Below are 72,089 nucleotides of genomic sequence, written 5' to 3'. Positions count from 1 at the left end.
GAGAAGAAGCTATCTCAATATTAAGAAAATACTGCAATAGGCTCAGATCCTTCATTTCAAAGGTGTGAAAGAGATGTTGCTTGACCTCAGAGATATCAGAACAGTTAGAGCTAGTAATGATCATACCATCCACATACAGTAATAAGCCAACAAAACTAGTAGATGTGTGAAAGAGAAACAAAGCAGAGTGGCACAAAGGTGAAACCTATGCTTAGTAACAACTGTCTAAAACGATCATACCAAGCACGAACAGATTGCTTCAAACCATATAGAGCACATCAAAGAAAACAAACTTGTCTAGAGGAATGTTGAAGGCCAAAGGGAGAACGCATGTAAACCTCCTCAGTGAAATGGCCATTAAGAAAAGCATTCTTAACATCCATCTAATAAAGAGGCCAATGATGAAAGTAGCAATACAGATCAAAGTACGGACAGTAGTCATCTTGGCAATAGAGTCAAAAGTCTTCTCATAATCAATACCGCTCTTGTAAGAAACAACCAAGCCAGCTTTGTAGCGCTCAAGGGAACCATCAGAATAAGTCTTGACTTTATAGACCCATTTGCAACCAACCAGATTATTGCCAGTATGTAAAAGAACCAGCTCCCAAGTACTAGTCTTCTGCAATGCAGACAACTCATCCTCCATAACTTAAATCCAATTAGGATCCTGATAGGCCTTCTTGTAAGACTGAGGTTCTGAAAAATAGTGAATAATAGACAAAAACGTATAGTATGAAGGAGAAAAACATGTTTTAGCAAAACCAAGTTTGACTACCTGTTTACGAATGTGAAGAGGATACTTATGGTTAGCAAGATCAAAGTCGTCAGAAGCAAGAGGATCAACAACAGGTGTAGAGACAATTGGTGGAGGGAGAGCCTTATGACGAGAATAGACTAACAACGGAGGAGGAGAAGGAGTAGGCGGAGGAATAGGTGGAGAGGATAAAACTGACTCATAGGTGATAGTGGAAAGGGACTCAACAAGAGGGGTGATAGGAGATGAAAAGGGAAAAAGCTCATGGGGAATAGTAGAGATGTACTCATCAAGAGGGACTTTAGAAGGAAATGGATCAATGTAAACCAAATCCTCTTTAGAAACCAGAGCAGTAATAGGAGAAAATTGAAAATAAGCTAGACGTTTCAAAAAGGCAACATGGTAGGAGACATAAAGGCGAGAAACAAGATCATAACAATGATAGTCTTTTTGAGCAAGACCCAAAAAGACACACAAGATGGACTAGGCACTAAGTTTTTTTTTTTTTTTTTTATCTTTCCGGGGAAGAAGGACAAAACACATAGACCCAAAAACACGAAGGAGAGAGTAATTAGGAAGTTGAAAAAATAGAGCCTCATAGGGAGAACAACCAGAGAGTATGTGTCTCGACCCAAACCTGCCCCTATAGGTTGAGTGTCGTAGCCGGCTAGTAATCCTTGGATTAGCAAAGGGCTCTTAACATAATAATGAATAATTAGGGACTGCGGAAGCAAATATGTAAAATATATAGAGTCCATCAAGTTGTGAAAACATACATGGGACAGATAATCTTGAATTTTTATAAACATACGAGTGACAACAAAAGATACAGTATTTACACGTCGCTTCATGTACATAATAACAAAAAAACTTGTTCATGGAGCAAACGAAACAAAGCCTTATACAGTCATAATAACACAACCACTTAACTCGAAACCTCCTCGGGAGGCACAAAGATTGGCTGACAAAAACTGAAATGCCAAGTCCTCAACTTTGAGCTTGGTCACGTGTTTGATCACCTACATACATAATATAAATAGTAAACGGGAGCCCAGTAAATAATAACAGAGTAAAGGGGTTAAATGAATGATGTACTATGACTAAGATTGTACATAGAATAAATTCATATTCGTATTCTTATTCAATGCATATACAAAATTCAGAATTCATGCTTGATCATACATAGTCATCCGTTAGTGCTAATAGATCATTATAGAGCACCATAGATCATACTTGTCAGTTCCATAGAGGAATCTCTAGCCAGGTATGGATAACTTGTCAGTTCCATAAAGGAACCTCCGAATTGGAAACGGATAACTTGTCAGTTCCATAAGGAACCTCCAGCCGGGTACAAAAAAACTTGTCAGTCCTATAAGTGTAATGACCCAATTTTATTTTTTTTATAGCCAGCACATAATTTAATTGAGCAAATTTTCGAATTTGATTGTCGTGTAAATTCTGTGTGAAAATAGTTCCGTTTTGTATTTTTTTTTAAATATTTTCCGATCTGAGAAAATTATAAAATTTTTATATGTTGTTCCCATATGAGTCTAGTACGTTGGATAAAAATTTCAGAATTTAATGATGAGTATTTATTTTATGAAAATTCATAGACTAATTGGTGTTCAGTTTAATTTATAGCATAATTTAAAATTGAGTTTTGGGTGTTCGGACCATGATTTGAGATAAATTTGTTGGATCTATTTTGGTATATAATTGGACCATATTTGACTTATGGGTGAGACCCATGACTTAGATTTAATTTAAATTAAGTTTGTTTAATGACTCACGTTTAACTGTTTGATCCTTTTAAAATGTGATTGGTAATAACCACCTTGAAAGTTGTTATTATTTATTATATAGGATTATAATAAATATTTGATAGTTAATTTTATGTTGTGTACCATATAGTGAAAAATTATATATTTTTGTAATAAATAAAATTGACGTATATTTCGTGGTGAGAAAAATATTATATTTTGTGGTGTGCACTATCAAACGAAATATATTTGGTGGTGAGAAAATAATTATATTATTTTATTGTTTATGTTACAAAATATTATAATGTTCCTAAAATATACCTTTAGTTATATATATATATATATATATGGGAGTACATTGATTGAGAAAAATAAATAATAAAAAAAAGGGACTTGAGGCAACAAGCCCACGTGGAGGGGCTACCCATCCCAATCAACTTGATTTCTTTTCTTCTTCTTTTCAATTGCAAAGCTATATCTCTCTCTCTCCCGCTCTTTATCTCTCGGCTCTCTGTTTTCTCTCTCTCTCTCTCTCTCTCTCTCTCTCTCTCTCTCTCTCTCTCTTAAATTTTTTTTCTCTTATTACGTTTATCCCTATGATCCATCAAAAATCTATTAAGTTTTAGACCCATGTTCTTGAGACCAAAGTGAAAAGCTTGGTGAGAGCAACGTTTTGACCAGTGGAGATTAAAATCCGACAAAGTCAAAAATTGGGATTTTTGCTTGTTTTCTCTTCTAGCTTGAGGTAGGGATTTTTCCTACACTTATTTATGCACTTTTACTTGATTATAGGGAGCTTAGAGTTGTATATAATTTAATTAGAATTTTTGAAAAATTTGTGATTTATTTGCTTAAAAGAGAAATTTTGAGAAAAATAAAAAGTTAATGCCCAAATTGCGAAAGTGTAAACTTGGAATATGTTTGTAAGGTTATGAAAGAGTTATGTTTTAAATTTGAACAAAAACATACTTCGATTTGATTGGTTTTGAATTTTTACCGGTTTGTGACCAAAAGAACATTTTTAAAGAAAACAAAGGAATTACGTTTAACTTTTGGGGCTTTTGATCAAAATAGGATGTCATAATTGAATAATGCTTGGAGAATGAGTTTGGAAAGAAAATGATGTTTTCTTGGGCATTAACAGTATTATTTTGTTTGATATATTTGTTGGAATAAAACTGACACGGTTAGAAATGGACCTTGAGAGGTTACCGGACGTGATTGTGATATGAAAACTAATGTAGTTGTTCATATTTGATAAGATGTGGAATAGATTGTATTTATCAATTTATTTTTTTTTTTGGAATTTAATTATTTAAATATCTGTTTAGAAATATCTGTTTTGGGCCATCGGTAAAGGATATCCATGATTGTTGTAGAAATGCATGAGACTTAGGTAAATTGAACCACATTTCTCAGTTGTTGCATTGGACATTGCATTACATTCGTTTCATTGGAAATGTGTCTGTTCTTTAAGAAATGTTTGGAAATGTATCTATTTGCGAAAAGATGAATACTTGGTGAATCTAGGTAAGGGGTGTAGAACTGCACGGTTAGGTGTCGAGCCTTCCAGTTTACTGGTAAAAATGAAAATGGTAGTGCATTAGGGCCTACTTGCAGACACTCACCTAGAGATTCACAGAGCCTGTATTCATGTAACAGATATGGTTTAAAATGGAAATGGTTTTATATCTATTGTTGCATCTCAGCATTGCATGCTTTATAAAAAAAGAGATAAATTGTTTTATCATGAGCATGACATGAGCATACTCCTCTTTAGTCTTGTCATGGTTCATATGTTGTGTAGTATATCTTTACTAGGTTGTGGCTCACCCTATAAGGAAAACCATTTCAAGTACATGTGCTATGCCTCCACCAAGGCATTGACTTGGGAGGACTCGGAGTTAAAACTTTATTTTGTTTTATTGTTATTTGTTGAATGTAAGCCCAGGGCTATATTTGCGTTGAGTTAAAACTCCATTTTGTGTAACCAAGAATGTTCTTGGATAAATTTGTAAGCCTGTAGGGCACTTATTATCTATTCGACTTCCATTTTATACTTGTTGTAAAATGTATGCTTGGGATTGGAACTGGGGCATTGAGATGTGAATAGCATGTATTTGGCATTTGGGATTTAATGGAAATGGATGTATGGAATAGTTAGCTATATATATGTGTTTGTCTATCAGGTGGGTTTTGTAGCATAAATAGATATACCCTGCCCAATTTTCGGGGTGTTACAACTTGGTATCAGAGTTACTGGGTTTAAGTACTTGGGGCTCGCGGGAAGTGGTTTTTACCACAGTGGGTTCATTTCGCTGGTGAGAAATGTTGCATATCTTACATGCTACGTGATCACATGTTTATGTGACTATGTGGGTATAGGGTTAAACTTCTGAGATGTAATTTGCGTCCATGAAATTCTTTGAGGTCCTTTTAGAAAAGCACATGATCAATGCTATTTCTATTTGGAAGTTTTTGAATGTTTGTGGAACGAGTCAATATCTTAGAGGGGTAACTCGTATGTGCTTATATGATTTGCCTTATGTGATGTAGATACATGTGTACGTTTATGTTTAATCCATATGCAGCGTGTTAGAACTAGTGTGGAGTACTTACTTTTGAGCTAAATTCTGCCTCTTATATAAGATGTCATAAAGTGGGAGAGGCCGTAATAGAGGCACTTGGGGTGCCCGGGATGTTCTCATGTAGGAGGATACATTTTCCCCAGGAAGAAGGTGTAAGCTAGAGTAATATGGCCGGGATGATTGGTCCAGATGTTGTGGAATTAGTATTGAAGCGTAGGTTAACCGATTTGTATGATTGTGGGTATAAATGTGACCTTAAAATAGTAGAGTTTGTGTTGTGTAGCGTCTGGTTTGTTGTTATGAGGAGTTAATTATTTTTCAATTTTATATCAAGTTTGTGGAAGTAGACTAGATGAAAAATCTTAGAAGTAGAATGAGTTAGAGATTAACCTTTTGTAATAATATGGTTTGGTTGTGACTTTAATGATGATTAAAGTAATCTAAGATAATATGCTTTGGATTGTTGACATTAGAACACGTAAAACTAGTTCTAAATTTTCTTGGGATAGACGAAGTTAGTTATAGTTAGATTGTTTCACTTGCTTGATGGACAACTTGTGAGGTTAGTGATGGGCCCTATGCCAATTATTTTGTATGTGTTTGGGAATAAACGTGGTCTTAGCATGATAGAAATTATAGCGTGTAGTAAGAAATGTGTTTCTTAGAGAGTTTGTTTTATTCATAAATTTGCTACAAATCCTAAGAGGGCAAATGAGATGAATAATTTTGAGATAGATTGGAATGAGATTAAATTTGATTTGGGTTACACCATTTGATGGGATTATCAGTAGTAACAACATTGACTCATGAGTGGATATTTTAGAACATGTAGGCGAGTTTCGAGTGCCTTCGAGATTGGTGAAGTCCATTGTCTCAGAGTTAGTTGTTGATTGTACCCAAGTGCAATAAGTGTTTAGGGATATGATGTAATTGATGTCTCGGGAGTTGTGTTAGCAAGCCAATGTGTTTAAAGAAATTTTTGAAATGATCATGTGAGGATGTTGTGATTCTATGGAGATTATGATTAGGTGCCTTGAGATGGTTGATGTGACTATGATTTGAGTATTTTCATGAAAATTAGTGCTTGATCCATCACGAGTGATTGATGTTAATTTTTATAGTTACTCTTACTTATGGATTAGAAATTGTGAATATGAGAAGTATACGTGAGCATTTTGAGTTAAGTTTGGTGTGTGTAGTGACGGTGATTTTCATGCAATTGAAATTGAGGTTATTTTGTATCCCTTGTCCTTTAGCTATAAGATTATTTTGTATCCTCGGTGTAAGAGTTGTGAACCCCTTATATTGATCTTTCGTTTTGCTATAAGTGTGGTGAGAATTTGTGCTATTGGTATGTTGATCTAATATTATTATTGAGTTTAATTTGGGTGTATTTGACCTTAAGTGGTAAGTGTTTTCTTAATTACAATGTATTTAGTTTTGCCTAATAGAGGATGATTCCTTATTTTAATTTTGCTTCATCGTGTTTTGTGTTGATATTACCCTAGAAGAAGTTATTCGGTAGACCCCTCGTCAAGGAATAAATTGGTATGAAGTACTTTCGTTATTTTGTTAGTCTTGGAAATTGTTATGGAATGACTATCATTGACATAGAAAATTTCTTAGAGTGAATGAGTGGCTTTATAACTTGTGGTAGTATCTTTTAGAATTTGGGTGGAAGTGAGTTGGCTAGAGACTTTATAGAAGATTTCAAAGTAACTAAAACTAGTATTAGTTGGTGTAACCTTTTGTCTTGAGTTATGTAGGCTTTTGTGGTGGGTTTAATATGGTAGTTGGTGTTGTTATTTGTGACATGAGCAGTTATGGGGATTTAATTTTATTTTCTTTGTACCTTAATAAGCTGTGGTGGATTACTTCTCGTGTTAAATTGTTTATTTTTCAGATGTGGAGCAGATTTCATAGTGATTGGATTGAAGTACTGAAAAGATTATTTTAATTAGAATTCTGAATCAGAAGTGTAGAATTATTTCTTTTGGCAAGGGATGTACATTGAATTTCCTTTGGAGAGATTTTATTGTAATTTGAGGTTAATCAATTTATTAACGATTCGAGAATTTTAGAGTCGTTTCAGTGTCAATCTTTACAGGTGTCTCATTGTGATTGGTTCGGGATACTTCTAGGGTGAGAGATAGAATATTCCATTAATTGGCCTCAATAGCGGTAATAATACTTGTCGATAAGTGAGTTGGTATAGTAAGAGTTGTTCAATTTGGGTTTGATCTCGTGGGTTATCGTAATATTAGTGTGATGTAGAATTGTGTTGTAACTTTGGAGTTAGTGCCATGGCTTGGGTTTTAATGTTCCCGAGGGTGTACATTGATTGAGAAAAATAAATAATAATATAAAAAAAGGGGACTTGAGGCAACAAGCCCACGTGGAGGGGCTGCCCATCCCAATCAACTTGACTTCTTTTCTTCTTATTTTCAATTGCGGAGCTATATCTCTCTTTCTCTCCCTCTCTCTACCTCTCGGATCTCTGTTTTCTCTCTCTCTCTCTCTCTTTTAAATTTTTTTTTCTCTTATTACATTTATCATGAAAAATCTATGATCCATCAAAATCTATTAAGTTTTAGACCCATGTTCCTGAGACCAAAGTGAAGAGCTTGGTGAGAGCAACGTTTTGACCGATGGAGACCAAAATCTGAGAAAGTCGAAAATTGGGGTTTTTGCTTATTTTTTCTTCTAGCTTGAGGTAGGGATTTTTCCTACACTTCTTTATGCACTTTTACTTTATTATAGGGAGCTTAGAGTTGTATATAATTTAATTAGAATTTTTGAAAAATTTGTGATTTATTTGCTTAAAAGAGAAATTTTGAGAAAAATAAAAAGTTGATGACCAAATTGCAAAAGTGTAAACTTGGAATATGTTTGTAAGGTTATGAAAGAGTTATGTTTTAAATTTGAACAAAAACGGACTTTGATTCGATAAATTTTGAAATTTTTACCGGTTTGTGACCAAAAGAGCATTTTTAAAGAAAATAAAGGAATTACGTTTAACTTTTGGGGCTTTCGATCAAAATAGGATGTCATAATTGAATAATGCTTGGAGAATGAGTTTGGAAAGAAAATGATGTTTTCTTGGGCATTAACGGTATTATTTTGTTTAATATATTTGTTGGAATAAAGCCAACACGGTTAGAATTACATTCATTCGATTATAATGCTGATTTGATTATCTGCTTCATGTAATCTGAGACGTTCAAGTAACTTGACATTAATTTGCAGTTGGATCATGAATTGGAATTTGACTGTGAGGTTTACCCTCTTGGTCTTCTGCCAAATGCTGGAGTAGTTGTAGGTGTTTCCCAAAGGATGTCATTTTCAGCATGCACAGAGTTTCCATTGTTTTGAGCCAACTCTCAACTCCTCAAGCTCAAACTATATTGCATTGCCTACTCAGACATGTTCTTCAGGTACCACTGGGTTTGTAATTCCATCTGGAAGTTGTCACCTCTTAATACTTGTGTAAAGATTAATCAAGCTAACAATGCTGTATTTACCAAAAATATGTTTAGTACCGCTTAGTGTTAAGGTCTTCTGTAGACATGACAGTTCTTTAACCAAATTTTGTGATAAGTTTGTTGTGGCAGCATGGTGAATTCACAGAGTTCTTTAGTATTTCTACTGGTGACATTTTCTATTAACATTTTTGTTTTCATATGCCTTGACCATGGGTTAAATTTTCATGTTTTAATTTTTATCAGTTTTAACTACTTTCTTACGGGCAGAGTGCAAATAAAAACCAGATCTCAGTTCCTAAGCATGGTACCAACTCTTCTCTTTTGGACAAGATTTGTGATTTAATTAAAAAATTTCCAGAGTATTTTGATGTGGTTGTTAGCGTTGCAAGAAAAACTGATGGCCAACATTGGGCGGATTTGTTTTCTGCTGCCGGAAGATCAACGAGTATGTGATTTCTCTTAATTCTTTTTTTTTTTTTTTCTATTGATTTTACCTACCATGTAAAGTGTATTGGTAGTGGATTTCTTGATTTTTCTGTTCTCTCGGTTGTTTGAGGAATGCTTCCAGCAGAGATGGTACTAGACAGCAGCTTGCTATATACTTGTATGTACTAAACCATATCGGTTGATTAAGTTCAAGCTTTAGGGTCTGAGGAATTCACAAATTTTCATTAGTTCCCAACCACCCCCCCTTCTATTTTTTGTTCCAAATACGAAAAGATGAAAGTTTTGTGTGTGACTCTCTGCTGTAAAGTTTGTCTAGTTACAATTTTATCTTCAGTATATTTACGTCTTTGACATGACATTAGTCTTAGTGAACTGATTGAATTGGTATTCAGTTCATCTATCGTTGGTTTAACAAATTGAAAGTGTTCAAGTCTCCTAGATCAATGAGTTTCACAGGTACAAGTAGCAGGCAATAAGTGTCTAGTGTCCGACATGGGTACTTCATGTAGAAGTGTCTATGTAACATAGACGACAACTTACGTCCTGAAAAAGCTTGTAGTTGTTGGAAAAAGTTCTAGATAAGCTAAGTTCCAGTGCTTATCAACTTTTCAAATCCCATACTTCAATTCTAAATTGCTAATCTTATCTTGTACTACTTTTGCTGCTACATGTGATCGCTAAGCTTGAGGGTCCTGCTGTTAGTCAATACTGTGCTTTACATTTATTACAGGTAAGCACTGCTTATAGTTGCCATACTCGCCTTTGATTATGTCATATGCCTGAGAAAGAGTTTCCAAATTGTGCAGGCAGCGCTAGACGAATCTTTATATGAACTTGATGGGAAGCTGGTATAAGTTTTGACATGACTTTATGCCTCTTTCAGTAAGATGGTTAATTCTTCCAATTTTTTGATCTGGGGGGGAATATGAACCTTTAGCGGCAGATTCATACAAACTGTCACCCAGATTCTTGAGCTATTTTCTTTTCCCTTCTACGTACAGGAGGCAATCTTTTGACTCGAGAAGGTAATGCTCTCTTTGACTAACTAATTAGCGAGTCAATGAAAGCTCGCAAATTAGTTGGATATTGTTTTCCTGACGATTGACTTGTCTCATATATATTTCCAGCTTCAAATGGGCACACAACAGGGTCGGTTAGATGCAGAATTTCTTTTGGCTCATATGTGCTCTGTCAAGTTCAAAGAGCAAATAGTCATCCTAGCCACTCTTTTAAGGCGATTCGAGGTACAATTGTCATGGAAATATTTATAGAAGGAAATGTTTAATCATGTTTACGTGTCTTACTAATGTTTTTGTTCCGTTATGCTTTATCACTCGTGTGATGCTGCACAGGTTCTTTTTGATTTATTTCAGCATGATATGCAGTTGTGGAAAGCTTATAGCGTGTGACTCTGGGGGTACATACGTCTCTCAAAGATTGGCTTGTTTACGGTGACTATTCATTTGTGTGCCTCACTTTCCTTTCTTGATGTACTCCTTGTCCAGTCACTCCCGGCATTTGCTGAATATCTAGATTTGCTTGAAGCCTTGCAAGAGAAACTTTCTTCTACCATAAGTTTGGAAGAGAAATGAGGCAGAGGATTAGATTCTCTGAACCCTATTGGTTCAGCTTGACAGCGGATTGACTGCAAAACGATGCAACTCTTCTCAACAAGACATCTTCTCGGGGGAGTTAAAGATTCCATATGAATCACGTACAAATGAACGAGCAGTCCTTATGTTCTGTTGAGCATGGGAAAGAGCAGACCGGGAAATCATGTCATGAGAGTGTGTAGGATACAATTATTCATCAAACCATATATCTCTTGTCTGAGATTAAAGTCACGCATTTAAGTATTTATTTTGTAGATAGGTCATTTCTATGGTTTACAAGTAGTAGTTCTTTCTCTCACAACCTGTATTATTTCCCTCTCAATGTAGAGCATTGAAGCATGTTGCTCAAATAATCCTTTCATCATGCAGTTTGTGGATATGGCTTTGTGCAGATGGTATTGTGTTGAAATATGGTTCTGTAGTTGTAGGACAAGATAGACCCAAGGTCTTGTTATTTTATACACAATTTTATTCAATAAAATGAACACCGTCTCTCTCTCTTAATGCTTGTGGTATGATTATATGGCTGGGAGATGGAATTTTGGAATAGAGGTTCTTGTGCCAATGTATGTTACTTTCTCAATATTTCAATGCACTCCCACTAACATAATGGGAATCTCAAAATAAGAAAATTTTGAGGTACAATCAGCTGAGAGCGTATTAGTGATAGATGATAGAGGATCCCGTGCTAATGTTTGTTACTAGCATTTATTTCTAATTATTTTTGTCACAACTTCGATATGGTCTTTGTGGTATATTTTTGTGGTCTATAACATTTTTACTGTGTAACCTATGCAATCCCTCTTAGACAATCTTTTTTGAGAAGTAATAAGCATCATTTTCAAGTTTTAATATTTTATTTATTGAACAAATAAATTATATAATATATAAGTAATAAGTACATATATCAATATTTATGAAAAAAATTTAATTTTATATTGTTGGGTTGAGTTTTGCCTAAGGGTGTACAAATGTCTAACCGAATTGAGTTTGGGATGGATTTGCATTATATAACAAGAATATATATGTTATCTCAATTTTGACTTGACCTGATGTCAAGTTAATGCTAATCATTTTAAATTTGATCTAAAAATAATTTTTAAATCCCAAACTCGCTTGCTTAACCCAACAAGTATGTCTTTTTTTTTCCTTCTTTTCTTTTTTTTTCCGTTGGTCTTGATGGTTATTCTATTTAGACCATTTTAATAATTATTTACATTTAAAACATTAAAAAAATTTAAACGCAAAATAAATGACCTCTTAATAAATGTTCTAATTTAATCCCTAAAAATAAGTATGTATATATATAATTTTTTTAGAATGAATATATATAATTTTCTTAGCTATGATTATTTTTTCTAGTTTATCTTACAATTAAATAATATAAAATTAAAACAAATCTTTATAAATAGACAGAGCCAAAACTTCTTATTTCAAGCTTAATTCAAAAATTAAACAAGTTACAAAATTTCTACCTGACCAAGTCCTATGGGTTAAATATTATCTCAAGCCCCAAAAATATTGAACTGAGTTGACTATTCTTAGTTTTACGTTCTGATCAAAGCATGATTTTATTTATTTATTTATTTATTTTATTTTTTTTTGTAATTGCTAGACATGCATCCATTATACGTTGTATCGAAATTGCCTATTTGAGATCGAGTGGAGTTGGCAGGGCTAAGTGGATCGGCTAATATGTCACAATTGTAAGATGAGGAACCAAAAAAAACAAAAAAACCAACAACATTAATACTGTGTTTGGTTGGGAGATTTGGAGAGGAATTTGAAAAGGGAAAGAGAAAAGGTATGTAAAACTGGTGAAATATAAGTATATTTTATTCACATTTTACCTACATTTTTCATTTTTCTTTCTAAATCTCTCTTCAAATCTCCAACCAAACACAACATAAGACATTTTTATTTATTTATTAATTTTTTGGCGAATTATATTTTTCCCTTTCAATTATTGTCTCATATCACCTTACCTTTTGAACAAAAAAAAAAAGAAATTATTTCATTTTTACCTTTATACTTTGTCACGATTTTCAATGACCCCCCAGACTACTCTTATTTTCATGCGTACCCCTATACTATTTAAGTTCCTATCAATTTTGCCCCTACTGTCAGATTTGAAATGGAAAAAGTTTAAAAAATTACATTTTGACCCTAAATTTCAAAAGAAAGATGCAGATCCACCCTTTTCTTACCAGCAAACCACCACCAGCAACCACCACTTCAAACCCTTCTATCTCCTTCGTTATAATTTCGTTTCGCCTTATTTTTATGTCATTGGATTCAACTCATGGTCTACATTTCGTATCACATCTCACACGTCTCATTCTTTCTCTTTTTCCATGCTATCGAAGCTCTGAAAGTCGATAAAAAAAAAAAAGGCTTTTCTTCTCGTTTTCGACTTTTCTTCGAGCCATCTTTTGGACTTCATACCTTTCTCAATTCTTCACGGTTCTACTTCATTCTTTCGCCATTCTCTTCACATCATTTCCTATTTCGCTCTACACTACGTATCTTTCTCACTTCTTCGTGTAATAAGCGGTTTTGGTATGCCGAAAGTTATTCGAAAACTAATTTCGAAAATTTCAAAAGATTCAGCGTTTGTTTCTTTCTTCTCCATCTTCTTCTTCTTCTTCACTTATACACAAATTGTCCCTCTAAAATCCATTGCCTTTAATCTGAAGGAAAGTGAGAGAAACTTTAACAGTCTCTGTCTCTCTTAGATGTATATTAGAAGCAACATCTTTGGGGAGTAAGAAGCCAAACAAGCTATGGCAGTTATCCGTTGCTGCTACAAACTTAAAAGAAAAATAGAAACACACACAATATTCCTTGTAAACAAACGCCACTGGAATTCACAAAATGCTGCTAAGAAACACTTTTCACAAGATCAAAATGTTCTTTCACAAAACCCTCTAAAACCTCAAGTCATTTCTCTTTGGGGGATACAAAAAGCTACCCAAAACCCATCATCTCAACCCCTTATATGATGGCAATAGCAATCCAAACTTGCAGCAATTAGATCAGTTCAACAGAGACTTCTCCAAGTAGTGACAATCTAATACTAATAAGGTGATGAAGAGCAAAAAACTAACGAATGAGGCAGATACTACTAATAGAAGCTTCACAAAATTTGAAGACAAGAATGCTTTGAAGAGCGAATGCAAAGTAAGAGAAAATGAAGAGGAGAACATAGAAAGCATTAGTCAAGGTAGAGGAGAAGAGACATGTTCGCAGATTGGCAATGGAGGATGAGGGGGTTATATGTTGGCGGAGAAGATGAGAGAGTTAGAGATGATGGATATGAATGATGTGGACCATGTGTTGGACATAGAAGAGGTGTTCCAAACTTACTCGCGCCTTACGTGCCTAGTTTACCTTGACATTGTTGACAACTTTTTCGTGGATATGTACTTAGAGTTCCTTATTCCAAAGCCCTCTGTCACCATTACCAATTCATCACGAAGACTCGGCCCTTTGAAGTTCTAGACACTGCTGCCAATGGTTTCTTCTATGTGCATACATATGAATCTTTATTCGTCCATCTCGATTTCTTTTTCTTATCCTCCAGCTTGTGGGTTGCGTTTGTTTTCTCTTTTGAAATTTTTGAAATTAGTTTTCGGATAACTTTTGGCATACCAAAACCGCTCATTATTCGAAGAAGTAAAAAAACAAGGTAGTGTAGAGCGAAAGTAAGAAATGAGGTGAAGAGAATAAAGAAAGAATGAAGTAAAACCGTGAAGAATCGAGAAAGATATGAAGTCTGAAAGATGGCTTGAAGAAAAGTCGAAAACGAGAAGAAAAATCTTTTTTTTTTTTTTATCAACTTTCGAAACTTTGATAGCATGCAAAAAGAGAAAGAATGAGACGTGTGAGATGTGATACGAAAACTAGACAGTGAGTTGAATCTAACGACATAAAAATGAGTCGAAAACGGAATTATAACGAAGGAGATAGAAGTGCTTGAAGTGGTTCTTGCTGGTGGTAGTTTGCTGGTAAGAAAATGGCGAGTCTGCATATTTCTTTTGAAATTTGGGGCAAAAATGTAATTTTTTAAACTTTTTTCATTTCAAATATGACGGCAAGGACAAAATTGATAGAAACTTAAATAGTATAGAAATACGCGTGAAAATAAAAGTAGTTTGATGGGTCATTGAAAATCGTGACAAAGTACAGGGTAAAAATAAAATAATCTAAAAAAAAAAAAAAATTATAACACTTGCGCTATGTTTGGATTGAGTGATTTAGAGAGAAAAGAAAAGAAATGGAGAGATATGTATTTCTCTTACTTGTTTAGATAACTTGGGTGAAGAGAAATAGAAAGAACTAGAGAGAAATAGAGATAAACTCATTTCTCTTATAAGCCTCATTTTTAATCTTCCCAAAAGTAGAGAGATTGAGAGAGAAAAGAAACAACTATTTTCATAATACTAATTTTGTCCCTATAAAAATAAAAGAAATAAAATGATTAAAAATATAAAAAGATTATTTTGATAATATAACATAAAATAATTTTTTTTTAATAAAATCTAAATAAGAGAAATTACAATTATTTTTTTTCTTTTATTTTTTTTATCCAAATAAAAATAAGAAAAATCACAATCGTTTATTCACTTTTCTCGTATAACTTAACTAATCATTTTTCTTCTTTTTCTCGTATAGCTTAAGTATTCATTTCTCTTCTTTTTCTTACTAGGTTACCAAACATAGTGAGCCTCAGCATGCATTTTTTAATTATAACACTTGTAATTCTTTGAATTTTGATTTCGGGTTCAATCTCAAGCTTCGAATTGGTTGATCAATGGCGAATCTTCCGATCATCCAATTCGAAGAGAAAATCGTCGAAACAGTAGAGCAAAACCCAGTGGTGGTAATCATAGGAGAGACTGGTTCGGGAAAGAGCACCCAGCTTTCTCAGATTCTACATAGAAAAGGCTACACCAGATCTGGAATCATCGCCGTCACTCAGCCCCGTAGAGTTGCCGCAGTCTCCGTCTCTAGGTAACAATCTTCTTCTCCTTCATATTGAGCTGTATATGTATATATATATATATATATATGTGTACACACATTTACACTCTGTTTGGGAACCTAGAAGAGAAAAGAAAAGAAATAATTACATGAGTTATTAGGAGAGAAGTTTTGTTGACAGTCAAATGGAGCATTATGGAGTCAATTTGATGATGCATTAAATTTAGATTGTTTTGCCTTTGGAAGTATGAATTTTTATTAGTAATTACTATATGTAGAGAGTGGAACCTGATAGGTATTTGTTGCCAACAATCAGATGAGAGTGGAGAGATCACCTCGGGTGAAGCACCGGCTAGTTTACGAGTACTGGAGAGTGTAACAGAATGTATTTGTTGAAGGCGATGGGTTGGCTATTTATGACTATTCTTGAAATGGTTGGACTCCAAGCAACTTTTATGGGGATGCAACGTGTCCAGGGGAGTCGACTCTTTTAGGCATCAATGCTGTCCAGCACCTTGGCCCTAAAGTGCAACGACTAAGTTGTATCATTAGTAAGGGGGGTGCAAGAGGTGACTCTTTGTATGAGAGTCATGCCTCAATTTTATAGGGCTAAGATGCTGGACAACATCGAGGGATGATGATTCTACTGGGCCTTGATCTTGAGATGGGCAGACATCAAGCATAAATGTAACTGCTATGTTGCCTGTGGAGGGGAGCCACTTCAGAGGCCAATGCAAAGTCTCCAAGAATGCATCGAAATATTTTTTTGTTTTTGGGGGGTGGGGGTTGGTCCATAAAGATTATTTTGTTCCCAAAGAATAGTCTGTGGGAGTTTTCAAATTTTTTTTTTTTTTTTTGTAGGCTTTAATCTAATGCTTCAAACATAGGAGTAAAGGATATATATCTTATGTGGCATTCTTTCCTATTGGAGCAATTTATAGGATCCCTTTTTTCTATTAGTAATTGTTCACAGACGTGTTGCGCAGGAGCTTGGTGTTCGTCTTGGGGAGGAAGTAGGCTACGCAATTCGGTTTGAAGATCGAACTTCAGAGAAAACATGTATTAAGTAATATGAATTAACTTGTTACTCGAAGTCTTCTATCTCATTGCTTGTTTGTGGTTTGTTGACTTTACTAATGACTAATTGTATGGTTGTGGACTGCCCAGATATCTTATCGATGGAGTTCTTCTTCGTGAAAGTCTTTCAAACCCAGAGCTCAACCAATATTCTGTAATCATATTAGATGAAGCTCATGAAAGGAGCCTAAACACGTAAGATTCTTTTTCATGCTTCATGACCCTGTCTGTTCTTTCATTTTATGGGTTCTTATTATATTTCTTATTCTTTGGCTAGCATTAGACACTTAGAGAATCTCCGACAATGTAATATTTTGTTTGCTATTTAACCCTGTAAAAGTGCACTTGGTAGTATTTACTGTGCTAAAAATAGCACTGGTTCTCTAAAAGTGTAGTATTTTTTGTTTTTGTGCTATTTGTCATTCATTTACCTATAAACCACCATTATTTAAATAATGCTTTAATTTTTATTAATTTAAGTCGAAATTACAAAATAATTAAATTGGCTTGTACACAGATGATTTTATTTTTATTTTTAATTTATCTTAATTTATTTGTGCCAAATTAACTTCACTTTTATCATCACATGACATAGTTGTAAACTTGTAATGTAATCAGTGATAAATTAAACTCCAATTATATAATTTTTATTAAAAAAAAATCAACTAGTCAAAGGTATAGTATGCTTTTAACAGAAGTATGTTTTTTGTTGAAGTGAGTGTTTTTGTTGCATTGTGCTATTTTAGCACTTCTACATCTATATGCTACATGATTGGAGATGCTTCGATCTTTGGCATTTCTAAAAATTTTCTGGTATTTAACTTAAATACTTTTTTATTTGAATTTATTTACGCAATTTTTTATTTTTTATTTTTGGATCTGTACATTATATACAATGGCCTTCATATGTGGAAATATGTATGTCCAGGGATATTTTGCTAGGACTGATGAAACGGTTGATTAGAATGCGTGCATCCAATCTGAAGGTTTTGATCACTTCGGCTACTCTTGATGGTGAAAAAGTGTCAAGATTTTTCTCCAATTGCCCTATACTCAATGTCCCTGGGAAGTTATTCCCCGTGGAAATATTTTACAACATGGAGCGCCCAAAGAGTTATCTTGAATCTTCTTTGAAAACAGCCATTGGTATGATTAAAACTGTGTTTTTGTTATGCTTTGGTTTTCTTATATTTGTAGATTTTGTAGTGTGGTGCTTTTTGGTTCAGTACAATTTGGTTCTCGCTTTTGCATTGCAGGGTATGATATTATTCTGAATTGTGCTGCCAGAACTTATATATATATAGTGCATGTCTGTGCCTGAAGGCACGGTGTAAATAATGTTAGTATCACATACTTTACAAAAATTAATTAAAATAAATCAATTTAAAATGATAACAATTTAACTACTACAAAAATCAATTGTAATAAATTAATTCAAAATGACAACAATTTCATTGCAATATTAAACTTCACACATAAGTTGAAATAGCAAATTATAGTTTTTGGCAAACTTCATAATTAAAGTTTAAATAGCAAATTTATAATATAAAAATGTTTTTGTACAACATAAGCAAAGATATTCACGTCAAAATAATTAAAGTTTAAATAGCAAATTTATAATATAAAAATGTTGTGTACAATATAAGCAAAGATATTCACGCCAAAATAACACATGTATAGTGAGTTAGAATGGGACAACCTTCAATAAAAGAACGTGTCTAAATTAGTATTATAACTGAGTAACCTTTTCGCTTTATCAAATTTCAAAGCTTCAAGAAATTGTGAATGAACATTTTGGTACAAAAGAGTAATCATCCTAGCTTTAAAAAAAATAAAAATCATCCAGTTTAGAATGAAAGAGCCAACCATCAACACACATAGAAAAACAACACAATCCCAACATTTCTAAGGTGGATTAGTCACCTGCAACATAATTACTCCAATGTTTGAATTTACTTTGAAAAATCAATTAAAAGAAATCATAACAGGAAAAATCACATCAAAATACCTTTAAGAAACAGAGAAATCAATAACTATGAATTAATAGGAATTGAACATAAAAAAAATATTTCAATATAACCCTTCTTGATACATATGATCAAGCACCTTTCAACTTAGTTCCCAAGTCTCTTGATTAGTGTATATCATGACTTGTGAGTTCACATGTTGTTGCTTAATGAATATGAATATGAATTGTATAGAAGAAAAAAAAAAATGAATATGAATTGCTGGGTGTGTTTGGTAACATTTACGTTTTCAGTTTATATTTACAAAAATTTTATAAACTGATTTTTGTTATTTTTTATTTATTTTTAGAAAAACATAAACTACAAACGCGTTTGGTAATTGACAAAATGTTTAAAAAAATTTTAAAATATAAAAAAGAGTGAGAAATGGCAAGTGGCGGCGGAAGACGGTGATGGAAAGTGGTAACAGTGGGTGGTGGGTAGCTGGTGGTGGTGGTGGGTGGGTAGGTGACGGTGGCAGGTGGTGGGTGGTAGCAAGTGGGCGGTGGCGGTGGCGGCGGCGGTGGCGGGTGGTGGGTGGTGGTGGCAGGTGGGTGGCGGATGGCGGGTGGTGGTGGGTGGGTAGTGGTGGCGAGTAGGTGGCGGGTGGTGGTGGTGGTGGGTGACGGTGGTGGGTGGTAGCGAGTAGGTGGTGGTAGTGGTGGTGGTGGTGATAGGTGGGTGGGTGGGTGATAGTGGCGGGTGGTGGTGGATTGTGGGTGGTAGCGAGTGGGTGGTGGTGGTGGTGGCGGGTGGTGGTGGCAGGTGGGTGACAGATGGCTGGTGGCGGGTGGTGGCGAGTGGGTGGGTGGTAGTGGCGGCGGTGGTGGATGGGTGGGTGACAGCGGCGGGTCGTGGGTAGTAGCGAGTGGGTGGTGGTGGTGGTGGTGGTGGTGGCAGGTGGGTGGTGGGTGGCAGGTGGTGGATAGTGATGGCAGGTGGGTGGTGAGTGGTGGTGGCAAGTAGGTGGCGGGTGGTGTGTGATGGCGGGTGGTGGATGGTGGCGGGTAGATGGCAGGTGGGTGGTGGGTGGTGGTGGTGGTGGCGAGGGGTGGGTGGTGATGGCGAGTGGGTGGTAGGTGGTGGTGGGGGGTGGGTGGTGGTGGCAGAAGACGGTGGTGGAAAATGGTGGCAGGTGGTGGCTAGTGTTAGGTGGTAAAAAAAAAAAAACTGAAAACTTAAAATGAAAACGCATTTTTTGTGTTTTCATTTTTTAGCCAAATTTATAAACTGAGACTACTGATTTATAAATTAAAAATTTTACCAAACAAGTTTTTATTTGAGTTTTTTAAATTTTTTGTTTGGTAAAATTTTTAATTTATAAAATAGAAAACTGAAAACAAAAGTGTTACCAAACAGAAGTATAGGAATTCACAATTTAGCAATTGCTAAGTATAACTTTTCTTTCTTTTTCTTTTTTTCAATTTAGCACGAAGAATTTAATAATTTAAATAATACACGAAAACAAATGAAAATAAATAATTACATCTAATTTGGAATCCCAATATAGGTAGGCTCATGACAAAAAGTTTTGCCCAATTAACCATTATACAACAATTTACTCAAATTTCTCACTATGATTGTTTTTCTTCAATATACTACTCATCACAGCAAAATAATGCGTAATGAGAAACCCAATAAAAAAATCTAAATACAAAGATGTTACTTTCTGCAATATCATGGAAAATTGCCACTTTTATACACTTGAAATTTGAAGGAAAAAACAAAAATAAAAGTCGAAGTCAAAATATATCACTCTAATCGAGTGCCAAGGATTCACAAAAAATAAAACAATTATATGAGATCGAACAATTTTTGTGTAATAAATTTTTATATTACAATTTATTAGGTAGTGAGGGTTGACCATTGGTTTAATGGTTTAGACTTGGCCCAATAACCTTGAGGTTATGGGTTCAGGCCTTGGGCCACTACTTTGTGCATTATGTCAAAAGGTTAGGTATGTACTCAATCTTTCCCCTCCCAAACACACATTAATGTGTATTAATTGGGTGTTGTGTTGTGTTGTGTTTTTTTGTTTTTTTTTTTTTTTTTTTGTGATTTATTAGGTAGTGCCTAATGCAATAATTAGAAGGCTTTTTTAAATTCAACGATTAGAAGGCTTAACCATAAAGTGAAAATTACCACCACCTCAAAAAGATAAAAAACTGGAATGATTGAAAAGATTGTACTTGAGTGCTAAAACATTCCCTACAAAAACCATGCATGTTGTGTGAAAAAAACTTTTAACTTAAAGTAAATAAAAACTTGAAAAATAAAAAGGAAACTAATATTAAACTAAAAATCAAACTAATATTAAACAATCAAGGGTGAATTAAGTCAAATTTTCCAAATGAAAACAACTCTTTCAATATCATATTAACAATTAACAAAAGGATCAAGAGATTCGATTCTCCTTCTACTTCTAAACACGCCAGTCCATTAATTGATTAAATACATAAATTGAAAATCATTACCTAATCACAAACATAAACATTAAAAGAGACATTATAGTTTGTGTGAGAAGGTGTATGAATTGTGTTTGCTAAACATACATTATATCCAAATCATCACCCACCCTCATCCAATCAAACCACCAATCAGATGGTTGCAGTTGAGAATCAAATAGAAAACTTTCAAGAAAGAAAAGGAAAGAAGCAAATTGATACGTACGCAGTTCTCCTAATATATTCTTTGCCACTGGGAATCCTTAAACGAGTTAATTGATCAAATGTAAAATTAACTGTAAGGATAGATATGTGATTTTTTTAAATTATATTTCATAACTACACAACTGAGTGAGGAATAAGCCTATGAAACTGGACAAAACTTTGTCAAGCCAAAATATTGTTTCTGCCACTATACCCATTGGCAATATAAACTTAGGTTTTTGCTTAATGTTGCCCCCAAGCCAAAATATTGGTTCTGCCACTAAACTCATTTGCAATATAACTTAATTATGAGGCTAGGCTTGATTGCTCTAATGCTATGTCCTGAAATCATAATAGAAATATAAAATTAGAAATATTGATCTAATGCTATGTCCTACGAAGACTAATATATTGAAACCATAATCAGTGTGTTTGGTTTCAGTTTTTTGAAAACCGAATTTTTTGTTTTTCATATTTTTTTGTTTTTAGTGAATATTTTTAAAATTTTAACCATTTTTTTTACTTTTTCAGATGCACCTTAGTTAGATGTATCTAAAAAGTACAATATTTGTGAAAAATATAAATATTTTAAAATTTTAATAAATACACAAAAATATGAAAAATATACTAAATTTTCATATTTTTTTTGTATTTTTGGTATTTAGTGATTTTTTTTTAAAAAAATTTCACAAAAATTATACTTTTTAAGTGTATTTATGTTAGGTGTGTCTAATTTTTTTTTTTTTTAAAAAATGCTTAAAATATTAAAAAAATTCTGTAAAAACAAAAATACGGAAAATAAGAAAGTAGAATTTTCTGAAAAGTGTTTCAAAAAACTGGAAACAAACATGGTGAATTGAAATATAAAATTAGAATAAATAGCACCAAGAACAAAGAGACTATCATTATGTTTAGGGACCAAGTTTAAAACATTAACCAGCTTTTGGGAAGAGTTGTCTCAATTTACGGGTGATGCTACATTTCCTCCTAGCAAAGGAACAATAAGGAGGATATGCTGCTAGCAGTACTTGATCTACCTATTTGGCATCTATTGGGTTACTAAGTAGAGTAAATGATCTTTGACAAAATCATAGAATCTAAAAATCAACTCAACAAACGCAACTGACTTCAAGCAAGTGACACCATCCTATTGTCAAGCTACCAATTGGCCACGTAAATATTATATTTAGTACAACTCTCTACATGAGAACCCCAAAATCATAAGGAAATAACAAATATCACATGAAATAGAATAAACAAATTAGAGATTAAAATCCCTCATTTATGTATGTCATGACAAATTAGGTCAACGGTGCGTATGGTTGGGAAAAAAAGTTTAAAAAAGAAATTACCATATAACTTATCGTAGCTTAGCGTCGTCGGTTGATCTCACTCCACTTGTCTGCAAAATTGAACCGTTGTAATGGTATATTAGTAGTGGACAACACACATTATCACACAATGGTTTCTCTTTTTAATAGACAACGGCATTGTCAAATGAGAAAAAAAATAACAATGAAAATGAGTAAGCTTAACAATGTATCAATCGGAAAGCCGATCACCATGGGTCCATTACTGCCATGGGTCTTCTCAATTATAGCAACTAATGTTTTCCCTTCAGCAAAACCAACTAAAATCTGGGTGTGAGTTTCAAATTCAATTTTGAAGATCTCAGCTTTTTAAAATTGTCCGAGATTAAGAAAGGATGTCTTGTAATCACATGAACAAAAGAATATCTTGTAATCCCATACATACTAAAGAGGGAAATGAGCTCAAGTCTCAAGTCTAAACTAAATATTTAAAGGGAATTTTTTTTTTTTTTTAAGGGAAGGGCCAAAAAAAACTTGAACGTGTTTTTTATTTTTTTAACTTGGGAGTGCCATAGGCACGGGTGGTTCTTTTACGATGAAATGTAGTTGTTTTACGATGAAATCATGAAACTGTCCTATTTATACCCAATAGACAGTATAAGTTGATTTTACTATTATCCAATACTATCAATTTAACTGAGTTGAATCAATCTGACATAGATATGAGTTATTGCACATTGTTTTCGTATGCATTTTGTTAATTTCTTTAGACCAAGAATCAAATCATCTAATTTGAGCAATCAATCAAAACCACACACAAATGCAGATGACAAACTAATAATATAAAATTTAAGCTAAAGATGCACTGTTTTATGCCAATATCAATAACTTACCAATCAATAATACCAAGAACAAAAAGAGATTAGATTCCACAATAAACATAGTTAAATCATTACACTATGAAAAACATAGAATTTGGAAATTAAATTGGAAGTATACTAACAAATAGAAGGCTTCTCTATTAAATCAACCGATAATTATGAAATTCTAAACAATCAATTAGAGGATTCTATGTAAATAAGATGACTTTTGTTAATGAGATTAATCAAAGATTGAACAGGATGATACTACAATTCTAAATAATTAAGTTATGAAATTCAAAACCAATTAATTGAAGAAAAAAAATATTCAAATATCTATCAAAACCAATTTGAAATCTTAGTAAATCAAAACTCCGACTCAACTTCTATAAGTCTAAAACAAATTAACTCATGAATTTACCTTTTATATCAATAACTCATGCCTCAACTTGAAATTGCTTACATTGGTAAAGTTTCAAATTCCATGGAAATTGAATACATTTGTACCAATTAAACAAAACCAAAATTTTATTTAGATTTAACTGTGATAGGGGTTGGGAGTGAGTGGGAATCATTCCATTATGAATCTTCAGCCTAAAACAAAATCCAAACACACGTGGGCTCAACTGGTGGTGTATGATGAGATTACAAATGTACATTAAATATTGAGGGGAAAAAACAAAGGTGAGAAAGGCTCAAATGAAAACCTCTTTGTACAAAATGCAATAGCATACTAAAAATCCTAAAATTCCCATATTAATATACCAATAAAAACATGAAATAACAACCCATTCACATGAAAAATATATCTAAAAATCTAAGTTTGGGTGCTCACCACGAAAAAGTTATTGAACCCATTAAATATAAATCTAGAGAGAGAGAGAGAGAGAGAGAGAATCACCACAAATCAACTATGTAGAGCATGTGTTGGTCTTCAAAATCAAAGAATCATGGAAGTCAGAAATTATTGAAATCAACTTCCAAACTACCCATAATAGCTGTCGACATTGGTGGATAAAAGAAAATAATAAATTATTAAGAAAAATGAAAACCAATATGATGGCTCATAACTCTATATAATCAAAGGAAACTAGACCAAAGTCATTTGAATTTATAAGTGAAAACAAAGTAATACCACGACAAATTATCAAACAGAAACCCCAATGGATTTTAATTGCCTTGAAAAATTATACTTTCATTTGGGTTTAAAGTTCTGTGTATGGTGGAGAGGATCGCCACGTATATAATTTTGAACAAACTTGCATGTGCTCAAATCATTAGAATGTTATTATTACATTCAGAAATTGGAAGTTATACCTTACCTTTTGAAGAATTTATGGATAGGCACATAAAGATATTTGAATTGTTTTTTAAGTGATGAGCAACAAAAGGAAACATTAAAATGCTTTAGTAAGCATGCAAATCAAATACTTACCACAATGTTTGGATGCAAAAGGGTTCTTAAGAAGTTTCACTTCTTCCTCAAGCTCTCTAATGTGAACCTATTAAGCAAATTTAAAGCAATGATTCAGATATATAGGACCACAAACACAATGCTTCATATACAAATTACCATAAATGTAAATAAAGCAATTAAATTGGAAATGATTTTCTGTTTTGAAGCACTCTTACTGCAATTGAAAGCTTCTTAGATACATACCAATACCAAAAACAATTGAAAAAACTAACACAAAAATAATAAATATATCCACAAGAATCACCATAAACAAAATATATCTTTTAGAAATGAAGGAGCACCAAATCCAAAATCAGTAAGAGCACTTCTCAAAATAATAAATAAAAAAAAGTATAAGAACTTTACCCCAAAACAAAACCCATTGCTCACATCCTTTGTGCACCATAACTCATCATCATTCTGCAAATCACCACTGAATAATGTGTCAGATAAAGCTTAAGTAAATACAAAAGTATTCAATAAATACCAAAAATATTGTGTCTAGTTTGAAACTATGAGTGAAAATATGACCATCTATTTTATTTTCAGCTTAATGTTAACAATCAGGTTAACCTTTCACATTAACCCATTTAATGTTAACAATCCTCAACCCATTTGACTAACATGAAATGAAAATGGGTGTTGATATGAAACCAATTTTTTCTTCAACTCCCATTTGATTTGATAGAGAGTGAGAGCTTTGTTGGTGATGGTGGGATAAAATAAAAAAAAAAATCAGAGTATCCAAATTTGTATGGAAAAGATAAGTTAGCTCGTTACGCGTTACAGAACGTGTGCCAGTATTGGCACGGAGGAAATGTCCCCATCAGGGAATGACCTAAGGGATGGCATGGATGCTGACTTTGGAGGCTGTTTGCTTTTAGACGTAAAAGATTTCTATTGGTGGATCTGAAAGGATAATTAAATGTACTTAATATATTTGATATTAAATAGACGTCTCTTCTTCCAATTAGGGTAGACGTCAATGGAAGAAATTGGGGCTTTTGCCGGGGTTCAAAATGAATATCCTTCGTTTTCTGATATGCAACATGTTTTTAATCGGAAGAAGCTCTTTAGAAGGAGGCGCAACTTCGAAGATGGATTGAGAAGAATTAGGAAGAGGGATTTTGAGATTTTATCAATTGTCCGTAATCATTTGGATGAGAAAGGACTTGCCGGAAGGGTTGTCGAGTGGTTTGATGTTGTTCTTATGTATGAAGATTGCCAGAAACACGCCGACTGGTATTGTCAAAAGGGGTTAGTTGATCATCCTAAATATCATACTCTGGTTAAGACAATCTTGGATCTTGAAAATGATTATGCTTCTGCAATTGAAGATCAGGATTTAGATGTTAAGATGAAATACATCATGAAGATGTTGAATGCTCTTGCATAATCTTGTACTTTAATTATGTACTTGAATTTGATTGAGAAATAAAATTGCTTGGGCTGTTTGATTATCAGATTTCGCATTTATGCTATTATTCTCTAATTTTAGAAGAAAATTAATTAGGCGAATGCCTGAAAAATAATCATTCAATTGATTTAACTTCGTCTTTTATTGCGTAGCAAAAATTGTCTAACAAAAGCCGCGCAACAAAAAATCCGTCAAGCTAAGTTACTATACTTGATCTTTTGTCAAAAAGTCGAGAAAGATGAGCTTGCTCAGCTCTGGAGGGCGCATATACTTTGGCCTAGTGGACTTAGATGTATTTGGGCCCAGTGGATTTACAACCTGCGTTATATTGAAGTAGCCTAAGATTTAATATTTTTATAATATATAAGTTTCCAAGATTGCCCCTGGGGGTAGGGGATATTTTAATGTTGCGTAGATTCGTAACGCAACTTATTTTAAATTATAAAATTTGTCTATGAAGGATGTTGGTAATTATAGATTGGAATGAAAAATTAAAATGGTTCTAAATATTGTGCATTTCCGGAACAGATTTGAAGGAATGATCTCGGTGGAGAACACAAATGACAGTGGTGACGATTTCACGGTTGATTCGGGAGGTGTGCACCTCGGTAATCTATGGCTTTCACAGAAGCCTACGAAAGTGAAGTTTAAAGGAAAGGATCCCAATGGGCAGGAAATGGATTCTTATGTGACCCTGTTTACTTTGCACGATAATGGGAATTATGGATATGAGATTCATTGGAAAGGGGATGATGGTAATAAAGAAATATATGCAGTGCCTGGGTCGTGCGATCTTTACATCTCATTATACAAGACTGATACTATGACTAATGTTATATATCATAATCATAGATTATCAGGTTACAATTTAATGTTTTGGGATTTTGAAGGAGTTTGTAAGAATTGGGATGGAGGATTTGGAGACGGAGATGGAGGTGGGAAGTAAAGAGCAGCTCGGCTTGTTTTACTATAGAGGTTATCAGTTGTTATTTTCTCAGTTTAGATGTTGTTATGTTGTTTTTGAAAGTCTTGGCGACGCGTAGCGGTGGAGCACTCCGTGCTCTGGAGAGAAGATGCAGTCTTCGGAGGTGGCTTGCCCCGTACCGCTCTATTTGGCGTATCCCATATGCCAGTTGACTAAAGCCCGAGCGACTTTGGAGCGGAAGAAAAGTCGTCAGACGTAATTACTATACTTGATCTTGCCAAAAGTCAAGAGTTGCGTCTCGTCATCGTTCTGCAAATCACCACTGAATAATGTGCCAGATAAAGCTTAAGTAAATACAAAAGTATTCAATAAATACCAAAAATATTTTGTCTAATTTGAAACTATGAGTAAAAATATGACCATCTATTTTATTTTTAGCTTAATGTTAACAGTCAAGTTAACCTTTCATATTAACCCATTTAATGTTAACAATCCTCAACCCATTTGACTAACATGAAATGAAAATGGGTGTTGACATGAAACCAATTTTTTCCTCAACCCCCATTTGATTTGATAGAGAGTGAGAGCTTTGTTGGTGATGGTGGGGATGATGGGATGAAAAAAAAAAAAAAAAAAAACAGAGTATCCAAATTTGTATGGAAAAGATAAGTTAATTATTGATTCTATTCACAGATAAATTTAGCACTAACAAAAGTATCCTAATTTCTTAAATTTTGGGCTGAGATCTAAGTATCGAAAAATGGAATACTCTAATAAATTTTAAAGAGAGAAGTAGAACCTCATGAGGAATGAATAAATATAGTCATATTGAAGACACTGTCACAGACAGACAAGCACAGAGAGAGAGAGAGAGAGAGAGAGAGAGAGAGAGAGAGAGAGAGAATCCATGATAGCTTGTAGCCGATTTGGGCTCCATGATAGCTAACCTGAGAAACTGATGATTAAGGTCAGAAAATCCTCTCCTCCGATCTGTTGCCGCGATGTCGCCAATTTGGGCCCACCAATCTAGCAAGGCTAGCACCTAACAAACCCACCCGAAGTCACCGATCTGCTATGTATTAGGTTTTCGGGGGAATGAGTGACTAATAGGGGTGAGGCTGTGACCATTGCCAGGGAGATTGAAGATGAAGAGTGAGCTCTGAGAGTGAGATGAGGGGGATAACCCAATTTTGAATTTTGAGAGAGAGAGAGAGAGAGAGGGATGAAAGGGAAGAAGAAACATAAGGAGAAAATGTATATCCACCATAGGATGTATGTGAACAAACAATCTCAATCATTGAAAGATAATTTGTCTCTTAGACATTTTTCAGCTGTTGGATTGAATCAATTTGATGGTCCACATTTTGACAAAGGGACAAAAGTCCCATTAGGATTCGAAAACAACCCTTCATTGTTATATAGATATTTGCTTTTTCCTTTTCACTTGTAATGAGAATGTGCTAACAAATTTGTCTTGATAGATATACATGTTCGGGAACCAGAAGGTGATGTCTTAATATTTATGACTGGACAGGTGAGAATTTTCTTTCCCGAGGTCTGTCTGCCATTTAATGGCTTAGTTGTGTCATGCTGGTTTTGCTTGTTTTGATTGGAGAAATTAAGTATATGGCCTTCTTATAGGATGATATTGAGAAGCTGGTCAAGAAGTTGGAGGAGAGAGTTCAAAGCCTGGAGGAAGGTTCTTGCATGGATGCTGTAATCCTTCCTCTTCATGGATCTTTGCCACCTGAACTGCAGGCAAGTCTAATTATTTTCATATCTCTACTAGATGAATTCTGATGTATTTTATTTTTTTTGTTTGGATATTGATGACTCCTCTTGTTGGCCTCTATCTTTTCTTTCTTTTTCTTTTTCTTCCTTTTCCTCTTCTTCTTTTTTTATTTTTTATTTTTATAAATTTTATTTATTTATTTATTTTTTTGTATCTCTTGGACCATTTTGTCTAGTGGTGAATTTTTTTCTTTATCCATGGTATAAACACTGGCTTATGTTCTATGGTTGCTTATTACCAAGCTTCTTAGGACTGGTGCAGTAATTGGCATGGGCTGAGAAGGATAAACATGGTTTCTCTGACCTATATTGTTCATCAAAAGGAGATCAAGCATTAAGACATAGTGAATGATTTTATTTATCAATGCACAAATGTAGAAACTCCCCAGGAACTGTCTGGGGAGTTTATGCAGATTTATGCATTTTTTTTTTACTTCTCATCCGTGTGAAATTGTCCTCTTTCTGTTTTTGAGTTGAATGCTGAAGTAGAGTTTGAATTGAACTGATAGTTAAGTTTTAGTTCAAATTGATTCTAATTGTTTTGTTGATGACACTAAATGTTGGCATTGTTCCTACAGGTGCGTGTATTCAGTCCTCGACCTCCAAATTGCAGGCGATTTATTGTTGCTACAAACATTGCTGAAACTTCTTTGACTGTTGATGGTGTTGTGTAAGTGGTCTCATTCATTTCATTTGTTTATTTGGTGCAATAATGATAATTTTTTTAGTTAAAATTGCCTGCAATAAGATGTCAGAATAAAATGAAACTGCATTGCCCTATGGCTACGCTCAAACTAGGCTAGCCTAGAGAATTTGGATGGCTATAAGTCTGTGGTCCTACACCAGAATTTCTGAGGTCCTTTGTGATCTATTTTATTGTTTATGGCTATTCTTCTTTTTGTTGGGTAATGTCTTTAGCTCTTTTTGCGAAATTAGTAGATCCTTTCCCCACCCCTTTTATGCACTATATTTCATATGTTAATTCAAAAAATAAACAAATTTTGTTTTTTGGGTTCTTTTGAGTTTCGGTTAACCTATTTTCTCATCATTAAAAATTATATGTAAATGACAGGTATGTTATTGATTCTGGTTTTGTGAAGCAACGACAGTACAACCCATCAACCGGCATGTATTCCCTTGATGTTGTTCAAATAAGCAGGTAAAAGATTGATACTCTTGAAACTTTTGTTGTTTTTAGCATAGATTAATATCTAAGAAGCACAAATATGGACACGCAACATGGATACAACATGATATGGATATGCCAACATAGCAATTTTAAAAGAATCAGGGCTTGGGTATGAAAAAACTGTGTTTCTGTCACCTTCTTTTAGCATATCAAAATAGAAAGAAATTATTTCACACTATATTTTGGAAAAGAAGTACGGATGAAAAATCCTATTATCTATTTTAAAAAGCTCTATTCACAAACAAATTGGTGACTTAACAATCATAAGCAATCCTAGGACCAAGAACATCGATAAGAGGTCCTAAAGGGTGCCAATTGTCCAACAACAAAAGGTATGCCATTACCAATTTTGTGCTTAACAAATAGCCTTTTACTCTTTGTTCTTCAATGTGCTTTTTTGCATGGTTCAATAGATGAAGTATTTGATCTAAGGATTGTACTGCATACGTAGATTATGGTGAGTCAAAACTCATATCCTGTAGAGCTTTTCTGCCTCACTGCCCTTCGAGACACACATTATAGAAAAAGAGCAGACAAGAAGTGATGTCTAGTGGAGGGCAATGTTTTCTTACATGTGAGATTTTACTTCTCCTGCAAGACAAATGATCAAATGAGTTTGTGTTTGCCTTTTTGCTTGATCCATTATATTGTCTTACAGTGGATAGCCAGCAAATGAATTAGTTGCTGAGCACTTGCTTTCCTTGTGATTGTTGCAATGTTCAAGTTTGAAGCTTTGTTTAACTGCAGGGTGCAAGCAGATCAGCGTGCAGGACGAGCTGGAAGAACACTTCCTGGGAAGTGCTACCGTTTGTACCCGTCTATGGTTTACCATGAAGAATTACTAGATGCAACAGTCCCTGAAATACAGCGGTCTTCTCTTGCTGGCACTGTTCTTTATTTGAAATCATTGGACCTCCCTGATATGGATATTCTCAAATTTGATTTTCTTGATTCCCCTTCTTGTAATGAAGCAACTCCTTTCTCCATTGTTTATGTTTAGTTTGAAGTAATCTGTTCAACTAGTAATGATCAAGTTTAATTGGGTTTGCTGCAGCTGAGTCACTAGAAGATGCTCTTAAGCAACTATATCTTATTGATGCTATTGACGAAAATGGATCAATTTCAAGTATTGGACGAACGATGGCTGGTACTGGATTCTGATTTGATTTTTAAATTTTCTGTACTTTAGTATTACTGAAACCGATAAATAAGTTTTCAAAACATGAAGCATTAAGGCACTACTATCATTGCCATCAGTATCATTGTCATAGATGTTCCATTAGGAATTGGGTTTGGCTATGAGATTCTTGTATGGCCATCCATGTTTAGGAGTTGTTATTTAGTTTATGGTGAATTGTTGTGTGAAATTTTCATTAGTACTATGATTGTTTTCTGCTACTGTTCATCTTGAGGTGGTGTTTTTTTAGCTTACTGACAGATAAAATAAGGACGGGCAAGGGGGGTTGGGGTGGGGATAGTGGCTTTTTCCATATAAATGCCGGATGTGTGATTTACTGTGTCTTTCCTAGTCTCAGTGGTCGGCACTCATCCAGAAGTAACAGTTTGTCTTTGATTATGTTGATCTTGTCTGTTTGTGTATACTTCATTTCTCAATGTACTGACAAATGAATGTATGATGAGTTCTTTCGATTCTTTATATAAGTGATGAATTTCTGGTGAGAGAGACGAGGAAGAGACAGAGTGTGGTGGGTTTGTAATGTGTTTCGGTGTTGGGATAAAACATTGACAGGGTGTTGTGTGTGTGATTGTAGGGAAAATAAATTATTTGATTGAAAATGCTGGTGTCAATATTGTCGTGTTGGCAACTTTGAAAATCTTGTAACAGGGACTTTTTTGTAATATAGCAAAAACAAATTGAGAATGTGGCATAAAATGGAGTACAGCCAGCTAAAAGAGCGCGAATTGCACTCCTCTATTTTATTTAAGATCTTCTCATTGTTTTCTTTTACTTAAGTTGATAAGAGAGAGAACCCTTACTTCGGATCAGCTTTAAACATTTGCATTCATCATTATCTGCTTAAATTAATGATATAAAAACCCTATGAAAAAGGCTGCTTGTGTTGAAAACCCCTCTCAAGGGGCACAGGTGTTTCTGGTTTCTCTGAGAATCTTCTATACTTAAATGCAGAGCTTCCATTGGAACCTTCACTCTCAAGAACCTTAATGGAGGCAAATGAATATGGTTGCTTATCCCAGGCTTTGACAGTTGCTGCTATGCTATCAGCGGAAACCACGTTGCTTCCTGGTCGAAGGTAGATTCTTGAATTTGTTTTGTAAGATCATTACTTGCTGTGGATGCTGCAATTACTATGTTATATTATCTCCAGGTATTTGCTTCTGGTAGCTGGCAAGCATAATGTGCAACTAAAGAGCATGCATTCTGAAACCTTTGCTTGGCATAGAGGATAGTTTGATTTCTGAATTGTAAATTTAAGGCATATCAACTGATACTAAACTATGCAATCGCCAAGGCTATGTTATACATACCTAATACTATAGCTCTCCTGTAGTCCTCCTGATACAGCCCCGAAAGCTTAACATATCTGCCCAGTGCCCACTGACACTGCATGATACAACCCACCAGGTCTGACCATGATTATAGTTGGTAGTTGAGAAATCTCTGGATTGTCAAACTAAGGGGGTTGAGCTACTTGTCCTATATTAGGGGCTCTTCATGCATGCACAAGCTCATCTTATGAACTCTCCGTCTTCGTCAAGGCTCCTCATCTCCATAGCTAGGCTTAAGGATTGGTCATAGTGTGAAAGACCTTTTAGTTTTAGATGCACATATGTTCCTCTACGATGCTGACTGAGATTTGGCCGTAAGGGTCTTTATCGCACATCAATAATTTGATAATCAATTATAAGGTCATGATATGAATTCCATTTACATTAGTATTTTTGTAGTAAATTTATATATTTTGTTGTTTTTTCCTTGTTAAATATTCTTCTCTGGGTCCAAATTTGCCTTTTTATGTCTCACAGCAAGAGCACTGAGAAGAAGAGGAAGCATGATTCTTCAGACCTTCCTAATGGTTCTGGTTGGGGTGATCACATCCAATTACTGCAGATCTATGAGCTTTGGGATCAGACTGACTATGATGTGGATTGGTGCAAAGATAACAACTTACAGGTACCTTTATTCTGTTTCAGATAGCATTGATTAAATAAATGCTGTGAGACAGTAACATCAATATTTTGTTATTCGGCATCTGGCCCTTTAGGATATAATCTTTTAGCCTTTCCATGGGCCCTAGCCTTGTGCAGACATCGTCTCATTTCAAATGTGATCTGGGCATTAATTGCTTTACTTATTGTAAGATTTTATGTATACAGAAAGAGAGAGAGCAAGTGAATAAATGAGATGTTATTGATATATCTGTATTGTATTATTGATTGATGTTTTGATATAAATTACAATGATTCATGATTCCTATATATAGAAGAGGGTGAGTGTGTAGTAGGTGAGGAGTAGGTGGAGAGTAGGTGGGTGGAGTAGATGTAGTGGTAGGTTTTTGGTACATTTTAACAGCCCCCCGCAAACTCAAGGGGGATAGGAACTAACCAACTTGAGTTTGGAGAGACTAACAAAACAAGAAAATAGACGAATACATAAAATAAAAAAGGATAGGAGACACTGTATGGTCGTGTCAGACCGTTGTAGAAGACTGTATGGTTATGGTAGACCGATGTAGAAGACAGTTTATGGGGTCATGTCGGACCGTTGTAGAAGACAGTTTACGGGGTCATGTCGGACCGTTGTAGCAGACAATGTTGTGACAGTTGTTGTGACAGTTTACGGAGTCTTGCTGGACCCTTGTAGAAACTAACCGGAATCAATGTTGGGACAGTTTACAGAGTCTTGTCGGACCCATGAAGGAGCTAACCGGAATCAATGTCGGGACAGTTTACAGAGTCTTGTCGGACCCATGAAGGAGCTAATCGGAATCAATATCGGGACAGTTTACAGAGTCTTGTCGGACCCTTGTAGAAACTAACCGGAATCAATGTCGGGACAGTTTACAGAGTCTTGTCGGACCCCTGTAGAAACTAACTGGAATCAATGTCGGGACAGTTTACAGAGTCTTGTCGGACCCCTAAAAAAGTCGTACCCTCGAAAGGTGTGCCCAATCTATCAAAAAAGGCGTGCCATAAAAAGGCGTGCCCAAGCCATAAAAAGGCGTGCCAGATATGATGGCGAGGCACGTGAGTGCCTTGGCTGGCGCGCCCGTTTGTCGTCTGGCGTCAAGTGGCGCGCGATACGCGTGGCTGCCTCGGCTATTTAACCAAGACGGAGGCTGAGGCTGAGGCTGAGGCTGAGGCTGAGACAGAAAAACTGAGAGAAACCTCTGAAAAATTCTTCCTTTGCTGAGAGAGAAACTCTGTAATACGCTGTAACACTCTGTTGCCCAGAAAATGGCTTCGTCTTCCCGTGGGCTGCTCACTCACTTTCCCGACCTCAATGAGTCAACAAGAGAGAGAACTGGTGCGGTGGCCAGTGAACCTCAACCAAACACCTCTGTGTTTGCTCCGTTGAACTTTCCGATGCGGTCGGTGGAGCAAAAAATGGCGGTGCAAACTGATATTGAGGCCAATCAGTATACTCTGAAGTCATGTGTGGAAACCATGACTGCGGTCACAAACTTGTCGCACCAGCTGCAGAGCAGGACAAATGAGGTGCAACAGTTAAACTCCCAGCTGGCTCTGCTCCAACGCATGTATAAGGATGCGCGAGCAGAGATAAGTGTGCTAAAGGCGGAAAATAAGGAATTGAAGCGGAAGGCCACCGTGATGTTCCGATTTGGAGGTCCGCCATATGCTGCAGTGGAGGAGTATGGGGGAGTGTCCGTGCTCGGCGGCGTGGAAAACACGGAGGCAGCACCGTCAAGGGCTGCTCAGGACGGAGGCAAGAAGAAGAGACCGGCGGCAGAGTAGAGAAAAAATCCCACTTGTGGATGTGGTTGTTTGGGTTGTGTGTGTTGGGTTGTTGGGTATTGTTTTGTTTTTTGGTTTTTTGTTTTTTGTTTTTTGTTTTTTTTTTTATTTGTTTGTTGTTTTTTTTTTTTTTTTTTTTTTTTTTTTGTTGGATGTAAAATGGTGATCGGGGTGAGCCCCGACATGAATAAAAGATGGGCTGATGTGCAAATTTGGAAATTGTTTTGTTTTTTTTTTGTTTTTTTGTTTTTTTGGAAAGAATAATAATAATAAAAATGTATTAATGGGGAAGAGGCAAGGAGATAAGAACAGCATGATGGCTTTGGTGGGTGGAGTCTGTGGGTGAAGTGCAGAAGTGGACGTGGGTGCTGGAGTGAATATAGTATAATAAGCATATATTAAAATAAAAGAAAGTGGCTGCAGAAGAAAAAAAAAAAAAAGAGGTATGGGTGAGAATATAATAAACAGATACAGAGAGAGAGAGATAAAGTGCCCATGTGCATAGGTCTGCCCAATAAAAGATATCATACTATCATACTAAAAGATATCATACTATAGTATAATAAAAAGAGAGATAATAGATATATATAAAAGAAAGAAAGTGGGGGAGGGTGGGAAGCAGAAAGTTAAAAGGGAGTAAAAGAAATAAATAAATAAAGTGTGGGAGAGAGAAGCAAGAAAGAAGAATGGGTCTGGCCTCTTATGATACCCAGTGGCAAAAGCTTCCATCATCAAAGTCCCAAGTGCCGACATCATAGCAATAAACCCTGCAAATGGAAAGCCCGGCCATGGATTTGTACTGAGGCACGGACTCGTTAGGCTGTTGAAGGCATCGGGAAGGATGGGAGGGAAACCGGTGGCTAAGATCACACCGGCAGCAAAGGCCTTGATGAGGAAGTGAAGTGCACTGTGACGTTTCAATGCTAAGACATTTCTTAGCAGCAAAGGCATGGAAACTCCAAGTGCACTGGCAACTAGAATTGAAGCTATGGAAACTAGTTTGTATTTGAGTGCCGTGGGTGGGTGTGTGTGGGTATTCTTGAAAACCAGGCTGTGTGTCCCTCCCAGGAAAAGTCGAAACGACCCACTGACATTCCAGCTTGGAGACAAGTAGAGATGACCTCTACGGATCGAGAGCGAGGACCCAAAGTCCCGACGATCTTGGTCATTGCAGGGAAGAGGCTGGATCTAGATGGCTCGAGGATTGAAGCCATCCTGGTAGGCTCTTCGAGACAACAGTGAGAGGAGGGGCAGTGGTGGTGGACTCGAATAAATTTCAAGGTATGTGTAGAAAATTCTAGCGGATTAGGTTGAGGTCCGGCAGGCGGCCAAGGTGAGGTTGCCGCCTGCTGGTGAAGCGAAAATACTAGGTTCTAAACCTGCTCTGATACCATGTAAGATTTTATGTATACAGAAAGAGAGAGAGCAAGTGAATAAATGAGATGTTATTGATATATCTGTATTGTATTATTGATTGATGTTTTGATATAAATTACAATGATTCATGATTCCTATATATAGAAGAGGGTGAGTGTGTAGTAGGTAAGGAGTAGGTGAGGAGTAGGTGGAGAGTAGGTGGGTGGAGTAGGTGTAGTGGTAGGTTTTTGGTACATTTTAACACTTATGTTGTGAGGCAGAGGAACTTGCTGCAACTTCTTGACAAGTGTGCATACTTGTCTTTTTTTCCCGACTTTCTCTAGGGCTTCAATTGGGGTCTGTTTCTTTTTAATTATTGTGTGAGAACTTTATCTGATATTAAACATACTGACTGTAGGTGCGAGGAATGAAGTTTGTTAGAGATGTCCGGAAACAGTTATCCCAAATAATGCAGAAGATAGCAAAAGGTTGGAATTCATTTGTATCGATGAACTTATACCTTGTAAACACATGTTTTGCATTTATGTGGTAATTGTGCTATGGATGCATCTTACTGTAATGTACAGCGGCAGCTCCAGAGTTTTTCTTCAATGTAGTCAGTCGATTTTTACCCCCCACTAGTTGAATTACATTGAACCAACTTCTACTGAATGAAATTATTCATAAAAAGAATTTAGTTTCAACTCAATTCAATTTCACCCAAATTAAAAAACTAAATCCTAGTTTGCATATTTTCCTTTTGTTTATTAGATTGACTCTGAAATAGTAAACAAAAATATTTGATTGACTTCAAATGGTAAACAAAAAGACTAGATTTACCCAAAGATCCTAGTTTTACTTACTTTTTCGTTAGGCTCATTGCGATCACATGAGAAATCCTACCAAAAAACTTCTAAATATATGTATACCAGTTTCTTTTTGTTTTTATATTTTATTTTAACATACATTTTCATTCAGCTGAAGTCAATCTAATATTTTCATTCAGCAGCCCCTGGTTATGGGAGAATGTTTTGCTACCTTTCTCCTTCCATATTTCTCTATTTAGTGTTGTTGGTTATCGGTCACCTAGATGTATATTTGAATGCCCCAATTAATTTTATGTTGTGCATAAAATCAGGGTCCCTAGATGTTCGAACAAATGAAAGACGGAAAGAAAGCCAAGAGGATTATAGGAACTTGAGGAAGTCTCTGTCTGTTGGCTATGCAAACCAGCTTGCAGAGAGAATGATTCGTCACAATGGTTACCGAACTCTTGGTTTTAAACCCCAACTTGTTCAGGTAGAAACTTAGAAAATATCTTCTTGTGTTATCTTGTTGTATGCGTATGTGTTTGTTGTAAATACCAAAACTTCATTTTCTGTCATTGGATTTTACTTTTTGAATGACCAAGTTTAGCACAAAGCAGCAAAGTTGAATTTGAAAATTAGGTTTGAAGATATGTTAAAGAAAACTACTAGCATCAAGTACCTGACTCACATCTAGAGATTTTTTTTTTCAGCGTATTTTTTATATTATTGTTGTCTTGAACACAACTGAAGGTACACTATTTTTAAATTTAGGTGCATCCATCCTCTGTGCTGAGAACGGATGAAGAGGGAATGCTCCCAAATTATGTTGTCTACCATGAACTTATTTCTACCTCACGTCCATTTATGCGGAATGTGTGTGCAGTAGATATGCCATGGGTCATGCCCATCTTAAAGAAGCTCGAGAAACTAAACATCAGCAAACTCAGGTATACCAGTTTCTTGGGGAAATAATTGCAGTAGGAAGTGTATGCTTTTTCCTTTTTTAAAGTTCATTTTCCATTTTCCATTTTCATGTACTATGATCTTGAGCATTATGTTTGTGTGAAGCAGTGGTGGGTCGGGTCAGTCTGAGGAGCAAACTGAGGGAGATAAGTCAAGCTTGCCAAAAAAAGATGATGTTGATGTTGCTAGGCCTGTTGATGACCGTGACAGTCAGATACAAGCAGCTCGGGAACGTTTTCTTGCTCGTAAAGGGAAGAGATAGCACTGAAATGTTGGATTGGCACAGTGGCTAGTGAATTCAATACTCTTGGTAAGAATATGTTGTAGCTGATGGGAGATGGGATGGATGACACCATTTGAACTACCATCTGTTATGGTGACATCATATCACCCTTATTTTCGGTTGCAAATTTATGCTTCAAAGATGTTGGAGAGGAGAGCCATGTCCACAATCACGAAGGCTAGTTCTTGAGGAATTTTGTCCACTTTTTCTCCAACCCTCAGATCCACCTTGTAGTATGTGCACTTGTAAATTTTAGTAGTATTTTCTTAGGATATAAACAATCTAAAGCATTTAAAAAAATTTTAAAAATTAAAAAAAAAGAAGTGAATTTGTTGGATAACGACCGGAGTGTATGCCTCGTCTTCTTGTCCTTGTAATGATTTTTATTTATTTATTTTGCTGAAAAGTGAAGTTTTTTAAATTAGTCACTGAGATGATTCAATGAAAAAAAAAAAAGAAAAACAGAGGCTAGCGGAGGGTAAAATATGAGTAGAAGAGGCTCTTGAGAACTCATGAGTAGTTTTTATGCTTTGATGATGTTTGGTATGTTCTCTTTGAATGATTTGAGTTCGTAATTTTGAGAAAGAAGGGAAAAGCACAACAAATATGTCTCTTAGCTTGATATACATTGTTACATTCATTTTTTAACAGGTTATACTTACAAGAAAATTGGTGACTTAATATGGTATCAAAGTTTTTCAAATTTAAATCTCATGTATCTCGTTATCTCTATTATTGTGTACTTTGTTCTACTTGTTTTCATGCACCTTATTTTCTCACATCTTTTTTTTTTTTTACACGTGCGAAATGAAGTCGCATCATAAAAGAGAGTGAGTTTAATATACTTATTTCTTAACAACTTAGAACAATTGATGATATAACCATCGCCAAAAATGTATTTATTTTTCTTTGGAAGTACAACGAATTAAGAGAAACATGAAGGAGAGTGTATGTTTGATACATGTTGGTCCTACTTCTTCACATGCAGCGAAAGTAAGGCAAATTCAGAATAACATTTTGGGAACCCACAAAATTTAGACAAACCTGATGACAAGTTTACTCCTAAAATGCAATCTAGATTTATCAACAGGGCTAATAAAACAAAGTAAGTTACTTCTGCTTATATTTCATGAGATGGAGCAGAAATCGTATGCATTGAAAGGTCCTTTTCTTAGGAGCTACTGCTGCTGCTGCCTGTGATGAAATTCTTGAGCCAGGTAACTGATCTTTTGGGGTGCCTCTTGAAATCATCATCATGGTCAACATAATGTAGCCCAAATCCAATGGTGTATCCTGATCCCATTTCCATGTTGTCCAAGAGGGACCATATGAAGTAACCCTTGAGGTTAACCCCCTCACTGTCAAAAAAAAAAAAAAAAATCTTTAATTTGTTTGCTAAATTATCATGACGGAACCAAGAATTAAGAAATAATAAACGGCAGAAAAAACACGTAGAATTTATGTGGTTTGGCAAGAAATTTTGTTATGAAAGTACAAAATATAATGTGTAAGCTATGTACAATTGTCTATTTGAAAACCATAATATCATAAAACCCCAAAATAACCCATTATATACCATGAAACCTCGCCATTTGCCCATTTGTTGGGTAGTTTGTGTTGGGTACACAATGCTGCTCCCTGCAACTGTTCTAAAAATAGGCTCACGGGACGCAGCGTCAAATGCTATAAAAGACTAGTAAAACCCTCCCCGACACCAATTGGTTGTAAGAGAGATGGTAGAACTCAGTTCAACAATTCAGGTGACCAATGGTTTAATAGCCACAACATGAATTAAATTTGAGAGCCAAAGCAAGTCATTTAACACATGATCAGGCATGTGGGAATGGGAGGATTTCTTCCTCATGTAGGATTCAAGACTTTAACAACACTAATCTTGGGAGTGCCATAAATTGACTAGGTCACCTAAAACCATTGTCAATATATGAAAATTTGCATTTATATATCATGAATTTTTATTAATATATATTTTTGCATAATGCTATATATTTAGAGAGATTATTACCTCAAGGCCTTTCTAACATAGGTGAGGTGGTTTTGGAGGAACTCAATCCGGACATCATCTTGTAGTGCAGTCTCAATGGGATCGAGCTGTTCCTTTTCTGTGGATATCCTGTTTAGGGGGTGGGTACTTTAGTCATTCCAATAAACCATTCTCACCCAAAATATATATATATATAATTAATAAATAAATAAATAAGCAATAAAAGAATAAAAATATAGGTAAACAGTTCAAACAGTTAAATGTAGCTGATTAACTAACCGCTTTCAGTAATGTAGATGGTGGGGTTGTATATGCAAGCTTCAAATGTAATAGAACTTCACCCAGTCCGTCCGTGTAAACAAAATCGCATCGAAACCTCCAGCCTAGAATTAATGCAGTCAAACATGAACAAATCAGATCGCAAAACAACTCCATATATATGTCTCAATTTATTACAACTTTTCATCAGGGTTCACAACATGAAACGCAAGGAGACTTCACAAAATTATACCAAATTCATTCTATATATAACTCATCCCACAGCAAATTTTGGTTTACACCATACACATAGGTACCCATTTTTTTATGGATTTGTAGCTTTTCTGACAAAATTAAATTGTACCTGTTAACCAATATGCACCTCATTTTTCTCTGCTGAGAAGAAGAAAGAAAATAATTCAGGTTAATATAACTCATGCACTTATTGTGTACGGGAAAAAAAAAAATAAAAAAAAAATTGATGGGTTGTTGGGAATATACTTAGTGTTTGAACATATTGGTCATTTTCGTAGCCGGTAGGCACATCATTGGAAGATAGCTTAAGGGGTTTTGTGTATCTTGATGTGTAGTAATTGAGGCCAATGAAATCAAAGGACCCTTTAACCATTTCTTCTTGCTTTTCAGTGAATGTTGGAAGCCTATCCCTCAGAATAGCCTTCATGTTGAATGGGTAGTCTCCACTCACTAATGGATCTAAAAACCTAACAAATACCAACGGCCCAAAAAGCACAACTTGTTAAGCCAGAAATATTTGTCATGTTCCCAAAAAGAAGAAGGAAAAAAACTTGTGTCTGATATTACATTAAAAGCAATTACACTAACAGTGCAAGTGTTTTCAAAATTTCATTGTTTTTGTTTCCGAAAATGAGGAAAACAAAAACAAAAACCTGAAAAAGTTTGAATAGCACAGTTCAATTACCATCCAGTCATGAAGTCCCATGCTCTCTGTGCTGCATGTTTATCCGCAGGCGTTACACCAAGTGGCAGAAACCATTGGGCACTCACAGAAATACCTATTTCTCCTTTTTGTGTGGGTTGAACAAAAAAGCCAGTCAAATACTTCATTATTTCAACATCATCAAAAAAGGATAAATAAATTTTGGGTAAATTACAAATACACTCTCTGAGGTTTGCTTCAAATACAGATTGCCCCTTGTGGTTTGAAAAATTACAAATATCCCCTTATTAGAATTTTTTATTTAACAGAATTAACTTAAAAATGAAATTCATAATTGCACTCCTATACAATAATAAAATTACCTAAATTATTAATTGAAACATACTTTTAACATCATTAAAAACTGTTAATTGACTTGATGATTTATTAATAAAAGGAACAATTTGTTATGAAATTAGAAACCTCAGAAAGTGGAATGTAATTTTCAAAATCACAGGGGGTGATTCGTATTTTAATCAAACCTCAGAGAGTGTATTTGTAATTTTATCCATAATTTTTTTGAATAAAACCAACATATCTATGCTATGCTTGGATCTTGAATTTATAGAAAAAAATTTAATTCATGATCTAAACATAGTGTTTTGAGACATGGTTAAGAGAGAATTGATGAATTTAAAACACAGTACTTGGTGAGAATCTCTGTAGGCTTTAACGGCACTGGCATGGGCTAGTATGATATTATGGGCAGCTATGCAAGGATGCATTGAGGGTTCATCTGGAATTGACAGACTCATTTTATATCCATACACAGCAAAAACTTGTGGTTCGTTGATTGTTATCCAGTGTTTCACCCTATCTCCAAAGGTTTTGAAACAAAGATCGGCATAATTTGTGAAGTCCTCACTGAAATCAAAATGAAGAAATCAGATTCACAATTTTATTTTTCTTTCTTTTACTTCTTCTATACAGAAGTTTCAGGATAAATATGTGTTTTTCAAATTATATAACCCTGTTTATATTTACTGCTTCTTAAAGCTAGCATTTTGTCAAAATTTTGGTTGGGGTCAAAATTTTGAAAATTTTGTCACTTAAAAAAAAAACAAATAATTTAAGTGCTTCTACAATGAAAACCCCTAAAAACTTTAAAAAATAAACCAAATTTGAAAATTTTCACTGAAGATAATAATAAAACAAAAACTTTTATTTGCCAATTGGTGATTTTTCAAATTTGGCCCATTTTTTTACAGGTTGTGCTACTTGCACAAAAATATTCATCGAAACTTGCACAAAAGAGAGACGAGAGGTGGGCTTCTGTGCAAGTTTCTGTGAAATTCTATGCACGTAGACTTTTTGATTTCTTTTTAAAACAAATTCAGGGACTTCTAGTCTAGAAGTGCCCAGAAGTAAGTACAAATTGACAAAAAAGTTGTAAGAAGTTCACTAAAGACGAAATAAATCTTAAAATAAATAAATACATAAAAATTGCCAATCTCAAAATAACCAAGAAGCACATACACAAAGTTTGAGCTCAACAAGCCATGGTATTCTTCTTGCAGAGCAGAAGGCAAGTCAAAGTGGAATAATGTCACAAAAGGCTAGATACGTACCAAAGAAATTAATTTCAGAACTAGCAGAAGGAGATAATTAATTCCAAGTATGAAATGGATGAACGACTTTCAACATAAAGCTTGTTCATACCATTAGCAACCAGTTCATCTATCAAATTGTTGTAGAAATCAATGCCAGTTTGGTTGACACCATCACTCAATTTTCCAGCGGCAAATCATACAAAAGAAAAGGAGTACTCACTAAGTGGAATTTAAAAAGGGTCTCACAAAATTACTTCTAACAATAATTCTAGGGACACAGAACCACCCACAGAAAACACAGATGAAACAATCCGAGTGAAACAATCTCTTTAATGGCAAGTCTAACCATCTGATTTGTATGGGCATGCTGTTTTTTGTTTTTTGTTTTTTTTTTTGATGGATTCTATGTCCCTAGACTTATTGTTACTTCTAATTCATCAATAAAAGATAAGAGGGACAAATGAGTGGTATAAACTTGGAATTAGCCAGGGCCAAGCAATAGAGAATCTATAGTTCTCTATGTTCATGTTCTTCAAGCATTGTCCATCATCCTGTCATGATGATTATAACACCAATCATATCATTAATATTTATCAATTATTAATTATAGTTAGAAATCAAAGATCAATTTGATAATTAAAGAAAAGTGAGCATAATGTAAGTTCTGTAATATTGTTTCCAACAAAAAGAAATAGCGAAACACCATGATTTATAAAGTAGTACTGACTTTGTATTTGTGGTAGAATTGAACTGCTGGGGTGTCTTCAATGAAGTAGAGTCCCACGTACTCGATCCTCTCCCTCCTTCATGAGGTGCACTTTCTGTCTGCATTGCCATACACAAATGATAAGTGTTTCTTAGTTGTTCATTCCCCCCCCACCAAACCAAATTTTAGCCTCCCTTTGAGTTGTGGGATGAGAAAAGAAATAAATAATTTTGGTCTCTCAACTAGGTGAAAAAACAAAAACAAAAATGAATGTATTTTCTCACTATCATGTTTGGCAAAGTCAAAAATAAAGTATGTGATAGAGGGATATGGTTGAGATTTCTTTTTCCTTCTCTATTTTTAATTGGCAGTTTTGGCAATATAAAAAATACGCAATCGATCAGATTTTTTCTCATCAAATCTCACCATTTTGGTGAAAAACGAAACCAACAAGAGAGTTATCTTTATTTTCATTTCTTATCATATCACATCAAATTACAGGATCAAAACGGACTGAAAACATTTCAGAAAACAGTTTTTTGAAAATAAAACCAATCAATTTTGTCATCTTTGAAAATTTCAGAGAGAAGAACAAGAACAGCCCCTTCAACAGACTAAAACCAGTCCTAAGAAACAATTTAATAAACATCTTGGCTGCATTAATAAACATGACACTTCCTGATTCATACCCACGAGGTGACACCACTAAAATTCCCACTAATTCAACAAAAACAACCATCAACCACCAAACAAAAATAAAAAATAAAAAATAAAAAATCAACAGTAGACTACATCCACATTCCTTTTTTAGATTAAACCCTTTTCACCACCCAAAAACCTCAGAGCTATTGCTGAGTTTGATGTAAGTTCTTAATTTCTCTACAATGACCATTTAGTCATATATATATATATATATATACTTGTGTATATGTATGCATACTAGTCTCAGAACAAAGACTGGTAACAGAGATCAATCACTCTACAATAATAGTACCTGAAGAGCAGAAGAAGCAACCCCAAACTTAAAATCAGATGGGAAGTCACTTCTTGCTAATCCTTTCATTAGAGCCATCAAGAGAGACAGAGAGAGAGAGAGAGAGATTTTGTTAGCAATTCAAAGTACCCAAGAAGTGATACATGGGTATTTGTAATGGGAAAGTGAGGGAGTTGATAAAAGATTTAAGAGGCAGATGGAAAAAGGGGAAGCAATAGGACAATCAGTTTACATGCAGGTTTTCAGTCGAAGACTTTGTTCCATATCATCATTTCCCAACTTAATTCAACCTTTATCTTTATAGGTATTAGTCAAAAATTGCTACAAAATTATAATCATAATAAATATTTTTATATATATATATTTTTTTGTATTTTTATATATTTCAATACACTTGATCACCATCTTAGTATTTTTCGTGACATGAATCATGCAACTTTTGTATATGTATAGCACATTATTCATGCACTTAAAATCAATTAATTTTGAATTGAATGTCTCTAATAATTCTAACATAATATCAAAGTTGCATCTCAAGTCATTTTCAATATCCTAATTCCTGCTCGGATCTTTTATCGTTGTGTGAAAAAAAATATTAAATTTAAAAGCCCGTCAAGCTAATAATACTAATTGATTTTAAATTGAGTATATTTTATAATTCTAAGATTTTCATATGGGTGAAATAGATTGGTGGTGGTTGAATTCAATAGTCTTTGGTACTATATAGGGTGCATGAAATGTTAATCCATCCTCATCAGATGAATATTTAAGTTATATTTAGTTTATAAATTTGGATAAAAATTTTAAAATATATATATATATATAATATAATATAATTATATTTTATTAATTTTTTTAAAAAAAAAATTTATCAAAATTTATCAGCTAAACATAATTTTTTTTTGAGAGACCACTTGTTTTGACCTTTTGATCATCTTGACCTGTCAAGAGACATAGCCAATAACGGTCAAAGTTTTGACATTTAATTGGATTTAAGAATTGGTACAAACTTGAAGGCCTCTCTCTGTGTCAGCCTAGCTGAATTTAAAATTGTTGATAATCTTTGAATCATTTAAATATACATACATATGACTTATTTTTGGAGGATGATTAAAAGTTAATTTTTTAAGATTTTGTTTAGGAAGAAGTGTTGGGTTGAGTTTGAAATTATTTTAGTTAAAAAAATAAAATAAGATTTTTAACCTAATAAGACAAAATATCACATTTAATCAATAATCATTACATTATTTCTCTCACAAAAAGTTAAAAAAAGTCATTCCACAATGAAATTTTTTAGTCCCGGACTAAAATAGCTAAAAAGTCAAAAAGCCAAAAAACCAACCCACTTCCCAAACAAATCCTAAACTTTTTAATTTTTTTTTAAAAATATATAAAAAAATGTGATAAATAATATGATTAAAAAATAATATAAAAGTTGATTTTTGATTACTAATTCACTTTTCAAAAGAGACCATTATATTGGGTCATATTTAGTTTGTTTGGTTTTAGTTTTCTAAATTTAATTTTTTGAAAATTGAGTTTTTTATTTTTCGTTTTTAGTGAATATTGTATTTTTTTTTTATTTTTTTAGATGCACCTTACTTAGATGTATCTAAAAAGTAAAATATTTGTGAAAAAATATTTTAATAAGTAAGTAAACGCACAAAAATACGAAAAATATATTGAATTTTCATTTTTTTTTTTGTATTTTGTGTATTTAGTGAATTTTTTAAAGATTTTTTCACGAAAATTATAACTTTGCTTGGTTTGAGTTTTCTAAAAATACTTTTCAAAAAATTCTACTTTCTTGTTTTTCATATTTTTTTGTTTTTACTGAATTTTTTAAATATTTTTAGCAATTTTTAAAATTTTTAGACACCTAATATAAATACACTTAAAAAGTATAATCTTTTAAAAAAATCTTTAAAAAATTCACTAAATATCAAAAATAGAAAATAAATTCAATACTTTTTTCATATTTTTGTGTATTTATTAATTTTTTATATTTTTTTGTTCACAAATGTTTTACTTTTTAGACACATCTAAATAAGATGCATCTAAAAATAAAAAATTTAAATTGTTAAAATATTCACTAAAAAAAACACGAAAAATAAAAATTCAATTTTTTAAAAAATTTAATTCAAAAAACTCAAACCAAATACACTGTATACTTTTTAAGTGTATTTATGTTAAGTGAGTCAAAAATTTTAAAAATTGTTTAAAATATTAAAAAAATTCAATAAAAATACAAAAAATACAAAAAATAAGAAAATAACTAAAAAATATTTTCAAAAAATTAAAAATAAACATAGTGATTTGTATTCAAATAATGGAAACACATTGCTGTAGATATCATATGGAAACAAACACGTCAGCAATGCTATCACCCAGAAATATAATTCAACTTCAGATAAAGACATTGATTACCTAATTCTACATTTTGTCTTATTATATACATTCATGGAATAGGCTCGTTGTACATATAGGCATGTTTGGGCGGATATTTGTTTGAGATTGGACTAATAATTTAATAAAATTATTAATTTGATATTTAGTTAAAAAATTGAAGTATGAACTAAAAATTTATTTGTATATGATATCTCACATATAATGGATTATTCAATCTTACATAAGGGGTAGAATATAAATTGGGAGACTAACTCAAAAGTTGGGCTAACTTATCAAATGGTCATAATAGAGGTATTATGGTCAATATATTAGATGTTTCATATCCTGTCATGTCCTATCCATTCCAATCCCTTTAAACAAATATCGGATTGGATAATATTTTGTTAATCCCTCCTTATAATCCTAACTCATCTAAACATAGAATAGAATACACAATCTAAAGGGATTTGTAGTCCTAGGACTATTAGTCATGAAAACGCTAATCCAACTTGTGGAGGAGTGGTTCGGAAATACACTTCGGATCTTGGAGGGCGCTCGTGATCCTCAGCTAGTCACCTGAAAAAGAATGAACACTCCGATCGGGGGTGTCGGAATTAGCACTCCGACGGATAAGTCAGTATCCACTCTCTTGGTTGCTTATATCTTAAGTTATACTTACTTGTTCTCACATACCAGTGTTAGCTGACACTCTCCTTATTTATAGTCGTCCTTGATGTTGACGGTTGGGTCCACTTTTCTTCCAATGAATAATCCCTCATTCGGCTAACTGTTCCTATTCGGCCAGGTTTACAACTGATTATTCGATTGATCTGGTTATTCAGCCTTTATCCCTCCGGGATGGAGCAGTGTAATTCACAATTTGGTTTCTCTCTTCAATCTATTCGGCCTCTGTGCGTAATAGAATTTATTCGGCCCCCACAGTTGCCCCCCAAACATCCTATTAACGTTAATTAGTCGGCACGTTTGGTCCTTGGACCTAGAGAGTCAGAAAATACGACGGTATCCCTTACTCCAATGCAAGCGTCAGGGCGCCTACTACTTTTGAGCATCATTACAGTTTCCCGTCCTTTCGTACATTTCATTCATTTAATATGATTTGAAACTGCATTGTCTTTTCGTCTGTATGTTCTTTTTGAATGCTCAAGATTTCTCGTTGCCTATCAGTTCAACTTCCTCGCTTCTCACCTTCTGCAACTTTCTTCCACTCTTCATTGTCTTCCTCATTGTTTACAAGTTTCTCTTTCTTTCACCTCGACTCCTTTTTCTTTGTTTGCTTGCTGTGTAGAGTGTCCGTTTTTCATGCTGTGATGGCTAAACATCTGAGAGCCCTTCTTTTTGCGGAGCGAGTCTCTGGTTTCCGTTGCCACTTTTCTATCCCTGACGACGTTCATTTGTCACTTTTGGCAGAGAGCGTGATTGACACGGAGAGGACTGATGAGAGTACAATCATCTTTCCTCTCCTGTCAATCGCGGAAGGCGGAGTCCATTTCCCCCTTTATCCACTTTTAAGGGCTGTCCTTCGTTATTGGGGTTTAATCCCTTCTCAGCCAAACGTAAACTTTTTCCGAATAATAATGGGTGTTATAGAACTAAACCAGCGCCTTAGTCTTAACCTTGGAGTCCCTGCCATTCGGCATTATTATGCCTTGGCCATATCCTCTGGACGGCAGGGGTGCTACTTTCTCAGGGCCAAGGACATCGATCATCACTTGGTCACTATGCTTGCCAGCTCTGGCAAACGAGTTGACGATGTTATGGTTGTGGTTCATGGAAACTGGGAATTCGGCGAGGGCAAAGATCGCCAAGATCCAGTGCCCAGGCGAAGGGGCGAACCAGGTGGCCGTTTAACCCCCCATGAATTTTTACTAAATATTTTCTATTCAAATTCCATGTATTTACCGTTTTAATTGTGCAGGAAACAACTTGAAGAAAGTTCTAGTTTCGGCCGACAACTCCATACTTGCACAAATCAGAACGGTACTCTAGTTTGTTGGCAATCCGAATCTCCAGAAACAAGGGAGGGCGGCCCACATTGTTTTGCGATATGAGCCGACCTATACAACTTTTTCGGCGGCAAAACATATCCCGATTCCTAGGGGCGAACAGCACCTTACGGCGCTTGTTTTTCCGAGTTTCAAGAATCTTAGGCAGATCGGTTTTGAGGAATCAGATTCAGAGCCAGCGGTTGAACAAGTTACCGAAGGAGTCGAAGAGGAGCCGAATCAGCCATCTTTGGACGGATCCGACGTACTAAAGGAGGTTGACGCAGCACTAAATTTTGCTTTTGAGGAAGTTGGCCTCAATCCTCCATCCACTTCTGACTGAGCGGACGTGCCATTCGAGGATATTTTTACCGACTTAGGCGACCTACCCGGCTCGTATTCGGACAACATGGCTAATGAGTTGCTAACTCAATTGGCCATACGGTAAAACGCCGAGAGGATGGTAGCGCGTAGGAGAGCCGAAGCCGAGCGAAACCAACCTCCACCCCCTCCACCCGACGCTAGGGAAGAAACTCCTCCACCTGCTCCTATTGAGGAGGTTAAGACCGAAGTGGCCGAAACGGAACCTATTGTCGATCAACAGGAGGATCAAGTGTCGGAGCAAAGGGGAGAAAAATGCCCGGCCGAGCACGAGGCCGATTATTCGGAAGAACCGATTGATAAACGGCCACGCATGGATAAATCTGACTTGGTCGTGTCGTTTACAGTACAACCAAGGATCAGGAACACGCCGATTGCGTCTGATGCATTGGCTATAAGAGACCCAGCCGTGACCTTGAGCTTGGCGTCTTCCATTTCTCTGCCGGTTGATAGAGCAGGTTTTAGGGCTGAGGCCGATCCGCTAGCTATCACTTTAGCCTCTCAGTTGGCGATATTGGTACGTGCCCCTTTATAATTTTGCGAGGTTAACCCAAAGGAAGGTTTTTATATTAGCTTACTAATCCCTTGTTTTGCAGGCGGTGGGAAGGATAGCTAAAATTGGCCGTCGCCAGCACGACGCTATCGAACAAATCGGCCTTCTTACAATCTGAGGCCATGAAAGTGGCGGTAGAGAGAGCTAGGGCCGATGCCGAAGAAAATAAGGCAAGGAACGCCGACGAACTGAGAGCGGCCGCCGAGGGAAGGGCGAATGCAACCGAAGAAGCGCTCAAGTCTGCCAATGAGACAATTGCCAAGCTGGAGGCCGACTTGGAAGAGTCAAAGAGGGCGATGGAAAATGCCGAATCCGAGATTTCTGAGTCATTCTAGAAAGGCAAAGATGCTGCCTTAGCGGACTATGTAGAGGAAGTGCCGAAGTTTGAAAATAGGGGGTTCAAACACAGCTGGCTCAAAGCCTTGGCTGCCGCTAACGTGGTATCGAATCAGTCGATTCCGTACGAGCAGGTAGACATTGAGCCGCTGGTGTCTGACCCTGAAGACTGACCTATAATCAAGTATTTTTTCATTCTGTTTTTGGTATTGTGTGTATGTAGGTTTTGTTAGAGTTATCAAGTTTTTTGAGGAACTGATGTAGGGTAGTTTTCATTTGTAAGATGACTTTTGTTTGTGCTCAGTTTATGAATGAAAATTACTTTTGCCTTTCTTTTGCCTTTCTGCCTGATGAATGTGATTGTGAACGACTAAGTAAGATATAAAATCATGAAATGAATGAAACGAACTGCAGAGTTAACCCAACTCACGAATAACTCTATAGCACTGCAACTCAGCCGAATATATATTAGTGAATATGCACTTGCCCCAGCAAGTTGATGAGGACCAACAAAAGACGACAGTTCAAGGGTGTACTGGGGCACAATGTATATTAATGAATAAGACCGAACGGATAAGATGCGTCTGCCCTTGCCCCAGCAAGTCGATGAACAAGACCATCGAATTAATGAATAAGACCTAAAAATGGCATGTCAAAACTCTACTGGGGCACCATGGAAATTTAAGCCGAATAGATTGATGAATTTGGCCTTGGCCCAACAGGTTTGAACGAGACCGCCTAATTAATGAATAAGACCTCCCAAAAACGGCAGGTCAAAACTCTGCTGGGGCACTGTGGATATTCGGCTAAGAACTCAGATATTTAAGCCGAGTAGATTGATGAATCTGCTCTTTCCCCAGCGGATGTGATGGATGACGATTATCGGCCGTTCATGAATTGGCTGGGGCAACCTGTCTGTTCGGCACAATGACTTATGTAAGATTGAATATATTAATTAATTTGCCCTGGTCCCAGTGGATTAGTGAACATTGCCGCCGATTATCAGTCATTTATGATTTGGCTGGGACAGCGTTGAATGGATTGCTTTGGGAGCGGTACATCTGTGGTTAATAAAAAGGGAGTCGCTTCGTGCGCGTAGGTCTCATTAGTGTGCTAAGACTCAACTTAAATCAGTCTGTCGAAGAAGGTTAGCTAAGTGTGAATGTCAGGTAGACTATTCTTCAACAGCAGAGGAGAGGGGAGGACATTGGCTGAGCTGGACTCAGAGATGAATAGAGGTGGGGAACCTTCACGAACGGGAACTAGGGCATTTGGGGAGCGGGAGAGGCGTCACTCTCCATGTCATCGAAGCAGGTCGCCTAGAAGGGAAAAGCGACAGTGGAGGAACTCCCCTCATTCGCGAAGCGAGGCCAGTGGGCCTCTGAGCCCGTTGAGTTTTTTAGTCTTTATTGGGAACAAACCGATGACGGAAGCAGATTCGATCATCCAAGATCCAAGCGTGACATCTTTTTCCGCCGGAGGTCCAGCAATCGATGATTAGTCGACAAGATTTCGAAGTGTTTCGAGAGGGTGTTCACGGAGCGGTGAAAGGATTATACACCGCTTACGAGATCGACATGTGCCTTCGTGCCGCGCAGCGGGAGATCGAACAGAAAGATGAACGCATTCGTAGTTTGGAGGCCCGCGCGGAGAAAGCCGAGTGGGAGTTAAGGAAATTGAAAATCGCCGAAACTCAGTTGGCCGGCCTATCTAACCCGATTATAGACGAAAGGGTGACCCAGCGTCTTATAAGTCACACGATTGCCGATCGCGACACGGCAAACATGTTTGCAATAGAAGCTGCAAAGACCCGGGCTTATGAACAAGGCTTCCATGCGGGCCAAAAAGTTGGGATTGAGAAGACGAAGGAAAAGCTCGCCGAGGAAGTCTGCCGATGTGAGAACCGTGGATTTAAACACGGGTGGATAAAGGCTCTGCAGGCCGCAGAGTCTCTCCGGGTAGCAGACGTTGATTTTACGTCGCCATTATAGTAGAGTCATCATTTTCCTTTTATGGCCTTCGAAGTTGAGAAGAGCGATGACAAGGGGGACGCCGAATAAAATTAAACACATTGTACCGCTCTGATGTAAATTGGGAGCGAATTAAGTATTATCGATTAATTTAATAAAACATATTATCTTTACATGTTTGCATGTTGTTTCAACTTATGTTGTATGTTATTTTAGTTTATGTTTAGACATGTTAAGAATCATCTTCCATTCTTCAACTGAGTTGGTGCTTGTTAATCAGAATATTCATGAAAAGCGTGCCGAAGCCGAACGTTTACTCGGTCCTGCACGGATGGGGCTCTGGATTCGGAGGCTTTTAACTTGGCCAATCGTGATATCCACGTAGGGCGCTCTGAATCCGAAGGCTTATTCGGCCTAAACGTGTCATGCACGGATGGGGCACCGAATTCGGAGACTTTTACTTAGCCAATCATGGCATTCACGAAGAGCGCTCTAAATCCGGAGTCCTGTTCGGCCCAAACGTGTCACGCACGGATTGGGCTTCGAATTCGGAGGCTTTTACTTGGCCAATCGTGGCATTCACGAGGGGCGCTCCGAATCCAGAGGCTTATTCGACCCAAACGTGTCATACACGGATGGGGCTTTGAATTCAGAGGCTTTTAACTTAGCCAATCGTGCCATCCATGAAGGGTGCTCCGAATCCGGAGTCTTGTTCGGCCCAAACGTGTTACGCACGGATGGGGCTCCGAATCCGGAGGCTTTTCACTTGGCCAATCGTGATATCCACGAAGGGCTCTCCGAATCCGGAGGCTCATTCAGCCCCAACGTGTCATGCACAGATGGGGCTCCGAATTCAGAGGCTTTTAACTTGGCCAATCGTGCCATCCACGAAGGGCGCTCCGAATCCGCAGTCTTGCACGGATGGGGCTCCGAATCCGGAGGCTTTTCACTTGGCCAATCGTGATATCCACGAAGGGCGTTCCGAATCCGGAGGCTCATTCGGCCCAAACGTGTCATGCACGGATGGGGCTCCAAATTCGGAGGCTTTTAACTTAGCCAATCGTGCCATCCACGAAGGGCGCTCCGAATCCGGAGTCTTGTTCAGCCCAAACATGTCATGCACGGATGGGGCTCCGAATTCGGAGGCTTTTAGCTTGGCCAATCGTGATATCCACGAAGGGCGCTTCGAATCCGGAGTCTTGTTCGGCCCAAACGTGTCATGCACGGATGGGGCTTCGAATTCGGAGGCTTTTAGCTTGGCCAATCGTGATATTGTAGACACCCCATTTTTGACCGACCTTAAGACTCTGACGTCATCGATTGAGCGCTCGATGATCGCGCATGTTTGTGCTCATTTCGAGTTTCTGGAGTTTTCGGCTGAGTGTCTTGCCTCCGGGCCTCTGAACTCTTTGTGTTTTGGCTTGGTTCGTGGACCATGCCTTGTTGACCCTTCCTGGACGGAGAGAGAGGTCCGTAGACCACTTTTTGTAGTCGTAGACTACTTTTCTCTCTTGTGCCTTGTCTCGGGATCTCTTAACCTTCTCCTCTTGGCCTGATTTTTGGACCATGCCTTGTTGTCTTTGCCTAGAGGGTAACAGAGGTCTGTAGACCACTTTTTGTGGCCGTAGACCACCTTTCCTCCTCGTAGACCACTTTTGGTACCCGTAGACTAATTTTCGAGGCTTCCGGCTGCGCGTTTTGCCCCGCGGACTCTTGTCTTACATCCTTTTTGGTTTGTTTTTGGAACAAACCTTGTTTTCCTTGCTTGGAGGGTGGAATAAGGGTTGTAAACCAATTTCTCTCCCTGTATACCACTTTTCTTCCCCGCCAGCCAGTTTTCTGGTCGGCTAGCTGGTCTTGGTGGTCCACAGTCGGCAGCCATGCCACCACCGTGCTTTCTTTGTGCAGACCACTCCTCCCCACTGCCGACCACTTCATCTCCTTGCAGACCACTTTCACTGGTCGGCTGTCACACCCTCAAAATAATACATAAACCCAACATTCAAGATATCCATAGACATACGAGATAAAGCATATTTCCATTCATCAGAGTGTTAAGTACAAAAGTATTACATGTTGACAATAAAAGTAAGTGCCCCACGGGCTTACAACTTTCCAAGTCAACACTTGGGTTCAACAAAAGAAGAGTTCTAACTCTTTATACAAAATAGCCCTTGGCTCGAATTTACATGTAATACACAAAAAGATAACAACAAAAGTTCTTCGGCCTCTAAGCCTCCCAAGCTACGTCCTTGGAGGTAGCATATCACCTGAACCTGAAAATGATGTCTCATATAAGGTGAGTCAATGCCCAATAGAGATATACTAAACCAAGTATGAGCAGTAACTAAAATACTAGTATTCGATAAATGGTTAAAACTTATAAACCAACTTACAACACAATCCAGTTCCATGACAAATATGTACATGTTTCATTCCACTTTCCTTTACTTAACTAATTCAATTCATAAACACGGCTCAGAACCTGACCAAACAATTAAATGAGACTACATCCCATATTAAAACACTTTCTGTATTCACAATTCAAATGAGACTACAACTCATGTCAAAAACACTTCCAATACCTCAATTATCTACGTTATGCAAACGCAATTAGAATTTCGGGACTTTCACCCTAGACACTCCGGCCAACTTAGTTATCAATGGAGTCCATCCCCTGTCTCCTCCAAAACAGGTTTGAGAGTCCATCCCCTATCTCCTCTCAAACCATGGAGTACATCCCCTATCTGCTCCCAAACAACATACATATGCAATGTATTTAACAAATATCATATACAATGATCAATCAATACACATATTCGATGTATTTTTCCAACCGTCATATTCAATGACATATTCCACATGATTAGTTTCTGTTTTCCCTAATCAACATACAGTGTCTACAACAATCAAGATTATCCTCCACCGATAGCCCAAAGCAGTTATCTCTAAACAGATAATAAATTTATCAAACAGATAAAATCTCAACATTTTCATGGGTGAGTGATTAATTAATCCAACTACACCATTCAATCTCATAATTTCCCAATTTCATGGTTTCCAGTTCAATTTCATATTTCTCCAAATTAATTATACAAATTAATCTATCACATTAATTAGGGCATTTCCCCCCCTCTTTCAAAAATCAACCCTAAGGTTCAATTTCATCAATTAAACAACAATAATACCATTTTCCAAGACCTCTCATACACATGGAGTTTAACATTTGAAAACCCCCTTTTTAACACTCTAAAACAAACCCTAACTTTTCCAAAATCACCAAACAACCCCATCTATCCAAAATACACAATATTTATGTCAAAACTCATAGAGAGGAGTAGGTTATCCTTACCTCAAATGAAGAGACCAAATGGAGAAGACGATGAAACTCTAAGTGCCCCAAACCCAAAGATTTTCGGATTGAAATGTAGCCCACACCAAGCTCCACACTTTTAACAAAGGAATTATGGTAGAAGATCACTCAAACTAGATGATTTCTTAGAGAGAAGCTGTATTCTAGAGAGAGGAGCTCTCAAATAAGGGTTTTGAAAAGTTAGAGAGAGAGAGTGGGTTGAAAAAGTGATTTAAAATAACACAGTCAAGATCTGATATATGTATAGTCCGCTCGAGCGGAGAATAGGACGCTTGAGCATAAGACACAAAAACTTTACCCGCTCGAGCGCAAACTGACCCGCTCGAGCGCCAAGGCACAACAGCAAAGCACTACCCGCTCGAGTGCAAAGATACTCACTCGAGCATAAAATACACTCCTCCAGTACTTTTACAGACTCCAGACACCCGCTCGAGCACAACAAACCCGCTCGAGCGTAAGGGACTCCGCTCGAGCGTGAAAAACACCTCTGCAGTATTTTTGTAGACACACAAAATGCTGAAAGGATGCAAACTCCGCTCGAGCGCAACAAGACCCGCTCGAGCGGATCACCAAAAATCTGGGCCACAGGATTAGAGACCAAAACTCAACCAACCTGTTTGAAACACGCTCAAGACATTTCTAAACTCAAATTCAAAGAGTTAAAGGACGGAAATGCAACACATGCAACAAAAGACATCCACCGAACTGAGTCCGAAATACAAAACCAATGGAGTGAAAACTGGGATCATTATAACCTTCCCCCCTTAAAGAATTTCGTCCCCGAAATCAGATATAAGTTTCAAAAGCATGATTTCTCAATTCTCAACAGTATTACAATTCAATATTCAATAACTTGACCCATTACTGGTCATTCCATCTCTTTTCAAGAGGCAACTTACAACAGAACTTTCAACATGCATTATCAACATGCATTCCTTTGAATTTCAACAAGTTCCATTATCATATTCCACAATTCCATAACATATTCAATGTTAATGATATCTTTGCATTTCTACAATACATTCGACATATACAATGTCAAATTAAACTTCCATTTTCAAGGCATATTCCATAATACTTCCATAAACCGAAACATATACAATGTTTTACAACTTAAGACATATTCAATGTTCTTAAAGTTTATCAACAAAACAAGATTTCCAATACATGATTACACATTAATAAACAAGTCCGGATATTTCTCACGAATTTCCAACTCACGTTCCCAAGTAGCTTCCTCAACCCCGTGATGTTTCCACAAAACTTTTACCAAGGGAATGGTCTTGCCTCGCAAGACTTGATCCCGCCTATCCAAGACCCTCACCGGTCTCTCCTCATACGAGGCATCCTCATCAACCTCTAAATCGGTCCAATCCAATACATGCGATGGATCTGGCTCGTACTTCCGAAGCATACTAACATGAAACACGTCATGAACTCCGGACAGCTGCGGCAGAAAAGCCAAACAGTATGCAACCTCCCCAATCCGCTCAAGAATCTCAAAGGGCCCAATAAATCGAGGGAACAACTTCCCACTCTTCCTAAACCTCATCAAACCCCACCTAGGTGATATTTTCAGAAAGACATGATCACTCGCCTCAAATGCCAAAGGCCTCCTCCTACGGTCGGCATAACTCTTTTGGCGACTCTGGGCTGTAATAAGCCTCCTACGGATAAGTTCAATTTTCTCCGTCGTTTCCCGCACCAAGTCCGGGCCCAACAAAGGTGCATCACCCACCTCGGCCCAACAAACTGGAGACCTACACGGTCGGCCATATAAGGCCTCAAATGGTGCCATACCAATACTCGATTGGAAACTGTTGTTGTAGGCAAACTCCACTAAGGGCAAGTGTCTCTACCACAACCCACTAAAATCAAGGACACAGCCTCGAAGCATATCCTCAAGGATCTGAATAGTACGCTCGGACTGCCCATCAATCTGAGGATGATAAGCCGTGCTAAAGGTCAACCTAGTGCCCAAGGCACTCTGCAAACTCTGCCACAACCTAGCAGTAAAACGTGGATCTCTATCTGAGACAATCGACACTGGGACCCCGTGCAACCTCACTATGTCCCGAACATACAAGTCGGCAAGATGATCTACTGAATCTCTCACGCGCATAGGGATAAAGTGCGCCGACTTAGTCAATCGGTCTACAACCACCCAAATAGCATCACTACCCCGCTGAGTCCTCGGAAGACCTACAACGAAGTCCATCGTGACATGCTCCCATTTCCACTCGGCAATAGGCAAGGGTTGTAACAAACTCGCTGGCCTCTGATGCTCGGCCTCACTTAGACACGAAAACTGCCACATCTTTCTTCATACCCCGCCACCAAAACTGGCGACCCAAATCACGATACATCTTAGTGCCTCCCGGATGCACCGCAAGGCGTAAATGGTGAAACTCTCGGAGTACTCCCTCTCGGCAAGACTCCGGTACAAACAAACGGTCTCGGTACCTCACACTCAGGTCAGGATACACAGTCAAACCCTTCTTAACCTTCCCACTGGAGATCTTCTCCCGAAGAGTTTTCACCTCAAGGTCACTCCCCCATGCCTCTAACACTCGATTCACAAGTGTAGGCTGCGCAACCATAGAAAACAAGGCCGCAGACTCAACAGATTCGCCCAGAAGCAAATCAAACTCGCCCAGTGCACCCAACATTTCCCACTCCCGGATGGCTATACAAGTTACATCACTAATAGATTTCTTACTAAGGGCATCGACCACAACATTGGCCTTCCCCGGATGGTAATGCAACTCGAAGTCATAATCCTCAATAAACTCCATCCACCTCCTCTACCTCAAGTTCAAGTCTTTCTGTGTAAACAGATATTTCAGACTCGTATGATCCGAGAACACCTCGAACTTTTCACCATAAAGGTAGTGCCTCCAAATCTTCAAGGCAAAAATCACAGCTGCTAACTCTAGGTCATGCGTAGGGTAATTCCTCTCGTGTATTTTCAACTGCCGCGAGCCATAGGCTACCACTTTCCACTCTTGCATCAACACACAACCCAAACCCTCTCGTGAGGCATCACAATAAACCGCATAACCCAAACCTCTCTCCGGAATAATCAACACTGGAGCGATGGTAAGTCTAACTTTCAACTCTTGGAACGACTCTTCACAAGTCTCACTCCACACAAACTTGACCCATTTTCGCATTAATCTAGTCAACGGCGAAGCTAGTCTGGAGAAATCTTTCACAAACTGGTGGTAATACCCAACTAATCCCAGAAAACTACAGATTTTAAAAACACTCTTAGGCTGTGCCCAATCTTGCACTGCCTCTATCTTGGATGTATCAACAAACACCCCTTCCCCGGAGACTACATGGCCTAAGAATTTAACCTCTCTTAGCCAGAACTCACACTTCCCAAACTTGCCATACAGCTTATGGTTTCTAAGCAACTCAAGCACCACTCTCAAGTGTTCCTCGTGCTCCTCCTCAGAAGGTGAATAAATCAGAATGTCGTCCACAAAGCGATCTAAGAACTCCTGGAATATCCGGTTCATTGAAACCATAAAACACTGCCAGTGCATTGGTGAGCCCAAAAGGCATCACCAAAAACTCATAGTGGCCATACCGCGAACGGAATGCCGTCTTCGGGATGTCCTCTTCCCTGACCCTCAACTGATGGTAACCCGATCTCAAGTCTATCTTAGAGAAACAACGGGACCCTTTTAATTGGTCAAACAGATCATCTATACGAGGCACATGGTACTTGTTCTTAACCGTAGCCCGATTCAATTTCCGGTAATCGATACAAAGTCTCAAGGCACCATCTTTCTTTTTAGAAAAGAGGGTCGGTGCTCCCCACGGCGAAGTACTAGGGCAAATGAAGCCCTTATCTAGCAATTCTTGGAGCTGAATCTTCAACTCACTCAACTTGGCTAGGGCAAAACGATACGGTGTCATAGAAATCGACGCCGTGCCGGGCACTAAATCAATAGAGAACTCAATCTCTCGATGGGGTGGCAAACTAACAAGATCCTCGGGAAAGACGTCCGAGTACTCACAAACCACTCTGGGTAACTCAATCTGGATCTCATCACACTCACTACTCATAAAGCTAGCTAGAAGACCACTAAGTTCACTCCGCCCTCGCAGATCATACACTGGTGGCAAAACTCTACCAACCCAATCCCCCAGGAAATGAAAACAATCCCCGCTCAAGGTACATACAGTAACCCTCTGGCGGTAACAATCAATAACAACCCGGTATGACGATAGCCAGTCCATACCCAAAATCACATCAAAACCCGGCATAGCCATAACTACAAAAGAAAATGGAAGTCGGCGGTCGGCGACCTCTATATCACAGTCCCGACACCCTTGTTTCAAAATCAATTCACCCCCAATAGGTGATACAACACAAATAGGAGATGCTAACTGCGCCAACTCCAGCCCCAAAACAGATGCAAATGCAACAGATATAAAAGAATGTGATGCACCCGTATCAATTAACACACTAGCAACCGAGTTGCAAAACAAAAAGGTACCTCTCACAATAGATGGAGCCGGTACAAGATCCTGCGCGGTAACAGCACACACACGCCCTGAAGGTCTCTGATCTACCTGCTCACCTCTTGGAGCAAAAGGTTGCTGCACAGACTGAGATGATGAGGCTCCTTGATTGGCCCTCAAGGCCTGAACAGACTGAGCTGGCTGATAACTCTGCCTCGACCCTGATGCACCAGATGTGCAATTCAACTACGGGCAAAACCTCTTCAGGTGCCCCGCCTAACCACACTGATAACATGAGAGCGGCTGACCTCTGCCCTGACTCTGGCTCTGAGGACGAGCTGAAGATGACGCTGTTGTCTGACCTCCTCCCCTTTGCGGGCAAGCTGGAGACTTGTGGCCCAGCTGACCACACTTGTAACACGTAAAGTCTCCTTGACTGCCTCTCTCTGTACCTGAACTCAGCACTGGAAATGTAGATCTCACAAAAACACCCTGGGACTGCTGAGGGTTAGAACCCCTCTGCCTCCTACCATCCCCTGGCTATCCTGACTCCGCTTGGAGCCCCTCATCCTCTCTTCCTCCTCATGCATAATAATCTCCATATGGGCCGCAGCATCCACAAGGCGCCCATACTCCCGAGTCATGGACCCCACAACTCTCATCTTAAGCCCGGTCCTTAACTTCTTCTCAAATTCAAGACAACGGCGTTCCTCAGACGCCACTAGCTCAGGTGCGAACCTAGACAAGCTAGTAAATGCAGCCTCAAACTCGGCCACTGGTGTACTCAGCTGCTTGAGTTGACAAAACTGATCCCTCAACTTCTCCCTGACAGCAGGAGACAAAAACTTTTCCTGAAAGGCACCAACGAAAGCCTCCCAAGTCCCATCAATACGGCCTCGCATGAACTTCCACCACTAACCCGCGTCTCCCTTCAACTGGAAAGACGCCAAGGTCACCTTCAATGCCCCGACTTCAATGCCAAGCATCTCAAACGTCTTAGTCATCTGCTCAAGCCACTCATCAGCCTTCAGTGGTTCTTTCGGATCCCCCACAAACTCATCCGGATTAGACCGGAAAAACTCCCTCTTCAAAAAGGATGGCCCTGCCTCAGCAACATGGGCCTAGACTTGATTCTCAGCTCTGAGAATGTCCATGGATTGCCTCAATGCTCCTGCCATCTCGCGGGCTAAGGCGCCTATGGCCTGCTGACCTACTGGCTCAGCCACATTGGCCTGACCAACACCCTCCTGCTGTGCCGGAATCTCATCCGGTATAGGCATCTCCTGCCTCCTAGGCCTACCACGTCTACCACCACGTCCTCGTCCAGATATCCTAATAAAGGTAACGAAGAACATTAGCACATTCACAAATGTGCCGAAGCTATTTCACTCGCGTCCTAATACATTGGACAACTGTAATTCACTCCACGTAAGCACATAATCACGTAAGCACTTACGAATTTCATTTCTGGATAATGATAGTCCCGTGGCGTTGCTAGAGTTCCGCTTAGAAACAGCATTGATCAAGTGCCTTTCCAACAAGACTCCCAGAAACCCAAGGATCCAATCAACATCCTAGAAACTAAATTCCATACCCATATAGTCGCATAAACATGTTATCACATAAGCACATAACATTACACATAGTCTCTAACAAGCGACACAAACCCACCGTGGTACTAACCACTTCCCACGTACCCAAAGTATTCAAACCCGGTACGCTCTGATACAAAGTTGTCACGCCCTCAAAATAATACATAAACCCAACATTCAAGATATCCATAGGCATACAAGAATAAAGCATATTTCCATTCATTAGAGTGTTAAGTACAAAAGTATTACATGTTGACAATAAAAGTAAGTGCCCCACGGGCTTACAACTTTCCAAGTCAACACTTGGGTTCAACAAAAGAAGAGTTCTAACTCTTTATACAAAACAGCCCTTGGCTCGAATTTACATGTAATACACAAAAAGATAACAACAAAAGTTCTTCGGCCTCTAAGCCTCCCAAGCTACGTCCTTGGAGGTAGCATATCACCTGAATCTGAAAATGATGTCCCATATAGGGTGAGCCAATGCCCAATAGAGATATACTAAACCAAGTATGAGCAGTAACTAAAATATTAGTATTCGATAAATGATTAAAACTTATAAACCAACTTACAACACAATCCAGTTCCATGACAAATATGTACATGTTTCATTCCACTTTCCTTTACTTAACCAATTCAATTCATAAACATGGCTCAGAACCTGGCCAAACAATTAAATGAGACTACATCCCATATTAAAACACTTCCCGTATTCACAATTCAAATGAGACTACAACTCATGTCAAAAACACTTGCAATACTTCAATTATCTACGTTATGCAAACGCAATTAGAATTTCGGGACTTTCACCTTGGACACTCCGGCCAACTTAGTTATCAATGGAGTCCATCCCCTATCTCCTCCAAAACAAGTTTGAGAGTCCATCCCCTATCTCTTCTCAAACTATGGAGTACATCCCCTATCTGCTCCCAAACAACATACATATGCAATGTATTTAACAAATATCATATACAATGATCAATCAATACACATATTCGATGTATTTTTCCAACCGTCATATTCAATGACATATTCCACATGATTAGTTTCTGTTTTCCCTAATCAACATACAGTGTCTACAACAATCAAGACTATCCTCCACCGATAGCCCAAAGCAGTTATCTCTAAACAGATAATAAATTTATCAAACAGATAAAATCTCAACATTTTCATGGGTGAGTGATTAATTAATCCAACTACACCATTCAATCTCATAATTTTCCAATTTCATGGTTTCCAGCTCAATTTCATATTTCTCTAAATTAATTATACAAATTAATCTATCACATTAATTAGGGCATTTCCCCCCCTTTCAAATATCAACCCTAAGGTTCAATTTCATCAATTAAACAACAATAATACCATTTTCCAAGACCTCTCATACACATGGAGTTTAACATTTGAAAACCCCTTTTTTAACACTCTAAAACAAACCCTAACTTTTCCAAAATCACCAAACAACTCCATCTATCCAAAATACACAATATTTATGTCAAAACTCATAGAGAGGAGTAGGTTATCCCTATCTCAAATGAAGAGACCAAATGGAGAAGACGATGAAACTCGAAGTGCCCCAAACCCAAAGATTTTCGGATTAAAATGTAGCCCACACCAAGCTTCACACTTTTAACAAAGGAATTATGGTAGAAGATCACTCAAACTAGATGATTTCTTAGAGAGAAGTTGTATTCTAGAGAGAGGAGCTCTCAAATGAGGGTTTTGAAAAGATAGAGAGAGAGAGAGTGGGTTGAAAAAGTGATTTAAAATAACACAGTCAAGTATAGTCCGCTCAAGCGGAGAATAGGACGCTCGAGCGTAAGACACAAAAACTTTACCTGCTCGAGCGCAAACTGACCCGCTCGAGCGCCAAGGCACAACAGCAAAGCACTACTCGCTCGAGTGCAAAGATACTCGCTCGAGCATAGAATACACTCCTCCAGTACTTTTACAGACTCCAGACACCCGCTCGAGCACAACAAACCCACTCGAGCGTAAGGGACTCCGCTCGAGCGTGAAAAACACCTCTGCAGTATTTTTGTAGACGCACAAAATGCTGAAAGGATGCAACCTCCGCTCGAGCGCAACAAAACCCGCTCGAGCGGATCACCAAAAATCTGGGCCACAAGATTAGAGACCAAAACTCAACCAACCTGTTTGAAACACGCTCAAGACATTTCTAAACTCAAATTCAAAGAGTTAAATGATGGAAATGCAACACATGTAACAATAGACATCCATGGAACCGAGTCCGGAATACAAAATCAATGGAGTGAAAACCGGGATCGTTATATCGGCCGACCAGTGTAAGTAGCTGGCCGACCACTTCAACTGTTCGGCAGCTTTCCTGTATATTCTGCAGGTGTTGTGGATGCCAGCTGTTGGGCACAGAACTCATCCTCCATACACGTGTATGGAGGGATTTGTTTCTGGGTTCAAGCTTGTTGAACAAGCTTGATACTTGATTTTCTATAAGAAGGAGCCCCCTCCCTCTTGTCTCAGGTTTAGAATTTTGCTTAGAGAGAGATACATACACTTCTATCTCTATATTTCTCCCTTTGTCACATATTTGTGCTTGAAAGTGTAGTTTCTTCACATTTTTGCACGCAAACACCTACTCAAACACCATACTCTTGTTGTTGAGGCACATTGAAGCTGTTTTTGGTGTTTTTGGACTGCTTTTGATCCAAAAAGTTGCTAGAGTTGCAGTTTTGAAGTTGTTCTACAAGGGTGAGTTCCTAACCCCTTAAAGCTTTGTTTTGTTTAAGTCTCTGGTTGCACGCTGATTTAGGCCTAACTTTAAACTGCAAAAAGCTCTAATTTTAAGTGTTTAAGATGTTTGTTTAAGGCTTCTTTGGTGTTGGGGGTGGTCTACCCCCTCTTGTGCCTTGTTTGGCTTTGTTTTGTACCATCCTTTTAAGCTATTGGGACCACATCTTTTTGACCTTCTCACCACTGAAACTCAGAGGAATTTCAGTGGTGGAAAGTGTGTTTTGAGGTCCCAAATAGGAGGGGGTCATCCCCTCTCCTTGTATCTTGGTTGCTTGCCTTATTGGCCTCATGTTTGAGCATGTTTATCTAGCATATGTTGGCTCTATCTCAGCCTATTTTTGACCTTATTTCAGTATGGCATGCCTCTATTTTGGCTTAGTTTAGGTCACCCTTGCATGCTATGTACACTTGTAGTGTAATCCTCGCAAACTAGCCTTACATGCTTGTGTTGATAGCTCATCTTTCTAGAATGTTTTGGTCCTATCTCAGCAAGTTTTTGGCCATGTTTTAGCATGCTCTAGGTCTGATTTAAGTGTTTTGGGTCATGCATGCCTTGCTTTGTATAGCCATAGTGCATTCTAGCTCACTAGCTTTGAGTTTCCAAGTCACTAGCATGCATTGCTTGGACTATTTGCATGCTTTGGCCTCATTTCTACCATGATTTTAGTGCATGTAGTGTGGTCATGCCCTCACATGTGTCACTCTTTCAATGCTTTGGAGGGGTTGTGCTTTATGCCTTAAATATGAGCCCTTATGTATGCCATCTTGCCTAGGCTTGTGGGCCATCATTTCAGTGTGTTTTGGGTCTTATTTTGTCATGATACAACTCTATTTTTGGTTGGTTAGAGCATCCCTCATTTGCTTCTTACACTTGTAGTGTAAATCCTCTTTGCTAGCCTGGGATGCCTAATGAGTGAGCTTGTTATTCTAGCATGTGTTGACTTGGTATTAGCCCATTTTTGGTGTTATTTTGGCATGCCATAACTCTGATTTTTATTGGTAAAGTCATCTCATGCTTCGTTTTGGTAGGTGTAATGTAATCCTCCTTATTGGCCTTGTATATTCCATGCTTCATGCCCTTCATGCTAGCATGTGTTAGCTCTAGTCCATACAGGTTTTAGCATCATTTTGACATGCTCTGCGACTTTTTTGGGCTGCCTTGGTCATATGACTCATGTTTTGTATAGCTGTAGTGCAATTGGCCTTGCGAGCCTTGCGTTTTGAGCACCATAGCATGCTTCATTTGTGACATGTGCATGATTTGGCATCATTTCACATGATATTTCAGAGCATATAACATGTCCATGTTCTTACTTCTTTCACTCTTTGAGTGCCTTTAAGGGTTATGCATTGTTGCCTTGCTTGTGGACCAATGTGTATGCATGCATGCCTAGACTTTTGAGCTCCCATCTCTGCATGTTTTGGTCTTCATTTTGACCTAATTGAGCTCTGTCCATGGCTGATTCAGTCATTTGTGCCATGTATCGCATGCCTCTTGTGTAGTCCGTCTTGGTGGTCTTGTGCCTTAGGCCCTCTTGCATGCTATGCTTGTGTTGTTTGCATGATTTGGCATCATTTCATACCTAATTTTAGAGCATATAGTGTTGTCGCACTTCCATGTTTGTCACTTCTTGATCATGTTTGAGGATTGTGTTCTTATGCTTAGTTGATGGGCCCTCACATGAGCATGTGTTCTTGGCCCTTTTGTGCCTCAGCTTTGATGCATTTTGGCCACTGTTTTGGGCATGATTGAGGTCTGTCCATATTCGGTTTAAGTCCATTGAGCATGTTGTTTGCATGCTTGTTGCATTGCATTATGTTTGCATGCTTGTTTTTTTTGCATTGTGATTGGCATACTTGAGTTGCATTGCATGTGTTTAGATTGGACGTCAATCCAAACACGCGAAACGAGGAATGTTTCATACTTGAAGTGATGAAACGTGCCTCATTTCTCGATCGCCGACCCTCTTGATCAGGCATGATAGAGGTTAAGGCCCTTATGTGTTATTTGTGCAATCTTGGCTTCTCGGCCACCGTGCATTGTGATGCTCGGTTGGTGGCCCGAGAGTCGAAAACCGCACTCCCTTGAGCTTAAGAAATGATAGGGAGGGTGGTTGTGCACACATATCTTGCAAATATACTCTTGTGCCCCTTATTATTCTCTGTTGCAGCAAACTGGAGTTAGGCGGCATTTTCTGGTCGGCCGACCAGTAATAGTGGCTGGCCGACCACTTTTTCTGGTCTGCAGCAAATGTAAGTGGTCGGCAGGTGGTCTACACCACCCTTTACTGGTTGGCAGCCTTCCTGGAGGTCTCCATGATTGAGTAGAAGCTATCTGGAGGTTTGTGCAGTGATCTAAAATCAAATGCAAATAGAGGCAAGTTGGGGCATAGCGATGGATTTCCAAACGAGGCGACCGAGCATGCATGCACCCCTCGCCCTGAGGACCTCTTCTTACTGCTTTACTTAGTTGCCTTGCTTAGTTAGCTAGTTTGATGGTTTTGTACTTAATTAGTTAATGCGTTTAGCTATTCATTTGTTTTTGTAATAATTAGTTAACTAAGATTAGTTAATTAGTTTCGTTTTGTAATAATTAGTTTAATTAGCTTAGATTAGCTAGTTAGCCTATTATTCGATCCCTCCGTCGAGAGGGCACAACTATTGTAATAAGTGTGCGTGTGTGTGATGCATGTCTTCCAACCCCCATTTCTTTTTCCCTTTTACTTAACCGCTTTCGATGGTTAGTTTAGGGCATGTTTCAATTAGCATACTTATGCTTCGCATGTTTGCATTCATTCATCTGTCTTGCATGCAACGGGCTCGACGCATCATACAAACTGCATTGTATTTTAATACCAATTTGAACGCATGTTATCAAGTCGCATTCACATGACATCTTAGAATAGCCGAGCCTATCTTAGTTATATTTTTTGCATGTGTTGCATTAGGTATCGTTGACATAGCTACGATCATACATGATTACTAACTAGCTTCTATTTTGGCTCGAAGTACACTCTGAGTGTTTACGCTTTAGCATCCTTGCATGTGTGTAAGTGACTGCCATGATAGCATGCTTGCCATGAGGCTAATTGCTTAAGTGATTAACTGCTTGAATGTCTGTGGGTGAAGGCTTGATTGCCTGGATTGGAACAACTCGATGATTGTGAGTTTTAAGCCCACTTGAAGTGGCAAAATCATGTTTTCTTAAGCCCACTTAAGGGTGGTAAATCCGCATGTTAGCCTACTTGAGGGTAGCAACTTCAAACCATTTTCGAAAAACAAACATGAGTTGTTTTGTTTCAATCCGTGTGATTGAGTCTATACTTGTATGCTGTGCGCATCACATAGACTTAGAAAATATGAGGAAGAAGAACTCCGAAAATATGAGGAAGAAGGAATATATTTCTGTTATATTCAAAACTTCTTATTTTACAAGACCAAATGACACTCCTTATATAGGAGATATTACAAACATCATTATAACCCATTATATGCCACTTACATATTATATATTACCACTATCTACCACTATCATATTATATACATGCCACTATCTACCACCAACACCACTATCATATTCTATACATGCCACTATCTACCACCAACACCACTATCATATTCTATACATGCCACTATCTACCACCAACACCACTATCATATGCCACTATCTTATTATATGCATTAACACAAATTTCCAGCACTCCCCCTCAAGCTGGTTTGAAGATATCTTCCATAGCCAGCTTGCTAGTCAGCTTATCAAATTGCTTCTTGTGTAGTCCCTTCGTTAGCACATCAGTTAATTGTTCACCTGTTGGAAGGTAGGTCATACAGATTATGCCAGCATTGATTTTCTCCTTGATGAAATGTTTATCCACTTCTATATGTTTTGTGCGATCATGTAGAACTGGATTATGAGCTATAGATATAGCTGCTTTGTTGTCACAATAGACCTTCATAGGTGTCGGGTGAGAAAGCTTTAATTCTTCAAGAATTCTTTTAATCCACATTACTTCACAGATTCCATGGGCAACAGCTCTGAACTCTGCTTCTGCACTACTTCTAGCTACCACATTCTGTTTTTTACTCCGCCATGTAACTAGGTTCCCACCTACAAAGGAGCAGTATCCGGATGTTGATCTCCTGTCTGTAACACTTCCTGCCCAGTCTGCATCTGTGTATATTTCAACTTGAAGATGTCCATGTTTCTTGAACAGTACGCCTCTCCCTGGAGTTCCTTTCAAATATCTTAAGATCTTATAAACGGCCTCAAAGTGCTCTGCCCCTGGTGAGTGCATGAACTGACTTACCATGCTGACTGCAAAGGCAATATCAGGCCGCGTATGAGACAAGTAAATCAATTTCCCGACAAGTCGCTGATATTGTTCCCTCTCTTTGACTTCTTCAGCCTTAGCAGCTTGTAACTTCAAGTTAGGCTCGATCGGAGTCTCCACCATCTTACAACCAAGCATACCTGTTTCTCCAAGGAGATCAAGAACATATTTTCTCTGATTAACGAATATACCTTCCTTGGATCTTGCAAATTCCATTCCGAGGAAATACTTGAGGGCTCCCAGATCCTTAATGTGAAATTCTTTTGCGAGTTTCTCTTTGAGGGCTGCTAACTCTGCTTCATCATTACCAGTTAAAATGATGTCATCAACATAAACAATCAAAATTGCAATTTTTCTGTTTTTGGAATGTTTATAAAATATTGTGTGATCTGCTTGACTCTGCGAGAAGCCACAACTGATAACTGCCTTCCCAAAGCGTTCAAACCACGCTCTTGGTGATTGTTTGAGTCCGTATAATGACTTGTTCAATCTGCATACTCTGTCGCTTCCAAGTCTCTGCTCAAATCCCGGCGGTAGGCTCATGAACACCTCCTCTTCAAGATCACCATTGAGAAATGCATTTTTAATGTCAAGTTGATGTAGAGGCCAATCTGAATTTACTGCAAGAGATAACAGTACTCTGATGGAATTTATTTTAGCAACAGGAGCAAACGTCTCCTGATAGTCGATCCCATAAGTTTGAGTGAAGCCTTTAGCCACCAGTCTCGCCTTGTATCTCTCAACGCTTCCATCTGCGTTACATTTTATCGTAAACACCCATTTACACCCAACTGTTTTCTTGTCTTTGGGTAGATCAACTATCTCCCAAGTACCACTTCTCCTTAAAGCATTCATCTCCTCCATGACTGCTAATTTCCAATTCGGATCATCCAATGCTTCCTGTATATTCCTTGGAACAAATAAGTGTGAAATCCTAGATGTGAAAGCTCTATGATTTTTAGACAGTCTTTGATAGGAGAGGTAATTTGCAATAGGATGTTTAATGCAATTTCGGACACCTTTCCTAATTGCTATAGGAACATCAAGGTCGGAAATAGAAGGAATAGGATTACCTAAAATTTCGATGCCAGAACTCGGGTGAACTTCGGGTCATTAGGATGGACATTCGGGTCATTATTCCTCAGATGAAATCGCTTCCTAGTATAAACCTGAAGCTCAGGATTTAGATCATATTGTAGTACTTCTCCCCCTAAACAAGAATCTTCTTGACTAGGCACCATAGAACTTTGTTCTCCTAAGTGATCATTATCAGACAGATGTGGTTTTTGTGTAGGATAAATGGCATTGGGGAGCGGGATAGAAATATCCCAAAAACGGTCTTCTACTCCACTTGTCTCCCCCTGAAGAGAAGTGTTGGGGAAATAGGATTTTGTTTTCACAAATGACACATCCATACTCACATAAAATTTCTTGGTTTGAGGATCGAAACACTTATACCCCTTTTTGTTTGAGGAATAACCCAAAAAAACACATTTTATAGCACGGGGGTCAAGTTTTGAACGAAATTGACTAGGAACATGAACATAGGCAGTACATCCAAAAACTTTGGGGGGTAAATCAGAAAACAACCTCGTGTCAGAAAAAAAAGTTTTGAGACAATCGAAAGGTGTTTTGTATGTTAACACCTTTGTAGGCATCCTGTTTATCAAATAAGAGGCTGTTAAAATTGCTTCACCCCATAAATATTTAGGATCATGCATGTAAAACATTATAGCACGTGCTACTTCAAGTAGATGTTTATTTTTTCATTCTGCAATGCCATTTTGTTGAGGGGTATCCCGACATGTAGATTGATGAAAAATCCCTTTTTTTCCAAAAACTCACCCAACTGCTCATTGAAATATTCTGTTCCATTATCAGAATGTAAAATACCAATTTTGGTTTGAAATTGGTTTTCAATCATATTGTAAAAATTTGTGAATAAATTTTTCACGTCAGATTTTTTATTCATCAAATAAATCCAACATAAGCGGGTATGGTCATCAATAAATGTAACAAACCATCTTTTACCAGAAAGAGTAGTGATTTTAGAAGGGCCCCAAACATCAATATGAATCAAATAAAAAGGTTTGGAAGCCTGGTAAGGTTTTGGCAAATAAGTAGAGCGATGAAATTTTGCAAAAATGCAACTTTCACAATGAAAAGAAGAACAATCAATCCCTTTAAATAATTCTGGAAATAAATGTTTCAGATAAAGAAAACTAGGATGTCCTAGCCTATAGTGCCATAGCATTATTTTTTCTCGAACAGAAATTGAACTAGTACTATTAAAGCTCTGAGTTTTTTTATTACTAACAGGTACTTCATCAAAGTAGTAAAGACCTTCAAGCATCCTAGCACGCCCAATCATCATCCCCGAGTTCTGGTCCTGAAATTCACAATGGGATTCAAAAAATGTAACACGACAATTAGAATCCTTAGATAGTTTACTGACAGACAAAAGGTTACAAGCTAAGTTGGGGACGTGAAGAACAGCATTGAAATTAATTTTCTCAGTTAGTTTAATAAATCCTTTTCCTGCAATAGGTGAAAAACTACCATTGGCTATTCTGATTTTGTCATGACCAGAACAAGGGAAATAGGTACTAAATAAATGGGAAAAACTAGTCATGTGATCGGAGGCACCGGAATCTATGATCCACGGAGAGAAGTTTAGGCAAGAGAAGGCTTTAGGATTTCTACCTGTTTGTGCCAACAAAACACTAGGAGTACCGGATGAGGAGTTGGATTTTATCAGCTTTAAGAGTTGATCAAT

General features: G+C 37.3%; 1 protein-coding gene, 1 long non-coding RNA gene and 1 pseudogene across 9 annotated transcripts; 2 read left to right on the top strand and 1 right to left on the bottom strand.

Annotated features, from left to right (window-relative positions):
* The first annotated feature begins 8,824 nt into the window (after nt 1–8,824).
* On the top strand, nt 8,825–10,675 carry LOC114278946 (uncharacterized). Of its 2 annotated transcripts, none has more exons than XR_014334866.1 (5): nt 8,825–9,029; nt 9,838–10,056; nt 10,159–10,275; nt 10,384–10,448; nt 10,537–10,675. It is a non-coding gene; the product is annotated as an uncharacterized LOC114278946 (long non-coding RNA). The 2 variants fall into 2 exon arrangements; XR_003635117.2 differs by lacking the exon at nt 8,825–9,029 and adding an exon at nt 9,282–9,761.
* Nucleotides 10,676–15,268: 4,593 nt separating this feature from the next.
* Nucleotides 15,269–39,097, top strand: LOC114278959 (putative pre-mRNA-splicing factor ATP-dependent RNA helicase DEAH4). Of its 6 annotated transcripts, none has more exons than XM_082880367.1 (16): nt 15,269–15,657; nt 15,944–16,693; nt 16,795–16,899; nt 17,633–17,850; nt 28,808–28,860; nt 28,968–29,084; nt 29,696–29,787; nt 30,190–30,276; nt 31,054–31,268; nt 31,361–31,453; nt 32,456–32,579; nt 33,313–33,460; nt 37,037–37,106; nt 37,757–37,917; nt 38,199–38,374; nt 38,499–39,097. In XM_082880367.1, the coding sequence occupies exons 4-16, from the start codon at nt 17,652–17,654 to the stop codon at nt 38,650–38,652; spliced, it is 1,689 nt and encodes a 562-aa protein (XP_082736493.1). In that variant the 5' UTR covers nt 15,269–15,657; nt 15,944–16,693; nt 16,795–16,899; nt 17,633–17,651; the 3' UTR covers nt 38,653–39,097. The 6 variants fall into 6 exon arrangements, with proteins under 6 accessions (XP_082736493.1, XP_082736492.1, XP_082736498.1 ...); XM_082880366.1 differs by having other exon boundaries at nt 15,295–15,657; nt 16,601–16,693; XM_082880372.1 differs by having other exon boundaries at nt 15,313–15,657; nt 16,614–16,686.
* Nucleotides 39,098–39,551: 454 nt separating this feature from the next.
* On the bottom strand, nt 39,552–45,446 carry LOC114278948 (beta-glucosidase 24-like; annotated as a pseudogene). Its single transcript, XR_014336677.1, has 12 exons — nt 45,142–45,446; nt 44,169–44,266; nt 43,917–43,992; nt 43,534–43,628; nt 43,368–43,447; nt 42,539–42,755; nt 41,874–42,013; nt 41,435–41,655; nt 41,298–41,329; nt 40,955–41,058; nt 40,697–40,804; nt 39,552–40,031 (listed from the first exon to the last, which is right to left on the bottom strand). The product of XR_014336677.1 is annotated as a beta-glucosidase 24-like (transcript).
* Nucleotides 45,447–72,089: the final 26,643 nt, after the last annotated feature.

The sequence above is a fragment of the Camellia sinensis genome, chromosome 7 (genome assembly GCF_055761805.1).
Source record: "Camellia sinensis isolate YWXY chromosome 7, ASM5576180v1, whole genome shotgun sequence".
NCBI classification, from domain to species: Eukaryota; Viridiplantae; Streptophyta; class Magnoliopsida; order Ericales; family Theaceae; genus Camellia; species Camellia sinensis.
Note: the sequence above shows the minus strand (reverse complement) of the source record. Positions and strands in the feature narration are given on the sequence as shown.

What these genes read in the sequence shown, in the direction of transcription:
- LOC114278959 (XM_082880366.1), top strand. Translation starts at nt 15,458, where the DNA reads ATGGCGAATCTTCCGATCATCCAATTCGAAGAGAAAATCGTCGAAACA. An exon ending in CATGAAAGGAGCCTAAACAC is followed by an intron (nt 16,900 to 17,632) that starts GTAAGATTCTTT and finishes ATGTATGTCCAG; the next exon opens with GGATATTTTGCTAGGACTGA. An exon ending in TTGACTGTTGATGGTGTTGT is followed by an intron (nt 29,788 to 30,189) that starts GTAAGTGGTCTC and finishes TGTAAATGACAG; the next exon opens with GTATGTTATTGATTCTGGTT.